We start from the raw sequence: 72,089 nt of genomic DNA, 5'->3' as shown, positions 1-72,089 counted from the left end.
AATTTTTTCGTACACCTGTGCCAGTCAGTGGAGCTGCCAATCAGTGCGGGATGTCGAGACGAGCTCACAGAAATTTTGAGACTGACGATCGGAGTCCGTATGCGGAAACTGGACGGGAACCGGCCGGGGTGCCCACAAAGGGGGCCAAATTTGAAATTTGAAGGGGTGTGATTAGTGGGGGGTGCCCTTTGGCCCCTCCACCCCTCTATTTTTTTCGTGGGGGGGAAGGAAGTGCCGTGCAGGCAACGGCGCGAAAAAAACGCACCCCCCCCCCAATCATGATCATGCTTGACACACAAGCTATGGAGTACATCATGCCAGGCTTCTACATCTATCCTACGCTCCGTATCGCCGGTCTCCGCTCCCGCAATGGTGGACTATAGAGAGAGAGAGAAAATCAGTCTTTCTCTCTCCTCCTTCTCTCTCCTCTTAACCCCCGTTCGTGCGTGGAAGAGTAGAATGGAAATGGATGGCCGGATGGATGCCGATTCTTGACGAGACTGAAGGGCAATGCCAAATCATTGTAGATTGCTGATTCCAAGCAGAATTCATGGCTGGAAATCAATCGTGGGACGTGCCAAATTTAATGGAAAAACCCACAAGACACGGTAATAATTGTTTTTACAAAGAAAATGGCCTTTTGATGCAAATTTGGTTGATAAAAATGTGTTCATATGGATTGAGTTTTGAGTGTGTCGTGCTTTGAGTTGTTTTCTGGCTGTTCATCATTTAAAAATCAGAAAAAACATGTGCGGGATAGCAGAAAATAGAAAACCGAGACATGAAAAACCATAAAAATGAGGGAAAATAGGGTTTTTGGGCTAAAAATGATGCAATAAATTAATCCACACCTACTAAAATTCTTTTTCTGTTGAAATGAAATAAGGGCCACAGCCCATAAACTGAACTTAATTTTCAGCAATTAAAAATAGGAGAAAATGGGAAAAATTGCAAGAAAATGGTGGAAAAACCCTAAAAAATAGTGGGGAAATACATTTTGGGTTCCGAAAAATAAGGATAAATAAGAGCAATGTTTGTGAATGTTTGTGGGGACTGAAGCATGAGGATTTGCCTCAGTTCAACCCCACTTTCTTGTTCTAGTGTGTCTTTTTCCGCTTTCTACACAAAAAAATGATGTCAAAATACCCTATAAATCCATCCAACAATGCAATATTTAAACGGGGAAGGGTAGAGGAGTTGAAATATGTCTACATGCCGTGTGAAATGATGGGGAAGTTGCTGATTTCTATGCATAGCATTTAGGACGGATGATAATTAAAATTAAGAGCTTAGTAGCACGAGGATCACCTCGGTACTAGGCCCATGCAACGAAGCACGATCGATAGTTGGAAACCATTAAAAGGATGTTTTTGCACTTGTGCACGATACTGTTTGCCAAATGTTTGAGCACTAGACATCCACCAAATGCATAGAGCATGAAAATAATTTAAGAGTATCGGTGATCAGCTCCTGGACATGCATTGCAATTGTTTTTAGAACATGACCTACGTTGAGAGGCAGTGAGGCACCCATGCGGTAGGTAGACGGGGATCCTAAAGGGGAAATTAAGTAAGGACAATGGTACATTCCTGGATACGTTTATTTGGTACCTTGAGCGACTTTTGTGCGATGTGTCTATTTGTTGAGCGACGCACTGAGGGGCCAATCCCCAAGGTGTAGGAGAGTCGCAGAGGGTTGACGGCATTCAGCCGTAGGAGGAACCCCATGTGTATGTGATTCGAGCCTTTTGGCTATGTGAAAGGGACTCCCTCTGAGGAGTAATATTGGGTTAGAACCAGTTGGACTACAACGTATTACAAACGCAATGTTTAGGAAGGCAGAGATTTTGATAGACGCTCCTGGCCGCGAGGCCGAGGGGTTGTCTTGTGCGTAGTGGCGAGGCCCGGCTAGTGCATGAGCCAGTGCCGGCCCGTTTTTAGGTCCATCAATATATGTTTATAAATACATGTCACTTTGTGAGGATAAAAACCAATTGTAGAGCTCAGGATTGCATCGGAGTATGGCACACGCATCCAGTACTCGTGCCAGCTTACTCAATAACAATAGATATTTTGCAACATCGAGTAGTGTGGTATCTTGCCCAAGTCTACTCGCAACATGTAGCTCCTCCTCAATGAGAATCTTATCAACCAGAGAGTTTTCTTTGGATAAGTTCATATCCGGAATGGCAATCAGTACTCAAAAGGAAGTTGGCACCACATAGGTTGGGTCTCTTTGAGACCCGCCATTGGGCCAATCGCTTCTTTGAGATTGTCATAATCTAGGCTCCAAGTTCGGCCATTGTAGCGCGGGTTTCAAACCAATATTTTTCACATTGATTCTGACCCTCTAATTGTTGCTTTAGTTGCTCTACATCTAAAAGATTTGGTTGGCAAAGTGCTTTGTTGAATGTCATAGTTAAGCGTAGTTTGTCGGCCTCCTCGTCAAAGATGGGTTGCATGTGTTCATATAGGAGCTTGTCATAGTGGTCGTTAAGATATTCCTACTCTTCTGAGGATAGAGGACATGGCAAGTATTCCTCAAGTTACTCCTTAGGGATTGGCCCATGTTTGCCAGGATGTAGACACGTGCGAATAATTTGAGTTTAGAATCCAACTCAATTAAGCATTTTCTGACACTTCTATGTTCAATGAGGGCTTGCTCGGTTGCTATTTCATGCAAGGTTCTGGGAGTTTTCCTAGGTTTTAGCATAACTGGGGGCTCATGCCTAGATGAGAAAGATTGGTCAACCCTAGGATTGCATATGTCCTCGGGGTTTTTATGTTTCTCATGAGGCTTTGTTGCTATTGCGTCATGGTTCTCCTTGGATGTGACTAGTATATTTTTTTCAACCTATTGTGACAGTATTGTATCCACTCTTGATTGGTCAATGTAAGTTCTATTGTCGGTCGATTGATTGTTGCAAGCAACCATTGATGGTAATAGTTGCTTTGATTTATCAAAACACACAGATGTGACTGAGTTTTCACCGCTGCTACGAGAGATGCAATGGGTTGCTTAGTGGGTGAACTCAATGCTTTATTCCTTAGCTCTTCGGCACTCTTGGTCTCAATCTTCTTGGTGTCTACAACCACTTGCAACTGTCATTGTTGTTTTTGTTCTTTTCTCCTCTTTTTCTTAGGCAACTGAGGTGCATCCCTTGAAGACTCAGCACCTTGAACTAGGCCAATCGTTGATGTGCTTGGTTGGGCCTCAACATTCTCTTTCTCTAGTGCGTCTTCATGGGATATAGTTGTGGCCTGCTAAACAACCTCGCTAGGTTGTGAGGGTAAAACTACCTCTCTTTTTGGAGAGTCTAGCTAATGTGCTAATTCCCCTCTGTTTAGCTCCTCATATGATTGCATTGGCTGTTGCTCCTAGTCGGGCGCTTGCTCTAGGCTCTTGTCCTTACCCATTGTTTGAACATGCCTCCATTTCTTCTTATCAGTGCAGGTGTTGTGTTTAGAGTTGTTTTTCTCTTGCTCAGGAGGTTTTGGGTGACTCTAGTGTAGAACCAAGAGATAGTTTGGGTTTCTTGTCATGTAGCCTTGGACGGAACCAGTTGAAGATTGATGGGAAGCATAAAGAACTAGGATTGCAGGGTCTTGAGTGAGGCAGAAGACATATGCGCTAACATCAAGAACCATGCCCCCTACTCCTAGCCTACTAGCCATATGTAGATCTTCTTCTAGAAGCAATTTATCGTATAAGGGATGTTTTTGGACAATGGCAGAAAGCTGAACCTTATGGACCACCGCCAACACTCGTAATGAGGTCGGGGCAACGTATGTGGGATCATGTATTGATGTCCAAAGGGATTTCCTTTGCTCAGCAAGTGTCATTAGTTGGTGGCCAATTTTGGCTGCCAAGCTTTGATTGGAGTACCATTTCTGCACAAGGTTGCCTTGTCCTTTCCCTTTTTTCTTGATTGCTTTGAGCTTTTCCTTGTTTATCTCACATTGGGCATTATAGAGTGAGGGTATCAAGCACAATTCTATAGCTGTGGCCTTTGGGATGTCATGTATGACTTCCTCAGCAATAGCTTCATAGGAGGAGCAAATATGTTGTTGCTCGTCCCAAGTCACGGGTTCGGTTATGAGCTTCGTGTGCTCTGGTGTTGGCCTTCCCATTTCCACATGGATGTATGCACGTGTGATGGCTATCAGCTTGTGATCAAGCTTCATCAAGCACTTCATCTTTGGTTCATTGGCCAGATGAGCTATCTCCTTGGCAAAATCTTTGAGAGATTTCTCCTCAAGCCTAGGCTTTAGGTGCTTCGGTAGTGCTGGAGATATCAAGGATGTTGGTTGTGACACCTCTTCCACATGTGAAATGCTATGGACACATTCCACAAGGGGCATCCTCACGGCTGAAGGCTGTGACTGCTATGATTCCTGATTGGAAGTAGTAGCAGCTAGTTCAGTGGACTACTACTATTAGTAGATTGTGGTGTTAGGTCCTCAGGCACATCGGAAGTGGTTGTCTTTTGTTTCCCTTTGACCGTTCACTTGTGCAGATCGAACCTCAATTGTGATCTAGTCATAATAGATTGCACAAGCATATCCTTGGGCCAAGAGCTACGGGTGGTGCCATATCCCACCTCTTGGACATTTGGAATCTTAGATGGAGATAGAGATTAGGATTGAGCAGTTACACTTGACGACTACTGTTGTGCTTCTTGTGTCCATTTAGGGAAATAGAGTGTAGGAGATTTGGGACTCGTAAGTGGACTTGGCACTAGCTAGAAGATTTCCTCGTGGCTGTTAGATGATTCTGCCATTTGCTTTGTTGAGCAATTAGCCTTATCATGAGCAACATTGCGCCTGTGGTGCTCATCATCCTCTTGGGAAGTCAAAGGATCCTTGGGCACTAGCGGTATTTGTGCACACCTGACATGATATCTGCTTGTTAAGAATGCTAGGCTGAGGATCTACCTTCTGAATAGTCCCGTTTGGTTTCTTGATTTCAATCATGAGGGGCTCGATGACTTCAAATTTTTTTGACTCGAGACTTGTTCTTTCATCTAGATTTCCTCATGTGCTTCTTTGCTCTTGATATGTCCTGGCCTTTAACTGATAGAGGTAGTTTAGCAAGGGCCTTTGGTATCCAAATCCATCGGTTACCTGCATAATACCCTTGAGCATGTAGAACACTTTGGATATCCATCGCGGCATTGTGTTGGTTCTCCATCGATACCTTCATCTATAAGGCTTGGGCTTCATTTGTGGTCTTCTACCATATTTGTAAGTCCAAAACCTATCCTTGGCATTGTCTCTTGACTTTCTTGTTTTAAGCATGGCCTTGCGCACTAGTTCTCTTTGTTCAATATGCACTTGTATCAACTCTTTCAACAAGTCCTTGCTCTCATCACTAGGCTTGTCTGGCATGTCAGAATATTCCTTGTCTTTCCCTTGAGGTTTGATGAGGTCACCCTTACTAAAGGTTGTGATTATCCTCACACCCGGTAGTGTCAAGTGTTTCCTTTGTGCTACATAGTCAGCCTTGCACTTTGTCGCTCTTTTGAAAGGTCTTTCTAGGAGGGTTTCCTTGTCATAATCAACACTATTTGGCGGAACATGGAATAGGATAGAAAAGCTTTCAGTTTCAATAGTTTCAAGGATTTTGCACTTCCCTATAAGTGCTTGTGGGTGTTCCCCATAAGGATTAAGAGTTATTTCAACTGGTGTGAGCTCTGGTTGGCCTAGTAGGGTCTATGCTTCATAGGTCAAGATAGTAAAATCAGCTCCTTCATTGAAAAGAGCATCAACACAGTGCTTCCTTTTTGCGATGAGTTTGACCCTAAGGTAAGTAGGTGGTACTATGTCTTCATCTTCCGGGTCTTGGCTTATAAATTTAAGCCTTTTGATACATGCCTTTGAGTCCCCAACTACACAACTAGATGTGGATTCTCCACTGATGTCTTGGGTCATTTGTGCAGTGATGTTCCAGGTGCATCTATCGTCGGGACTGTCATTCTAGTCATCCTTGCAATTGTAGCTTGATGTTGTTGTATTCCGCTTTGACTAGACACAATCTGAATGCAACCTATACATGTTTTTGTGGTGAGGCTTTTTTGCCCTTTTTGGCTAGATTGGCCCATTGAGGTTCTAGGGTCTTTGTTTGTCTTTGTTCGGTGGGTATGGGCTTTTGATTGCTGTTTTGCAAGTGAGCATATGTGCTTCTGTAGAGCAATTACTAGACTAGGATCTAATTTGGAGGACTTTTCGTGGCACGTGTTTTGTCTCCAACCTACTTGGGGGAGGTGCAAATGGGGCAAAGCCCCCTCTACGGGGCTCTTGGGGGGGCAATCCCCCCAGCCCATAGGGCCCTTACACTAAATACCATGCATGATTTGAAAGACTGTTCGTAGCCAAGTTTTGAACTACTTGCTCTAGATTTCAGTCTACTAATAGATCTATGATGTGCTTTCAGCTCTATATGGTATCTGGGTTGGTTTCAGGGTCTACATGTTAAAACCTTGAAAAAATCAAAATTTGGCCCAGCAGGTCAAAATTGCAAGGGCCGAATTTTTGATTCAACCCATCCAAATGGTTGAGGGCCGAATGAGTAAATCTCCAAACGCAACCGGTCCAAATATCAAATTCAGCCAGTCCGAATGTGGTCGTCATCAGAGGGCCAAATGGCCAAATGGAAATGGGCCGAATTTACTAGTCGGAGGGTCGAATGGTTTGTCGGAATGGGTTTGGGCCAAGCGGTAAAGGGCCGAGTCAGGTGGGCCGAATCCAATTGGTTTGAATGGTGAATTCAATCGAGCCAAATGTTAGCCTTTCCAAGTGGGGTTGGGCTAAGTCGGCAAGGCCGAGGACCGAATTTCAAGTTGGTCTGAATGGTTGGCATTCGAGTCAAGTGGTCTGAGTTAGGTGGACTGAGGGCCAATTCTAGGACTTGGCCCAAAATTGTCATCTGAACAGCCCAAATGTGGCATGTTTTTGGCCAATGCAATGATAAATCACTCGAATCACACGATTCAGGTCACGGCATATCGCACACACATCCAGATCAAAGCTATGGATATAGGAGAAGAGTTTTATATGCCTGGAATAGCAAATAAGCTCCAAAATGCAAATTGGCAAACAAATCAAACCCTCATCCCTTGTTATGGTAGTAGAAACCCTATTACTTATTTTCCTTTGTTTTTGTGTGTTTTTTCCTACCGTAATGTATCCAAATCACAAAAAAAGTAGCTACACTACTCCAATACACTTTTCCAAATCCAAAAAATCAAAAACCTACTTGCTAAGGAGATCGAATACCTAACTCCCTCACTTCCTACCTATCTACCTCAAGCATCGGTCCGAGAAATACCCTACTTTAGTGCTCGATTCAAAGCACATGTGCTCAAGGATTGAATATGTTTGTACCGGCAATGGAAACAAAATGCAGTGGCCATCAACTACCGAGACCCATGGACCGCTTATTGCTTCAAGCGTTCCAAGCTGAGCACTAATGGCTACCTCTCACATAGCTGACGTGCTATCCATCTCTATGGGTGTGTGAGCTTACCTCCATGCCCGATCCAGTTACGTCCTCTCCCGGGCACTCCAGTAGCTCCATGATCCAAGTGCAACATTCAAGCAGGCTCTATCCTCAAGCTCCATGCTCCAAGCTCCATTGCCGTGAGGAAGAGAAGAGAAGAAGAGAGGAGAAGATGGAGAGCTTCTCCACCACAATCCCTTACCCTTGCACATATTAGTAATTGAGAGAGAGATGGACAAAAGGCACAGGCTCAAAGGGTAGTAGACATGCTCCCTCATTCCATTTCTTCAACACAGTGTAAAGTCAATTGTATACTACACACCTACAAAACCAAGTGACCTAGATCTAATCATAGTTAAGTCAGTATGACTTAACCTCCTTATTCAACTAGGATAAACAACTAACCAAAAGCTACTCTCAACACTCCCCCTCAAGTTCAAGTTTGAAATGCACAAACTTATCTTAACCCAATGACTTGGTAAAGATATCTGCAACTTGGTCTTTTGTCCGCACATAGACCAAATCAATGTCGCCTGCAATCACTTTTTCTCTGATAAAGTGATAGTGTACCTCAATGTGCTTAGTCCTAGCATGATAGACATGATTACTGTGTAGGAGCACACTATCATGTTGTCACAATAGAGTGTGACAGGCATAACTTCCTGCATGCCCAATTCATCAAAAAGCTTCATGAGCCATGTTGCCTCACATGCAGCTAATGCAGCACCTCTAAACTCTGCCTCAGCACTAGAGAGTGAAACTGTAGGTTGCTTCTTACTACTCCAGGTGACCATACTACTACCAAGGGAAAATGCATACCCACTAGTAGATCTCCTATCATAGGTACTTCCTATCCAGTCAACATCTGTATATCCTATAAGCTCCAAAGACTTACCATGCTCATAGAATAGACCATAATTTGATGTAGCCTTCACATACCTCAAGATCCTCCTCACTGCATCCAAGTGCGGCTTCATAGGCTTGTGCATGAACTGGCTAACCAGTCCAACTAAATAGCTAAGATCCAGTCTAGTAATGGTAAGATAAATCAGGCTACCCACCATTTGTCTATACATAGTGACATTCTCAATCTCATGGCCAATATTTGCAAGTAGCTTAACATTCTGTTCCAATGGAGTGCTCAATGCTTTGCAATCCAACATACCATACTTGGTCAACATGTCTTGTGCATACTACTTCTGCAATAACCAAGTACCATGAGGTGTAGAGACAACCTCAAACCCAAGGAAATATTTCAGTTCACCCAATTCTTTGACCTAAAATTCAGCATGTAACTTTTCCTTGATCTCTTCAATTCTTGTGATATCATCACTTGTAATGATCAAGTCATCCACATAGATGAATAATATCACATAACCATCCCTTGTCTTCTTTGTGAATAGGCTATGATCAGCCTTGCCCATAGTGAAACCAATTTTCTATAAGCATGCACTTATCTTAGCATTCCAAGCTATAGGTGCTTGCTTCAGCCCATACAATGCTTTCTTCAATATACACACATATGTAGGAAAATCAGGATGTACATAGCCCTCGAGCTGATCCATGTATACTTCCTCAACCAAATCACCATTGAGAAAAGCATTCTTCACATCCATCTAATACATACTCCATCCTTTAGATGCTGCCAAAGAAATCATTGTCCTCACAGTTGCCATTTTAGCAATAAGGCTGAATGTCTCCTCATAATCAAGACCATATTGTTGTGCATACCCTTTTGCCACAAGTCTTGCCTTGCATCTTTCCAATGTGCCATCTAATTTACACTTCACTTTGTATACCCATTTGAAACCAATAGCCATTTTTCCTTCAAGCAAATCAACCAAATCCCAAGTGTCATTTTCAGCCAATACTGAATATTCCTCATCCATTGCCTTACACCAATGATCATCCAAAATAGCTTCAGAAAACTTTGTGGGTTCCTTGAAGCTAGTGACTTTTGCCATATATGCATAGTGCCTTACTGTATAACCACTGAAGGATGGATTTTAGGCCCCGGAACGTGCCTAAAAATAGCAAAAAAATGTGGAAATGCGGGAAAAAATACCAGATCGCGAAGGCGGGGGCTCGACCTAGGACGATTTTAAGCATTAAGTGCTTGACGGGCGCCCGTGCGACACTCCGTGAATTTTCATAATTTTTCCGTACGCCCGTGCCAGTCAGTGAAGCTGCAGGCCTGTCCGGGATGTTGAGACGAGCTCACAGGAATTTTCAGATCGAAGTTCGGAGTCCGGATGCGGAAGATGGCCCGAAACCGGCCGGGGTGCCCAAGAGGGGGCCCAAAAGGGAAATCCCAAAAGGTGTAAGAGCCCCAGGGGGGGTGACCTTTGGCACCCCCCCCCCAAAAAAATCGTGGATATGGGGGGGGCGGCGGCTGAAAACAGCCGCCGAAAAAATCGCGCCCCCCCCCATTGAGAGATGTCAGGCTACACATAAGGCATGAAGGTGATCAGCCCGGGCTCCTGCATCAAGGCTACGCTCCGTATCGCCGCCCTCCATGCGCAAAATGGTGGACTGGTTGGAGAGAGAGAAAATCATTCTTTCTCTCTCCTCCCTCTCTCTCCTCTTAGCCCCCGTTCGTGCTTGAAGGAATAGGATGGAGATGGACGGCCGGATGGATGCCGATTCTTGACGGGATGAAAGAGCAATGTAAAACCATTGTAGATTGCTGATTCCAAGCAGAATTCATGGCTGGAAATCAATCGTGGGACGTGCCAAATTTAATGAAAAACCCACAAGACACGGTAATAATTGTTTTTACAAAGAAAATGGTCTTTTGATGCAAATTTGGTTGATAAAAATGTGTTCATATGGATTGAGTTTTGAGTATGTCGTGCTTTGAGTTGTTTTCTGGCTATTCATCATTTAAAAATCAGAAAAACATGTGTGGGATAGCAGAAAATAGAAAATCGAGACACGAAAAACCATAAAACTGAAGGAAAATAGGGTTTTTTGGGCTAAAAATGATGCAATAAATTAATCCACACCTACTAAAATTTCTGTTTCTGCTAGAATGAACTAAGGGCCACAGCCCATAAACTGAACTTAATTTTTAGCAATTAAAAAATGGGAGAAAATGGGAAAATTTGCGAGAAAATGATGGAAAAACCCTAAAAAATAGGGAAAAATTATATTTTGGGCTTCGGAAAATTGGGAAAATTATGAGTAATGTTCGTGAATGTATAGCAAGGCTGAGGCATGAAGATTTGCTTCAGATCAGCCTTGTTTCCGTGTTTGAGTTCGTTGTTTTCCGCTTTTTATATGAAAAATAATGGGAAAAAACTGTAAAATGACATGCAACAAAACAATACTAAACCAGGGGAGGGCAGGGTAGTTGAGAAGTGTTTAAATGCTGTTGCAATTAATGATAAAGTTACTGATTTCCATTGCACAAGCATTTAGGATGAGGAATTAATTAAAATTGAGGCCTAGTAGCACGAAGAACACTTCGGTGCTAGGTCTTGCAACGAAGCACAATCGTTAGAAAGGAACCATGAAAAGGATGTTTTGCACTTGTGCACGATACTGTTTGCTAAATGTTTGAGCACTAGGCATCAACCAAATGCATGGAGCATGAAAAAGAATTTGAAAGTGTTAGTGAGCAGCTCCTGGAAATGCATTGCAATTGGTTTGTGAGGATATGACCTACGTTGAGAGGCAGTGAGATACCCATGCTGTAGACTAGTCGTGGGGTCCTAAAGGGGAAAACAAGTGAGGACAATGGTACATTCCTGGACACACTTATTGAGTACCTTGAGCGACGTTTGTGCGAAATGTCTATATGTTGAGCGACGCATCGAGGGGCCAATCCCCAAGGTGTAGGAGAGTCGCAGAGGGTTGACGGCATTCAGCCGTAGGAGGAACCCCATGTGTATGTGATTCGAGCCTTTTGGCTATGTGAAAGGGACTCCCTCTGAGGAGCAGTGGGCTAGGATCAGTTGGACTACAACGTATTACAAACGCAATGTTTAGGAAGGCAGAGATTTTGATAGACGCTCCTGGCCGCGAGGCCGAGGGGTTGTCTTGTGCGTAGGGACGAGGTCCGGCTAGTGCATGAGCCAGTGCCGGCCCGTTTTTTGGTCCATCAGTGGTGCGTCTGCCGGGAGCCGCTTAAAAGTGGTGGTTCTCGAATCCTGGTTGTTTAGGGACCAACTAGCAGTTTATGCCAAAGGATACTGAGATTGATCCGTTATTTATTGATAAGCATCGTCTAGCAGAAATCCAAAAGCAAGAAAGAGACGAAAGAGCTAGGCGACGTGCTGAAATTTTTAGGAGATATTCCCCTAAGCGTAGCGGTGCTGAACCCTTACGAGGGAGTGGATCTAGTGGTCTTAGGACCACAAGCAGTAAGTTAGGAGAAGGTGGAAGCTCTAGTGCTCCCCTTCCTTCTATAAGCCAGTCCACGTCAAGTACAGGAGGTGTAACTCCATCGTCCCCTATTCCTAGTGCAAATCCAATCCTCGTCATGGCGCAACCTATTGCAATTCCAGCAGGAACGACGGATTTGCCGGCTCTAGGTTACCCGCTACCCATTTTTAATGGGTTAGTTGAGGAAGATGCGGAACTCCACATTAGGGAGTTTCAAAAGCTGATGTTTAACTGTCGCATTCAAGAGGAAGGACATTTAATGATGTTCTTCAATATGACTCTCAAAGGAAGAGCCGCTATATGGTATCATGGTTTAGAAGCCGGAACCATATTGAATATTGATTCATTTTATGGAGCTTTTCGAAGGGAGTTTGCCCCTGAAAGGGGTGGGCAATATTGGTTGCGTGTACTTAACGTGACCCACCAAGAACCACACGAGGATATTCATGCTTATGCGAAGAAGATAAAAGAGGTTTTCCGTAAGTTGGATACCTCTATTCCTATCCTCGCAGCGGCCCAATTGCAATATTTCCTTCATGGTTTGGACTTTAATATCCAATTGCAGTTGAGTAGTGTTCCCTTGGGGGATATAGACACTGCCATTACACGAGCACAAGAGGTGGAATCCCGACTACAAGCAGCCTATGCTTCTCGAGGCAATTCGAACATGGGTTTAGTATTGGGAAATAATGTGGCAATGGCCAATGGCAATAGTGGTCAAGGGATAGCGATGGCTAACCCTAATGGGAGAGGAAACATGATGCAGAATGTCCCTTTATTACAAGCTCCCCCTAGCATGTCGATGCCTACGGGCAGTCAAATGACTCCAAACGGTGGAAGCCAGGCAGTTAATTCTAACACCATGCCTGTGGTTCAACAACCAGTGCCTAATCGAATTGTTAGGCCGATGGAACGACATGGTAATGACCAAGGCTATGAGTCCAGTTCTTCCAATGTTCTTGGCGAGGTTAAGGACATGATGAAGCATTATACCGACATGATTACGGAGCAGTATCGACAAATAGCTGTGGATGTCAACTTCCTTAAAAAACAACAAAATTTGATAGGAAGTAGATACCCAGAGGAGGGTGCACCGTCGAGGTTTAGTTGCAAATGGTGTGGTGGGCAGCACTATCCAAGGAAGTGCCCAAATGTTAAGTGTGACATTTGTGGAAAATCCGGCCATTTAGCAGCTACTTGCTGGAGTAAGATCAGTTCCCTCCAGCGAGGAAGTCGATAACCAGGGCCTGTTAATCATCGTGCCCCAGGAAATGATTCCCAGCGAGAGGATGGGCCTAAACAAATACTTCAACGACCAAAGACTACAGTGGAGGAGCTACCAAGTGGTAGTGGGGTTAGTTTGATTGAGGCTGTACGCGTTAACGATGCTGAAACCTCTAATTTGCGAGCTGTCCTTACAAGAGGTCAAAAGGGCAGAGGAGCCGACAAGGATAAGCCTGTCGACGGAAACCCTAAACAAGGTGACAAAGGAACGCAAGTTTTGGATCCTGCCCTGGAAGGGGGACCTCTGAAGCCCGTAGAAAGTAAAGCCGATAAGGAAGCACCAAAGAAGAAGGTGAAAGTTAAGAAAGAGGCAATAAAGCCAGTTCAGCGACCTAAAGAGCGGATGGTTTGGCGTGAAAAGCGAGCTCTATCAAGCTATCATGAATTCGATTTAGCGAGCTCTCTTTGCGAAGTCAAGCCGGATGTGAATCTTTTACAGCTTATTAAGCTTTTCCCAGGAGTATGCAAGGAATTTAGAAAGATCCTACGTACCGGGTATATCGTAGAACCTTTGGGTATTGCGCGGGTTGGTGATGACTGGTTTGAGCATGCTGAGAAGCATTGCCCAAGGGTTGCAGCCTATGTCGATGGGATATTAGTAGATTATGCCATTGTCGACACGGGATCATCTGTTAACATTATGAGTTCTGAACTGATGGAAAGGTTGGGTCTTGCAATTCAGAAAGATACCTCCACAATTCTCAGAATGGCAGATGACAGTTTGAGACAGCCGGAAGGCTGCATTACTAAGGTCCATGTCACTGTTGCAAATGTAGAATGCCTGTTGGACTTTAGGGTGATTTGTTTTGCAGGTCGCCCAAGTTATCAAGTATTACTTGGACGACCTTGGATCTTGCAAGCGGACTGCCAAGTGGATATACCCGCCGGTCGACTGATATTCGGGAGAGGTGCCCAACGTGTGGTGGTTGATGCTTATCCTGAGTCCCCGCAGAGTGAGAGAGCTCCTCTATCTTCTACAGAATTGGAGACATTAGAAGATTTATCTGCCAGTGAGACATCATCGAGTGATGAGTCCAAAGAGGGATCCACCACGGAGGACATCTATCAGATCACTTTGAACGAGCCGATAGAGGGCCAAGATCGTATAAGAGATGCAGATGTTATCGAGCTAGACCTTGGTACGCTTGATGATTCGCGGCCAATCAAATTAGGTTCTATGCTCAGTACAGCAGAAAGGGAGGACTATGTGGCCTTGATCCAGGAATTCCGTGATATCTTTGCCTGGAGTTATGATGAGTTGAGAGGCATTCCTCCTAGTCTTGCTATTCATACAATTCCGTTGAAAGAGGGCAGTCGTCCTGTATGGCAGAAAGTAAGGCGTATGCCTTTCGAATTGAGGGACGGCCTGTTTGAAGAGTTACAGAAGCTTCGAGAAGCGGGTTTGATTTTTCCTGTGCAACACACGGAATGGTGTTCGCCAGTTGTGATTAGAAAGAAGAAGAATAATCAAATCCGTTTATGTGTAGACTTCAGGGAGCTGAATAAGCAGACAGTTAAGGACTACTACCCGTTGCCATTTATTGACCAGATTTTGGATCAATTAGCGGGTAGGGAGATATATTCGTTTATGGATTGCTTTGCAGGATACAACCAAATGGCAATTCCAGAAGAGGACAAGTTGAAAACAACTTTTATCACTGTATTTGGTACTTTTGCGTACCATGTGATGGCCTTTGGTTTATGCAATGCGCCTGGTTCGTGGCAACGAACAGCAGATAAGACATTCGGTGACATATCCCCTGAAGAGTTGAAGGTGTTTATTGATGACTTAGGGGCGGCCACCTTGAGAGAAAGGCAGTTGATCATTCTAAGAAAATGCTTTGAGCGTTGTAGACAATTTTGCATCGCCCTAAACCCACGGAAGTGTGTTTTTGGAGTACCTTATGGGCTATTGCTGGGTCATGTGGTCAGTTCGGTAGGAATTGCGACAGACCCTGAGAAGGTTAAAGTTATAGTTGCCATGGGTCCACCACGCACTCCGAAAGAGGTTCATAGCTTTCTGTCTTCGGTTAGTTACTATCGTAGATTGATCAACGCCTTAGCAGAAAGAACGTTGCCGCTTACAAATTTATTGGCCTTTAGCTGTTCGTTTGTATGGGGTGACCCTTGTAAGGTAGCATTCGAGGATGTGAAACAGGAGCTAGCAAGAGCACCCGTTTTAAAAGCACCTAAAAGAGGTGAGGTGTTTTATATATTTTCAGCAGCCACGATGTATAGTATCAGCTGCTGTTTAGCCCAAATTTGGGAGGAGAAGTGGTACCACCCGATTGCTTTTGCTAGTCGGAAGCTGGGGGTATCCGAAATCAATTATACCTACATGGAGAAGTTGTGTCTAGCGATGGTCTTTGGGACCAAGAAGTTCAGGCATTACATCCTCTATGAGAAAGTTGTGGTTTATACGAAGGTGGAGGGACTTCGACTATTGATGAATAAGTTACAGCCGCCTGATCGTTTAGCGAAGTGGTTAATCACTTTGCAAGAATTTGATTATGAAATCAAGAGTAAGCCACCAAGGTTGCAAGGCATCGTGGAATGTCTTGTGGACTTTGGGGAGCCGAAAGAATCTGTGGCTGAAGGTAGTGATATGGAGTGGTTATTTAAAATAGATACGGCATCTATTCCCTCCTGGTATGCTGCAATAACACATTATTTATCAACAGGAGAGGCGGGATCCGAATTATCTAAAGCTGAGAGAATGAAAATTAAGCAGCAAGCGTTAAAGTTTGCCTTGATCGCAGGAACATTATATCGGCAAGGGGTTAATGACATCTATCGCCGATGTGTGATGCCTGATGAGGTGCCATTCATTTTGGAAGAGTGCCATGATTCTGCTTGCGGTGGCCATTTTGCTGGACGGCTTACAGCACAAAAGGCTTTAAGAGCAGGTTATTGGTGGCCTGCCATCTTCCAGGATGCGTTTGCGTATGTTAAGCGATGCGATATTTGCCAACGGCATGATAGTCGAGAGAATAGGAAACGACCACTCACCCCTATTATGGCGATACTTCCATTTGAGAAGTGGGGAATAGACTTTGTGGGTCCTATTACTCCGTCGTCGACTACGCAAAAGAGGTATATCATTGTCGCAACTGACTACTTCACAAAGTGGTCAGAAGCACGTGCAACAAGGAAAGATGATGCTAAAGAAACTGCTAGTTTCCTTTTAGAGCAGATAATATGCCGGTTTGGTCCGCCGAAAGAATTAGTGTCGGACCACGGAACCCATTTCCTGAATAAGGTGATCAAAGGTTTGACAGAGATGTGGCAAATCAAGCATAACAAGACAACCCCATATAATCCGCAAGCCAATGGTCAGGTTGAAAGTACCAACAAGCAGCTTGTGGGCATCCTGTCCAAAATCGTGTCGGAAAAGAAACGAGATTGGGAAAAAAAGTTATCCGTTGCAGTGTGGGCCTATAATACGACTTTCAAACGAGCCACTGGCCATACCCCGTTCAAGTTAGTATATGGGGAGGAGTGTGTCTTGCCTTTAGAGATTGAGCTACCAACTATTCGGTTTGCCATCAATCATTCTTTGAGCGATAAAGACGCACTTTTTGAGCGCTTGACGACACTGGCACATTTAGATGAGCTTAAGTTGCAGAGCTTATTGCATCAAGAAGTGGTGAAGCGCCGAATGAAGCAGCTACACGACCTCAAAGCCAAGAAATACACCTTTAAGAAAGGACAGCTTGTTCTGTATTATGACGCACGACGTGAATTATTCCCAGGCAAGCTAGAACCCAAATGGGATGGGCCCTATAGGATCGTTAGAATAGGAAAGAATAAATCTACAGTGTTGTTAGCTGACCTTGAGGGGATAGAATTTAAAAATAAGGTTAATCTTAATAAGATTAAACCTTATTATTTCTGACTGTACTAATGCTATGACTGCCTTGCAGGTCTAGGCGAGATCGATCAAACATCTGTAAGGAAATCGTGCTAGAGGTTGATGGGTCGTCTGATCCCTTATTTAGAACACCCATATTTAGAACAGAGGTATCATCAGGGAAAGCTCATTTGGTGGAGCAAAGGATACAAGGTGATTGAGCAAGAAGGCGGAACATTTATTTGGGAGATCAAGGTCTTCTGCCATCACTGCTTACAAATATTGACGAGTATCCCTGTTGAATTCAATGATGATGGAGGGATGGAACCTACAGTCCACCCGTTGAATATGCTGAATTTCGATTACCATAATTACGAGTAGAGTTCTGGATGGCGGGATGTGTAAACCCTTTATGGACGTACACCTTGTACTTTGTGGGGCATCCAGGGGTGCATGCAAAAAAGGAAGTGTAGGAGTTGTCATCTGAGACCCCCGACGACGCATTGTCATGAAGTTAGCTGCTTATCTCGGGGCGAATTTTACCAATAATATGGCCGAATACAAAGCCCTGATTATGGGTTTGAATATTGCAAGGAGGGGTGGTATCCGCCAGTTGTTGGTGAAAGGGGACTCTCAGTTGGTTTTAAATCAACTCAATGGGACGTACATGGTACGAAACCCCATCCTTTGTATGTACCATCATACTGCCATGGCCCTGCTAGGCGAATTTGATAGAGTGTCTTTTCAGCTGATTCCACGGAATTGGAATCAGTTTGCCGATTCTTGGGCTAATTTTGCGTATGAAGAAGACCTCTTCTTTAATTGTGGCCCTTGTCCCGATATATCTATTGATGGTGAGACAGGACCCGGTCGTTTGTGGGGTATGCTTTCTGAACATGCCCTTTTTGGCAGACGATGGTTGCTTTGGGTGATGCAAAGGGTAAGTGACACTCATCTGCCTTTATTATCTCAGACCCACAGACTGATTCGACAACATGTGATGCGAACACCTCTTGCGATATACGCAGGAGGGATAGGTCATAATCTAATGCACCTAGTTTAGGGCTACGAGCCTCTGTTCCCCTGGGAATAGTATGCTTTGCTGTCTATCATAGTTGTTTCCAGGAGGATGTTATGCATGGTATTGTTTTATTTCATTAGGCCAAGAGGGCCATTTCCCTGTCTAGTGCGGGTGCGGTTAATCGGTTTTTTGTTTTAAGTGTTGTGCTGGACAGGTTTCGTGTTTCGTGGAATTTGGTGGAGCTTGGAGGGAGCCTTTGTCGCGGCATCGATGGAAACTTCTTGTGGCCAATCCAGGTGATACCTCTCCTTTACGAGTACCTTTCTTTCCTGTTATATGTGTATGTGTACTTGTCGAGGGGACACATTTTTGTTGGGGACCGGCAACCAAGGCATTAAGTCCCAGGTTGAGGTTGAGCATGTATGAGGGAGGTCGGAGTAATCATTGCCTCCTGCAACGACATTATTAGACATTGAAAGACCTGTTTTAGAAGGAAGTCCTAGTGGCCTTGTCCTGCTAGCCTGCTAGGCAGCCGTTCTAGGAGTTCTTGTTAGTAGTGAGGCAGTTAGAGAAGCCTGCCAGAAGATAATAATGATGATGCCCAGAAACTTTGTATATCCTAAAAGATGACTATAAATACGAAGGTGTGTAAAAAGGGGTTCTAACCCCTATCAAAGCAAAGAAAAGGAATGAAAATATATAAGCAGTTGATCATTGCCTTGCGAAGGCCTGGTAGGTTCTTGGGGACGAGTCAGACCCGGGGCCGATACCTTGTCTTCCTAGGGGTGGCTTCTTGCTGAAAACTAAATGAAATGGCAAAACAAGGAAGGTTGGAGCGAAAATAAAAGTGAGCGTTAGAAAATGATTAAGTGTCGCCTTGCGAGGGCTTGGTAGGTCCTTGGGTACCGAGACAGGACCCGAGGCCGATGCCCTGTCCTCCTTGGGTCACTATGCTCAGCTCCCTCCTTTTTACACGCCCGAGTATGGAAATAAAAAACCTAAAAGCTGAAATGTGCTAAAAAATTATATATATATCTTTTGATCAGGCTATAGGAGTCCTCGCCTAGGAGGAACTCCTGGTTCTGTTGTCCTTAGTTAGGTAGGCAGTTCAGACCACCACTTAGGGCAACCTCCATGATAGTTCTTTTAGTCTGGCCGTGTTGGAGCAGTGGGTTAGTGACTGGCTTCAGGCTTTCTGGCAGATTATGCTGGGCCTACTCCTCGTGGATTTCATGCCTTGGTTTTGTCAGGGGTAGGGTGAGCATTGTGCTGTGTTTTATAGCATTTTTGTTTTGTAGCAGTTTGATGCTCCTTTGGTTGTTTATGTGCAGATATGTTCGTGGGTTCGATGGACTGAGTCGTCCTATCCCGTGGTCGCCAATGAAGGATGGATTTTAGGCCGTGGAACGTGCCTAAAAATAGCAGAAAAATGTGGAAATGCGGGGAAAAATACCAGATCGCGAAGGCGGGGGCTCGACGTAGGACGATTTTAAGCATTAAGTGCTTGACGGGCGCCCGTGCGACACTCCGTGAATTTTCATAATTTTTCCGTACGCCCATGCCAGTCAGTGAAGCTGCAGGCCTGTCCGGGATGTTGAGACGAGCTCACAGGAATTTTCAGATCGAAGTTCGGAGTCCGGATGCGGAAGATGGCCCGAAACCGGCCGGGGTGCCCAAGAGGGGGCCCAAAAGGGAAATCCCAAAAGGTGTAAGAGAGGGGGGGTGACCTTTGGCACCCCCCCCTCCAAAAAAATCGTGGATATGGGGGGGGGTGGCGGCTGAAAACAGCCGCCGAAAAAATCGCGCCCCCCCCCCCATTGAGAGATGTCAGGCTACACATAAGGCATGAAGGTGATCAGCCCGGGCTCCTGCATCAAGGCTACGCTCCGTATCGCCGCCCTCCGCGCGCAAAATGGTGGACTGGTTGGAGAGAGAGAAAATCAGTCTTTCTCTCTCCTCCCTCTCTCTCCTCTTAGCCCCCGTTCGTGCTTGAAGGAATAGGATGGAGATGGACGGCCGGATGGATGCCGATTCTTGACGGGATGAAAGAGCAATGCAAAACCATTGTAGATTGCTGATTCCAAGCAGAATTCATGGCTGGAAATCAATCGTGGGATGTGCCAAATTTAATGAAAAACCCGCAAGACACGGTAATAATTGTTTTTACAAAGAAAATGGTCTTTTGATGCAAATTTGGTTGATAAAAATGTGTTCATATGGATTGAGTTTTGAGTATGTCGTGCTTTGAGCTGTTTTCTGGCTATTCATCATTTAAAAATCAGAAAAACATGTGCGGGATAGCAGAAAATAGAAAACCGAGACACAAAAAACCATAAAAATGAAGGAAAATAGGATTTTTTGGGCTAAAAATGATGCAATAAATTAATCCACACCTACTAAAATTTCTGTTTCTGCTGGAATGAACTAAGGGCCACAGCCGATAAACTGAACTTAATTTTTAGCAATTAAAAAATGGGAGAAAATGGGAAAATTTGCGAGAAAATGATGGAAAAACCCTAAAAAATAGGGAAAATTTATATTTTGGGCTTCGGAAAATTGGGAAAATTATGAGTAATGTTCGTGAATGTATAGCAAGGCTGAGGCATGAAGATTTGCTTCAGATCAACCTTGTTTCCGTGTTTTAGTTTGTTGTTTTCCGCTTTTTATATGAAAAATAATGGGAAAAAACTGTAAAATGACATGCAACGAAACAATACTAAACCGGGGGAGGGCAGGGTAGTTGAGAAGTGTTTAAATGCTGTTGCAATTAATGATAAAGTTGCTGATTTCCATTGCACAAGCATTTAGGACGAGGAATTAATTAAAATTAAGGCCTAGTAGCACGAAGAACACTTCGGTGCTAGGTCTTGCAACGAAGCACAACCGTTAGAAAGGAACCATGAAAAGGATGTTTTGCACTTGTGCACGATACTGTTTGCTAAATGTTTGAGCACTAGGCATCCACCAAATGCATGGAGCATGAAAAAGAATTTGAAAGTGTTAGTGAGCAGCTCCTGGAAATGCATTGCAATTGGTTTGTGAGGATATGACCTACGTTGAGAGGCAGTGAGATACCCATGCTGTAGACTAGTCGTGGGGTCCTAAAGGGGAAAACAAGTGAGGACAATGGTACATTCCTGGACACGCTTATTGAGTACCTTGAGCGACGTTTGTGCGAAATGTCTATATGTTGAGCGACGCATCGAGGGGCCAATCCCCAAGGTGTAGGAGAGTCGCAGAGGGTTGACGGCATTCAGCCGTAGGAGGAACCCCATGTGTATGTGATTCGAGCCTTTTGGCTATGTGAAAGGGACTCCCTCTGAGGAGCAGTGGGCTAGGATCAGTTGGACTACAACGTATTACAAACGCAATGTTTAGGAAGGCAGAGATTTTGATAGACGCTCCTGGCCGCGAGGCCGAGGGGTTGTCTTGTGCGTAGGGACGAGGTCCGGCTAGTGCATGAGCCAGTGCCGGCCCGTTTTTTGGTCCATCAACCACTATATGTAAGCCTATCCATAGGCTTCCTGACTCGTTATGATCTCCTTAACTGAGATACAGTATGAGACTCTCCTCTCTCATGAGGTGGTACATATCTATGACTCACACCAGGAGTCACAACTGATGGAATACCAAACTCATTATCCAAGCTGTCAATGCCAGGTGAATCATAACCACAAGTGAGTGTCCCTGTGACATCATCAAGTTTGCCTTTGTCTTTATCCACATTTCTCCCCCTCACTGACATACCCGTGTCTGTGGACAAAGATGTTGAAGTCCTCAATCTACATGTCCAAGGACTAACTGATGAAGTAGCATCTTTAGAAGGCCCAAAAATTTCTGCACTTTCATTTATACCTGCATGTACATAAGGCTCCTGAAAACCATCATCATCATTCATCAAAGTGATCTTCTTCTCATGCCATGATTTTAGCTCATCAAATACCACACCTCTTGAGACCAATTTCTCATGAGTAGAAGGATTGTAGCATTTGTATGCTTTTCCTATCTTGTGCATACCCAATAAAGACGACCTTTTCTGCCTTTGGATCAAGATTCTTCCTCTTTTCATGCGGAACATGTACATATGCCAAGCATCCGAAGACCTTAAGATGGCTAAAGTCCACTTGCATCTACCTTGCTTTGATGGGTTGAACATTGCTTCCCTATCTTCTTTTATCGTTTGTTCTCATGTATCCTTGACAACGTGCTATTCCTTGAAAGCATTCTTTTCTTGTGAGTCTCCATGGTGATGAGAGAAAGGTGCTCATAATTACATAATGTCAAATAAAAAGGAAGAAGGTCCCATTCCCCCAAGATATGCAATAATGAAATAGTAAACTGGAATTGAAAATCAAAAATAATATATGTGGAAATTTCATGTGAAATATTTAGCCTCCCTGTCATTTGGAATATCAACTAATAAGTGTTATTACCTCCCACCTAAAGTTTGGTAGCTAGTACCCCACCTTATCCTGAATATACCCTTGCATCTTTCTTTTGTAAGGGGAAAGGAATATATATAATTTCAGTAATAAGTAAAGATAATAAGGGAACTCAATTCTTTCACTACTTGAATGGAAGATTTTTTTATCTTATGTACAAATAATAGAATCCAAACAAACCATAGGCATAAGATAGTGGAACCTAAGGTACCCGTTCCCATTAGAGACCATGCAATGAGTCCAAGATTGTCACAATCATTGTAAAAAGTTTTGACCTACAATCAACCATGTGAGGTATCAACAACAACCTTAGGTTTTTGTTGTTAAAAAACCTTAAGAGGAGAGTTGATAAGTATGATATTATAGGGAGTTTCATGGAATAGTGTGAAATTAGATCATATGTTAAGGTGAGCAATAGACGTATCTCCATTAGGACATGTGTAATGTTTATTTATAAGTACAATTCTAACACTAGATCAAGTTTATATGTGAACTACACATTGGGAAAAAATATACAAGTTTGCACAAATGCCTTAACTAGAAGAACATGCCCTACAAATTAGGAAGAGATTGGGAAATACAAAAAATTTAAGAAAACCCCCACTTTTACAAAAAAATGGGGTCTCAAGCAAGGAATCAACCAATAGAGGATATTTTTTAGCTTTATATCTAAGGACTTATGGGTCACCATGCAAGCCTTCAATCAATTGTTTTCTTATACCCAATGAATTTTTGGGAGATGTGCATTGATAGGAGGAATAATTGGAAAAAACTTAAATGATCTATGGCTACATGTGATAAGAAAGTCACTAAGCACTAAAATGTTTTACTAAAATCATATAGTGAGTAAGTCATTATAGTAGAGGTAAAAACAATAATCATTTACTTTGGTAGTGCCCTCACTAGAATCACTGACATGGCCTAGGTATCTCCAACAATTTGCCAATTTTCTTAGATATACCATATCCACGATAGCATTCCAACCCCCTAGCTTAAGTTCACCTTTAAGGAGCACAAAATATAATCCACCACAAATAGAAGGCAAAGGGGAAAATGGCAATTTGAGAACGGAAAAGAGATCAAGAGAAGAGGATGATACGTCAATTTCCTCTTCAGAAAGAGAATATTAGAAGGTCTTAAAAAATATCAAGAAAGGTACAATGAATGCAAAACTAGAGGAATCTAAAAAATAAATGTGGGAATTAGAGGTTGCATGCCAAATAATAAGAGGAGGCTTTTATTGCCATCTACATATCCTCCTAGGGGAGTGCCTCTATAAAAGATCATCTATATAACGTGTGTTCAAAGGGTATTAAGAAATACCCTTTCTTTACATTCTATAAGACCATAAAATAATCCCTTTTACTTTACTAAACTTATTGGATTTTTTTCAAACTATAATTAAAAAACCCCTTTTGTAAATATAATCTTGCAAACTTTACTAAATAAAATGCCCTTTTCTTTGAACTTAGGTCGTATCTTACATGTTCTATAAGGTAGACTCCCCAAGCAGATCCTATGAGGAAGACATGTGTAGAAGAGATGAAACCATATCACAAAGAGTAGAAGTGGCATTGGATCAGTGATCAAAGATATTGAGTAAGAGGAAAGAAAAGAAGGTTCAAGAATCACCTTCAAGCATAGCTCATGGTGATCGTTCAATAGCTCATGATAGCAATGCAAAGAATGCAAAGTGAGATAATTGGAAGTCTTTAGAGGTAGTCATAGTCACCTACCAAGGGATTGATGATGACCAAGTGAGTCAACTATTGAATCTCGCAACAAATAACTTCATAAAATGACACATAATAGAAAGCCTATCTAGCTTAGAGCTTTTGTGCAAGAAGGTTAAGACCTATTAGAAGAGCAAGCCAAGGAAATTGAGGAGATATCTAAACTGTAAGAAATGGAGGCAATGTAGAGGCAAAAGGAGATAGCCAAGGTATGAGTGGTAGAGTCATAGCTCAAGCATGGCAAGAAGGCCAAAATCTATCACTCTCATATGGAAACTTGAGGACTCAACCAAGAGCACAACTAGAGGCAACCTTTACAAGCCTATAAAGTAAGCTAAGTAGGAGCATCCATCAAAATTGAAACAGGGGCTTGTAGACCACATGGAGGGATCCTTAAAAACATGGCCACAGACCTAGCCAATTTCTTTAGTAACATATTGAAATGCACATACACACAAGCATAGATAGAGGTGATAGCCTTGAGCTACCTCTCACTCACACTCACACACAAATATACAAGGATAGGAAAAAACCATATCATTTCACATATAGTCAAAATGTCTATAGAACCATGTTTAAGAAGAGTTATACATATCAAAATATAAATAGTAAAATTGGTTTCTAGTGCATTACCTTAGTACCTTAGCACCTAAAACACATAAGGGGTTTGAATTGGGAGCTTGGGCAAACATGGTAAGGTCCAAGTAGATTGGTGTTGGGTTTTTCAACAGTAATTTCAATAAGCAATTATAACAACGAGAATGTTAAAACTAAGTCAATAGGTAGCAATGGCAAGGTGCATGCTTGGGCAATGGATTTCCTAACCAGCTTCAGGTAGAAGCTGTTTATAATGTAGTCTACATTCTCAATCACAGTTAAGTAAAGGCTCTTAAGGGGAAACTTCTCACAATATCTATAATGTTAAGAAACCATTTGTCTTGTACTTTACAACTTTTGGCCATGAATGTTATGCACATGTTTCAAAGGATAAGAGAAACAAGTTAAAATCAAAAAGCATGATATGTATCTTCTTGGATTATAGTAACGATCAAAAGGCTTACAATTTGTATGACCAAGATGCAACGAAGATCATAGCAAGCCATAATATGGTGTTCAAGGAGCATCCACATACAATGGAGGAGGAGAATATAAGTTCTTCCACTTTATCTTCCAACAAAGAAGTTGATCACTATGAGCCTGTCCCAAGTGTAGTTCCTACCTTCAAGGAAGAGGAAGCATGGTCTTTGGATGATGAGGAAAAAGTTTATCAACTACAATCATGCCACCAAAAAGGCCATTACTATGATGGGTGAAATAGCTCTATAATTGCACAGTAATCCTATGCTTACCATTGTTGAGGAAAAGGTAGATGGAATAATGAGATTTCAAAGAATAGAGAAGAAAAGAAGACTTCTACTCACATAGTCAATATGGCCTTAATGGCTAAGATTCTGAGAGAAGTAGAGGAGCCAAAAAGCTTGGAAGAAGCACTTGTTGATCCAGCATGGAGAGTAGCTACCAACCTAGCTATGATAACATAATGAAGAATAATACTTTTAGGAGCTAGTGGATTGACCAAGAAAGAAGAATATTATTGGTATCAAATGGGTATAGAAGGTAAAGTACAAGGCTAATGGATGAAAAGGACAAAGTTAAATTAATTACACATGGATTTTCACATCTTGAAGGATTTAATTTTTAAGAATCGTTCACTCCAATTGCTAGAATTATGACTATTCACAGAGTACTTGCAGTAGCCACTCATAAGAGAAGTACCTAATTTACCAAATGGATTGAAGGGAGTGAGCCCTGAAGTGGAAGTGCGAAGTGGAAGTAAGAGCTATGGTGGAAGGAGTAAAAGAGAGAGAGAGAGAGAGAGAGAGAGAGAGAGAGAGAGAGAGAGAGAGAGAGAGAGAGAGAGAGAGAGAGAGAGAGAGAGAGAGAGAGAGGATGTGGAAACTGTAGCAGTCACAATGTGTGGCTAGCCTTCCCTTTATTCAAATGTCACTGAAAGAATAAAGAATGAAGTGGTAGTGATGGGTACTCGCTACCTACAATATACAGGTATGTGGGTATGTGGGTATTGTTAGTATAACTAATACACACGGGGCTAGGCATAGGCACCTTTACCCCCAACAACTTCCCACTTATAGAGGTGACTGTGCCCCTAATGAGGAGAGAACAAGAAATTAAAAAAAAATGACAAAGTACAAATATACATAAATACAATAGGATGAGGAAAGACCTCGTCTCATCCAACACCCATCAACTTCCTAAGAAATCCAAAACACTCCATTGAGAGACTTTTGGTGTGAGTAGATCTGTAGGATTCTAGTTAGTTGAGATTTTAACAAGCTCAACAGACTTGTCCTCAATGACCTCTGTGATGAAGTGGTAATGCAGAGCTCAATGTGTTTTGTCTTTGCATAGAAGACATGATTCTTGGCCAACTGAATGGCACTCATAGAATTAGAATGCAATGTAGGGACCACATTAGTAATGCCAAGGTCTATCGCTAAATGGCCTAACCAGAGAGTCTCCTTGCAAGCCTCAATGGCTATAATATACTTTGCCTTTATAATAGATATAGTCATGTATTTCTCCACCTTGGACATCCAAGAAATAGCGCCTCCAACAAAGGTGAAGACATAGCCAGAGATGGACTTCCTAGTATCTACATGTCCTCCATAACCAGAGTCAATGTATCCCATTACTCGTGTATCCTAGCCACCATAATAGGTGCACATAGCTGTTGTTCCCTTCAGTCACATCATGATACCCTTGACCTCATCCCAATCCCATATTAGCCAGATGTAGCCATATAGGGTGTCATAACTCCCATTGCAAATGCTATGTTAGGATGAGTGGCTATTGTAGCATACATTAAGCTTCCCACTATGGATGCATAAGGGATCTTGGCCATCTCAGCCTTCTTCTCATCAAACTACAAACAATCACCTGACTAACCTCATGTGAGAAGGTAAAGGACAGTCAATAGGCCTAGCATCCTATAAATGAAATTGCTCAAGGACTTTTTGAATAATTTACTCCTTTTGCAACAAGTAGAGGAGCCCCTTAGAGCGATTGCAAATAATGTGCATCCGAGGATATATGATGCATGTCCCATGTTCTTCATCTCAAATCTCTTCTTGAGCTAACCTTTCAAGGCATTCAACTCATCATGAGCACTGCTAGTAATCAACTTATCATCACATAGAGGATCAAAATCGTAAGGTTGTCATTACGAGCCTTCTTCATGTATAAACACAAATTCATATCACTGCAAAAATATCATTGTGAGTGCATAAAGGCAACAAGCTTATGACATCATTTCCTAGGTTCCTGCTTAAGGCCATAAAGGCTCTTCCTCAATCTACACACTAGGTGTTCCCTACCATGTTCTGCAAAGCCCTTAGGATGCTCCATGTAAATCTCATCATGCAAGTCCCCATGAAGAAAATCCTTCTTAACATCCATCTCATAAAGATCCAAGTCAAGCTAATGAGCAACCAAAGCCAATACCAAGTGTAGGATAGTCATCTTCACAACATGAGAAAAGACTTCATCAATGTCCACACCATGTTCCTGCTTGAAGCCCTTAGCAAACAATCTAGTCTTGTATCTCCACCTGGGACATCTATGGGTACTTTTTAACTTCTACATCCGCTTACATGGCAAAGCATGCTTGCCACTAGGCAAAGAAAAAATTTCAATGTATGATTTTTCTATAGTGATTCATACTCTGATTGCATGGCCCTCTCCCAAGAGTGACTATCACCTCTGCAAATGGCCTTATCATAAGTAAGAGGCTCACCAGCATCTATCACCATAACATAATTCATAGAGGGCTCAAATTGTGCAAGCTATCATCTATCTCTAGTAGATCACCTCAAAGTTGGCTAAGGGGCTTGTAAATCCTATGGGGAGCATTAGGGAGTTGGGTCAGTAGGACATCAGTCTCTCTATTGCAAGCTATCTATATAGGCTGCATAGTAGCATGAGGCTTCTCCTAAGATATCAACATGCGTGCCTCAACAACATGCTCACGATGCTTATGCATTTTTTTCTCATGGAAAGCAACATCATGGCTACGGATAATCTTTTAAGAGCCTATGGATTCCACTCGAATTCCATAGGTGATAGCCCATCTCACTTGCATCTCCATAACCAAGAAAGATACATTTTCTAGACTTAGGATCCATCTTATTACACTTGTTCTTGGATACATGGTAGAAAGCCTCACAATCAAAGACACACAAATGAGTATACGAGGAAGGTTTTCCAAACCATGCCTCAGCCTAAAAATGATGTGGTAACCCTGCCTAGCTAAGCATGCTGTGAATGAATTGACATATTCATATGCTCAATCATACCATTTTGGGATGGGGTGTACAGGGAGATCAGTTGTTGATGCTTAATATCCCTCTCATCACAAAGCTGCTCAAGGTTATAGACACATACTACCCCCATTATCTAACCTTAGACATTTCATCCATACCTAGTCAACCAAAGCAAGCCAACATTGAAATGTAGCCAAGACTTCTTATTTTTGCTTAATAGGATATGCCCAGACCTTATGAGTATATTCATCAATGAAAGCAATGAAATATTTTTCACCATGTAATGGCTTGCAGGGCATGGGACCAAATACATCTGAATGAAGAAGAGCCAAAGCTCACCTATGCATGTCATACTAGACCTTTTGTGCATATTACATGGCTACCTACCATATAAACAATGATCACAAGACTCAAAGCAATTATAGTCAAGGAACAAAAGATACTACAAATGAGTAAGCATTTTCATTCCTTTCAAGAACCCAAGGCGACGATGCTAGAGAGATACATGTGAAATGGCATCTCCACTGCCAAAATATGGTCAATTGACCCAAACACAAGCAAGGAGTAGATAGTATCAGACTTAGCACCACGTGCAATGACAATAATTCCATGGAAATCTTCCATGATGAGGAATCACAAAAGAAATTGCATAACTTGCATCATCCAAAGGGCCAGCAAAGATAAGGCTCTTCCTAAGAGTCGATACATGGCATACATCATGAAGAGAAAATATGCAACTTGAACCAAACTGCAACTAGAAATCACTAATACCAACTATCTCCAATGCTAGGTCATTATCCAAATGGATAGATCCCGTCATACTGCGACAGAAGTGAAACCACTCTCTATGAGGGGTTGCATGAAAAGAGTCCCCTGAATCTATCAACCAACACTGATTATACCCTGACAAAGAATCAATCAAATATGAAGTATCAAGAAAGGAAGCTATGAGTATGAAACCATCATCAAAATTATTTTGCACAATATTAATCTCTTCAATCTTAACACTGGACTTGCTAGGGACAATGCTGTGATTATCATTTTTGTCATGTGCTTTATCATTGCTCTTTTCTTTGTGCTTGTCTTCACACATTTTATGGCATTGCGGCCGAATATGCCTTGCTGTTCCAAAGTAATGATAAGTCAATGTGGACTTACAACCATGGGACTTACTGCGAGACTATCCACATGACTGAGAGTGAGACTGCTGCCAAGAGTCTCTACCATGGTGGTCATTACCACCCCTACCATTATTGCCTCTAACTATCAAAGCATGAGAGGTGCAAGAAGCATCAACACTAAAACTTGCCAGATTTAGGCCTTCTAGTAGCTGTAGTTGGTGCCATCCAACTTATCAATATTAAAGATAGAACTACCAATTGAACCACCAGCCATAATGAAGGCAAACGAGTGCATAAACAATCAAAATAGGATGTTGTAGTTACTACAAACAGTCCTAAAATCACTCTCAGATCAACCTAAAAACAAGGAATACGGTGTTACATCACGTAGGGTTGAAGGTCACCATAGGGGTTTGGCAAAAAAATTGGACAAGATAGATAGAGATGTGTCTTCAAGAGATAAGTAGATTACAATGAATGTTTAAAGGTTCAAGAGGTACTTCACGGTCAATCATAGGGGTTTGAGAGAGAAGAATGTATGGGGGTTCAAGAGCTTAGACTCTGGAGATGGTAGAGATAAGAAAGGGATTGAAGGTTTCAAGCCAAGTTCTTGAAGATGTTAATAGAGCTTCCAACTGCATGTTTTTAGCAAAGATCACAAGAGTGTTATCTCATAAGTTCTAACTCAAATCGAGCTTTTTTTATTGACTGTAAGAGTAGTCACAAATTATAAAATCAAGTACAATATGATGTCATGTATCATAAACAACTCTGCATCCCATCATTATACATGATGCCATAGCATGAATCAACTTTGCATGATTACATTCAATGTAGACTGTTAGGGACAAAAGCTTATGAGTCAATTACAAGGCTTGTAGAGCAAAGAGACTTGCTTCCAAAGAGCTTCAAATTGAGTTTTTGATAAGGATAAGTTACCACAATCAAGAAATAAGAGAAAAAGATCGTCTTAATTCAACTCAAAGCATCTATGAATTATCTACAAACATTGCCTTGCCATAGGGGCACATAATACTTGCATATTTTGACAAGATGTCTTCTGTAGAGTAAGAAATGAACTAAAAGAACACTGCTATAGCTAATTCTCTGAATATGACTAAAGATATCAGCCCTAATTATATGCCAAAATTTACCTTTGATGATAGCATAAACTTCCCCTAACATGGTGTCGGTGCATTTGGTGGACAGCAGGATGAAGGGAGATTCAGGGAGACGGAAGAGAAGGGGTTCGAAGAAATAGAAGACATAGAAGAATACTCAAAGAAAGAAATAGAAAATGTAGAAGAATACTAACAGAGATGAAGCTTGCCAGTTTATTTTCTGCATTATGAGATGATAAAACTCTTGTAGACAAAAACGTGTATAAAATAATACCTTCCTCTATGATGCTTAGATCATCAATCTAATGGTTCCATTGGCTCTGAAAGGGGGGTAAAATACGAGCACACCTAGCCAAAATTTTGCAAGATTGCTCCCTCTTCATCTCCCACTTTAGAGTGTTGTTCACTACCTGAAAACAGCGATCGCACATCGCGCCATTTCACTAATATTTCTTTTTACATAGAATCCTCTTAAAATAGTTGAAAGCTACATGCTTTCTTTTACATGTTATCCTAATATAAAAGTTGTCTATAGTTTTATGGATTTTTACAAGAGATAATATCTAAAATATCAAAAATTGGCTAAAACTTATCCAAAAATCTAATATTTTTGAAGCATGGATACTAACACTAATGCCTAAAGTGGCATTGGCTCTCTAGATCTATAAGAAAGCCACACTCTAGAGTTTTTTACACAATGTGCGTGTAGCGGCATGACATCCACCCCCTCCTAACTTACACATCCTCTGGCATGTGCCAAAGTCTTACAGATATGTAGTGTTAGAAGAAGTATCTTCTGCCATGTCAATGTCTTCATCTTCTGCCTCTTCTTCTTCCTCTATGTCTTCATGCTCTTGAATTATACCCAAGTCTTCTAACTCATATGTTGAACTTTCTCTTCATTTGAAGAGCTTGATTCTCTTTCTAGCTACGTGTATTTTCATGCTTGTCCCATCCAATCAGCCAATGAATATATGGCATTGTCATGAACGACCGTTACCACATATGGGCCAAACCAACGCTTTACTATCTTCCTAGAAGCACTGTATTGATTATCTAGGCTGCTGTCATAGACAAGCACCCAGTCATTTTCTTGGATAGCTCTTGGACGAAGTCGATGTTGCCTATCAAATTTTCTTCTTTTTTTGTCTTACTATTTTTAACTTCTTGATAGCTTCTTGAACATCTTCAGGCCTTCTTTCTTGCTGCCATATGCGCAAAGTCAGCAACTCTTCTCTATTGATGCCTTTCTCCCAAGGTAGAAGACTCCATGTGAGAATAGATTCTTCAATTGGCATAATTAGTTGTTGTCCATGCATAAGTTCAGCTGGCATATAGCCAGTCACTATACTATGAGTAGTTCGGTCAGCCCATAATGCAAAAGGTAGCATTTTAGGCCATTCTTTGATTGTTCCTCTACAAGACTTTACTAGAGCTTTGAGAATAGGTTGATGTCCTCTCTCACTCTTTCCATTGCCTTCAAGATTGTAGGATGATGTCAAAGCCAACTTGATACCCAATTGAGCAAAGAATTTGCATGTCTCATCAGCATCCAATTCTCCTCTAGAGATCTATGGTTACCTTGCCAACATAGCCATATCTGCAAAATACGTCTTCAAGCAAAACGTTGACAAACATCTTGAGTGGTCTTGGTTGTTAAAGCTTTACCTTCAACTTGATTGGTTAGATATTCTCTTGCAAGCACTAAATACCACATATTCCATATCCTTGTAGGCATGGTTACAAGATCAATAACCCATCTATAATGTATAGACAAGGGATAAGTCAAATGTAACCCATCTCGATGCTTGACCATAGAATGCATCTGACACACATAACAGGTTTCAACAAAATGCTCTATATCTTGATACATGTTCTACCACTAGTATTTTTCTTTGACTTTAATAAAGGTTCCCCATATACCTCTATGGCCAGCCCACAACCTTTCATGAAATTCCTTCATTACCTATAGTTGCAACCTTTTATTACCTAAAACTCGGACAAGTGCTCCTTTCTTCTTTTTTGCGTGCTTCCATAGATGCCCATTTTTAAGAAATATGCCATAAGCTTTCCTCTTAATATGCTTGAACTCTTCATCAGTCCAAGTTTCTTTCTTCTTCATTGTGCTCAAATATTGGCCTCTTCAGCCAATCTTCTTCATAATCTTCTTCAAGGAAATGAACTAGAACTTGAGAAATGCAATGAGCATGCTAGCTTCTAGTTGACCACCCTTCTTCCATAGATAAATCTTTGATCTTTGTTGTTGTATGCTGATTTATAGCAGTACCTTTTCTTGTTCTTACTATACTTAATGCTATACCATTAAAAAGATCAGCTTCACCTGCAAGATTTATCTTTGGGTTTGTATATGCAGCAACTGAAAAGGTACTTTCAGTAGCTGTGGAATGCAATTCAGCAAGTATAGATTCTTTAGCTTCATCTTCTTCCATCTGCTCTTCTTCATTGTCATATCTTGCACGTGACAGCATATCACCACAACTGGATTTGGCTTTCCTACAACATGCTTTAATTCAGGGTTGAGAGATTTAGTATATGCAATCCATCTTAGCATAGCAATGTCGGGTGTACAGCAATTGGAAATCATGCCAAGAGTGGAAGACAATCAGTTTCTACCACTACGGAAGCACCTATAAAGTATTCGCAATCACACTTTAATGCTGTTATAACTTCCCACAATTCTCTTTTTTACTTGTGCATACCTTCTTTGACATTCATTGAGAACCTTTGCTCCAAAACAAATTGCATACATGTTACCTTCAAGGTCTTCTTGGCCAACAGTCCATCCTATCCCAATGGGACTTGTATCCACAGTAAGGATGATGGATTGACCATTTAAATAATCAGCCCTTTTGAGAGTGGGGGCTGAAATTAACAACTTCTTTAGTTTGTGTATAGTAAGAGTATGCTCTTTCCCCCAAGAGAATCTTTGGCCTTTTATTAATAATTGATAGAGATTTTCGGCTACATGAGCAAAATGTGGTATCCATACAAGATAGAATACACATGCACCAAGAAATCTTCTCACCTCTGAAATATTTGCGCATTTTTCTTGCACTCTGCTAATGGCATCTATCTCGATTGGTGAAGGTTTACGTCTATAGGGGCCACACAAATGTCCCGACCAGTAGGACTTCTTCTACTCCAAATATTGACTTAGCTCTAGAAAGGGTACGATGTACCTCTTCTAGCCTTGTCAAAATCCTGTCACAATCATGAATATGGTAAACTACAAATATCATGCACTCATCTTCGTCAAGCTCCTCATTCTTTTCATTGACTTCACATCCCTTGATAGGTACATCATTAAGAAATGGAAGAGTAAGTTGTGGAATAAAGTCCCTTAAGACTTTGTGTATGGCATTCATCATATGGGCTACGGAGTTTGTTGCACCTTGTGGTAGAGTTCACATGCAGACCAATCCAAGAGGTGTCTTCATTGTGTTAATGTCTCGGCTTTCTAATGAAAGCTAAAATTGGTCATATCCTGAATATAGGTCGCCCATAGAATAAATTGCTCTACCTACAAAAGCTTCAGCAAACTCATCAACAAGTGCACCCGAACCAATATTTCAGATTGTGACATGATTAACAGGCTGTAGATCTTGAATGAATTATAAGGATCCATTTTTCTTGGGCACGGTAAACCATCTATTTGAGTAAGGTTCTGAAGAAGGTTCTAAAACCTTAATTCTGATCTTTTCATTTAGAAGTTCCAATAATTTGGGCAAATGTGCCCTTGGAACGAGAATGGGCTTGAGATTCCAAGGCACATGTGGGACCGTAAAATTGACCATAGGAGCCACAATATTTGGATTCACACAGCATATTTCACTTGGCTGAAATGCAAAAGCTTTTCCATGTTTCATTAGCATTTGCATAAAAGAGTGTTTTTCAGCTGGCAAAAGGAAACAAATTTCACCTATTTTGAGCTCTTTTATACTTTCAGATGTGAACTTGTGACCAATGTTGGAAATATCACAAAGACTTGGCTAATTTGCTACCCTATCAGTCAGCCCTTCACTTTCAAGGGGCAGTGGGACTACCACAGGCTTGACACGGTCTTGTATTTTGTCTCCACTTGCGCTTCAGCCTTGTTGAGTAAACTAATGTTCTCTTGCTTAACAAATTCTTAAATTGCTTGATAAAAATCCAATGTACATACTTCTATGGATTGATTTTTAGCCTGATTTTCTGTATGAGCAACTGCATATATTTCAGTCAATGTGTCAATAGTAATTAGTCCAAAAAAAATGCCTGAAATATCTTCATTTTCAGCCATCATGTCATAAGTTTTCAGCACCCTTTTTACATGACATAAATATTTTCTTTCAGCTTTAGTCATGGCTGGAAGAGACTTATAACAACCCATACTATTGGTTGTACATACATACAAATTGGCTAAAGACACACTTTCTGTAGCATAAGGAGGTTCAATCTTTTTACATGACACACTGCTATAATCTCCTTTTACAACAGTGTAGCCCAAAAACCCTTGAATCCTTGGGCATTAGGAGGCACATGATAATCACGTAGTCGATCTCTGTTTCAATGATGGTTAACACACACTGTAAGAAATTTGATAGCTCGTTCATTATCCTTGCTTCAAATTCGAGCATAGGAAGAACCATCATCAAGAGCTTTTGTTTCCAAGCAGGCTTTAGAAATGTAAGGTTGCCCAAGAGTGATAGGATAACTACAAGAGTCTTGAACAAAAAATTGAAAATTGTCTTTTACGTCTCCAATAGTTACCTACACACTAGGACATGTAGCATATAACTCTCCAGAAGAGTTGTTTGCAGCTCTAATTCGCCAACTTGGATCAACATCTATGGGCCATTCGTCGCTTTCATAGAGACTCCTTGCCATGACATTTATCTCATAATCATGGTCTAAGAGTGCAATACATGGTGTTTCTTTTTCTCCAATTTTGACGACCGTCTCTGTTATTGCTCTTGCCCAATGAGTACGGGAGTAATGACTGCTTGGAATGAATCGGGCTTCTTCCTCATCATGCATGTGCTATAGACGACATTCTTTTTGAGAGGTGGGCTACCCAACTGGTTTGGACCAACCGACCATTACATTTTTAGCTTTCACTTCTTTAATTTTTGCATCCATGCTTTCTTTATCTTCAGCTTCAATTGCTGCAATTTGCTCTTTAACTGCTTCAAGTTGAATTCCTTGTGTAGTCAGCTTCTCTTCATCTTGCACAAAGACTCGAAGAGCTTGCAAAAAAACATGCATTGTTTCTTCAGCATCATCACCAACATATTGTCTTTTTCTTTTGATTACATTAATAATTACATCATGGAATTCACGTTTAGCAATTTCGAGAATTTCACCTAAGGTGAACTCAATTTTACTTCCCAGAATTCGTTCTTCTAAAACTCGTTTGACATTGGTTGCAAATTCTATGTCAGACTGCAATTTGTAGCCTAGCTATGTGCCTTTCTTCTTTCCTTTGGTTTTCTTTGTTTGTGGCACATCTTCCATCTCTTGATCTGGGGTTATATTTTCAGCAAACTTTGGTTATTCAAGCATTCTTCTAGTTACCCGTTTCGGAGGGCCATGAGAGGAAGGCCCTAGTTCATCTTCTCTTTTCTTCAATTGAGACTTCTTTATGATTGATGTCAGTCAAATGTGCAAAGGCAGAAAAAGAATCTACCGATTCTTTCCAACTAGTTATTCCTCAAATGCACTGATTGGCGTTAGTCAAATCATCTTTGGCTACTTTGCCGTGTTCCATTCGATCTAATGCCTGCATCCATACTTTAGATTGCACATTAGCTTTACATGCTTTCAAATTTGATTTAGTTGGCTCAATTTGCAGCCCATAGATAGCTGTATCAATTTCTGCGTAGGCATTCTTTACAGCTAAATCTTCTAATCTTTTCTTCATTCCACCATTGCCAAAATTTGGCTCTAGTGGAAGACAAGTTTCAACTGCATGAATTTTTCTGTCTTTCCAAAATATGAGCTTTTGTGCTTCAACCTCACAGAAGGCAAAACACTCCCTCTTGTCATGTTGTTGGCTGTCACACCAAATACAGTGCCTCTTACAGCCTTCTCTCATGGGTCTTTGAGTTGATGATCATCCTCGTTCTTCAACTTTGACATCCAGCTTCTCCACCTTGGAACTAATTTTTGTAAGATTCAAATGAAGGTCGCGCATGCTTTTAATGAGTTCATCCATGATATCATTTTTAGAAGAAACAGAAAAAGAAAGAGTTGTTTGATTAGTCAAAGGAATAGGGGATTTTTAAGGTGGAACAAGCTCCATCAATGGAGTTGTTGAAGTTGAAGTAGAGCCCAATCTTAGTCGCATCCGCTCTCTTCGAGCAATCATATTAACTGCATCAGTAACATCTGTCCATGCAGTTTTGACTCCTGATTCGGAGGTAGCATCTTCTAGGCGATCAGCAAGCTTCTCTTGTAGAATGGGATCTGCAGCCTTAAGAAATAATTCAATCTTCTCACCTTCCATACTTTGTTGGTCTTCAACATCAAGTTGTTCAAATTTACTTTCAAACTCATGGTATAAAGCTGTTGCAGCTAAACCTTTGTTGTATTTCTCAACCCAATTAGTGAAACTTTTCTTCATCATTAGGCCAGAGTCTTCTAAGAAGAATTCTTCGCATAGGGCTTTTTTTTAATGAAATGCCTAATCCATGAAAAATGCCATGGATTCTTTCTTGAAGACCATGCTTGGCTAGTTTGGCAAAATAGCGACTCCGTGCATGTTGTGGTACACCAAAGAAGAGCATTTCTTAACATACAAGCGAATGAAAATAGAGACACTTTGACTGTTAAATTATTTTAATTCCTATCCAACTTCCTCTAGGGCCTTGATAGCTATGGAATCAATCTTCTCTTCATCTTGCCTTTGTTGTTGTTGTTGTAACATTTGGCTTTGTTGTTGCTGAGTCTGCTATAGTATGCACACCAACTATTGTAGAGTATCTCCTGAAGAATCCCCCATCTTGGAGTTCTCTCACACCAACCTTCACATCAGGCTCACCAATGTCACAACACATAGGGTTGAAGGTCACCATAGGGGTTTGGCAAGAAAACTGGACAAGATAGATAGAGATGTGTCTTCAAGAGATAAGTAGATTACAGTGAATGTTTAAAGGTTCAAGAGGTACTTCACGGTCAATCACAGGGGTTTGAGAGAGAAGAATGTATGGGGGTTCAAGAGCTTAGACTCCGGAGACGGTAGAGATAAGAGAAGGGTTGAAGGTTTCAAACCAGGTTCTTGAAGATGTTAATAGAGCTTCCAACTGCATGTTCTTAGCAAAGATCACAAGAGTGTTATCTCATAAGTTCTAACTCAAATCAAGCTTTTTTCCTTGACTATAAGAGCAATCAAAAATTATAAGATCAAGTCTAATATGCTATCATGTATCATAAACAACTCTGCATCCCATCATTCATACATGATGCCATAGCATGAATCAACTTTGCATGATTACATTCAATGTAGACTGTTACGGACAAAAGCTTATGAGTCAATTATAAGGCTTGTAGAGCAAAGAGACTTGCTTCAAGATAGCTTCAAATAGAGTTCCTGATAAGGATAAGTTACCATAACCAAGAAATAAGAGAAAAAGCTCCTCTTAATTCAACTCAAAGCATCTATGAATAATCTACAAACATTGCCTTGCCATAGGGGCACATAATACTTGCATATTTTGACAAGATGTCTTCTATAGAGCAAGAAATAAATTAAAAGAACAATATTGTAGCTTATTCTCTGAATATGGCTGAAGATATCAACCCCAAATATCTTCCAAAGTTTCCCTCTAATGATAGCATAAACTTCCCCTAACACGGTGTCGGTGTGTTTAGCATTGAAAGCCTACCACGGGGGTAAGAGACAACAGGGTGAAGGGAGATTCAAGGAGAAGAGTAGACGGAAGAGAAGGGGTTCAAAGAAATAGAAGACGTAGAAAAATACTCACAGAAAGAAATAGAAAATGTAGAAGAATACTAACAGAGTTGAAGCCTGTCAATTTTTTAATGCATTATGAGAAGATAAAACTATTGTAGACAAAAACGTGTATAAAATAATACCTTCCTCTATGCTACTTAGATCGCTAATCTGATTCTTCCATTGGCTCCGAAAAGGGGGGTAAAATACCAATACACTTGGCCAGAGTTCATCCACATCACTCCCTCTTCATCTCCCACTTCAGAGTGTTGTTCACTGCCTGAAAACAATGATTGCGCATCGTGCGATTTCGCTAATCTTTATTTTTACATAAAATCCTCTGAAAATAACTGAAAGCTACATGCTTTCTTTTACATGTTATCCTAATCTAGAAGTTGTCTACATCTTTATGGATTTTTACAAGAGATAATATCTAAAATATCAAAAAGTGGCTAAAACTTGTCCAAAAATCTAATATAACACTAATGCCTAAAGTGGCATTGGCTCTCTAAAGTTTTTCACATGATGTGCGCGTAGAGGCACGACAACGGACCAAGCAATGAACTATCCACCATAAAATCAATGCAAAGAATTGTCAAATGAAGGTGACTGTTTGCATAAATAGTGCAATAAACTGCAATTACAACATGCTAAAGATGAAGTATATCAATAAGAAATCAATACAAAAGAGAGGCAATCACTTATATAAGACAAACTACAACTGCTAGGGAATAGCTGAAACTAGCAATGATGAGTGAACATGCAACTGGCACCGAGAATTGTCATAGAATCAATGTGTCAGATTGAGATGCATCCCATAGGCATAACCATCATGCATAGAGTGGGTCTCACACAAAACAGAAGAGACTAACTAGAGGAACAATGGACTAAGCAATGTAACAAAAGCTCAGTACATAACCAACCAATATGCATAAATCATTGAAAACATTGTGAAAGAGATAGGTGCTAACCTAAAACTAAGCATCAACTACATACATAAAGCATGACAAGAGCATGTACATGTCACCAAGTCCCATGGTCTCACTGTAAGATCCTCAAGCTCAATTGCATAATCAAAAGCTTAATGTAATATCCAAATGTCAAGAAGTGGCTCCCACTAGAGTGAGGTGTCAAATGCCAAATAAGCAAAAAAAGATCAAAACATCATGTGGAAGGCATCCATTCATCCAATATCCCAGTAGCATACATTCGGGAGCATTCAACCCAACTATCTTGTAAGGCTCTTACTCGAGCATCAAATAACCATACATAATTGTGAATGAAAGTCAATGTCAAGATTCAAAAGCTCCAATCTCATCTCAAAAGCAATCCGAAAGCATTAAAAATCTTGTAACATGAACCATAAGCATTGGTATATCACCTAGAATAATTGCTAAGCACCTAGAAGTAATCGGCATATGCTTTCATTGGTAAAATAGCATTCATTCCTGCTTATTAAAATAGTAAAAAACCTTTGTAAAACTAATCAAAAGAGTGCTCAACTTAGTCCCAAAACATTCCAATACATTAGCATAACATTCATAGATGATCCGCCCAGCATCAAATAGATATCCCAAAAAGCATAAGTGACCTCTAAAAAATGAATAATGTGCTATTCTGAATTGTATGATAGTAAACTATCACAAACTATGAATCAATGGCTAATCATAGGAGCTAACTCATGCTAGAGATCTCAAGGAAGTTTCCAATAATTGCCAAGAGTCACGAGGAGTGCTAGGAGGAGCTAGAGGATGGGGGAGGGTGATCAGGAAGGAGGGGATAGCAAACATGCGTAATTCATGTTGAGGTGGTTGCCCCTATTGCCTCCTACTACTAGTACTGAAGCTTTGGAAGCACTCTAAAGTGCTCAAATGAACCAAGTAATGCCCGAAAACAAGTGGCAAAAGGGAGAGAAGAAGTCGGGTAGGAGATAAAGCTCAATGGATACTTCGAGGTGAAGAATCCATGGCTGCCATTGAAACTATGAGCTGAGACTTTTCTTACAAGTTGAAGCAATGTTGGGTCAGGATCAAGCTCTCAAGGAAGATGGCTTTGATTCCAACTAAAGAGAGTGAGCCTTGAAGTGGAATCATGGAGCAAAAGCAAGAGCTATGGTGGAAAAGCTAAGAGCAAGAGAGAGAGACACAAAATGTGAGAACTCCAATAGTCAAAATGTGTGATTGGCCTTCTCTTTATTTAAATATCACTAAAATAATAAATAATGAAGTGACAGTGATGGGCACTCGCCACCTACAATGTACAAGTGTACGCGTATGTGGGTACTATCAATGTAACTAATACACTGGGGGCTAGGTATAGACGCCTTTACCCCCAACATGGATGTTAAATCAACATTCTTGAATGGTGACCTCAAGGAGGAGGTTACATGGATCAACCACCGAGGTTTAAGGTCCCCCCATTCTAAGAACAAATTTTCCAAGTTAAAGACAGCATTGCATGGGCTAAAACAAGCCCCTAGTACATGGTAGTAGTAGATAGATAAATATTTTTTGGGCTTAAATTTAAAAAGATATACCTTAGATACTAACTTGTATGTCCATAAGGATGATGAAAATTCTATAGTGATTTTTCTATATGTGAATAACCTTATTATTATAGGTGACTATGAAGATACGATCAATCAAACTCAAAAGGTTTTAAGCTCTGAGTTTGAAATGATGGATTTGGGCTTATTACACTATTGTTTACAGGTCAAAGCCTAGTGGCAAAATCATTCGCAGACTCAACATTGGGCCAAGGATGTAGTTCATCTACGAAAAGTAAACATTAATGGGGGGGGGTGTTGGATATGCTCAATGACCCATCCTTGTAATATGCCATTGATGATCCATAGTGCTCTAGGTTATAAGGTCCCCATTATAAGGAGAAGCCATGTATAAATCCAAATATTGGTTGGATCTTGACTTGTATATCAAATAAGGTCTACGTGATCAAATGACAAAAAGGTGACCTTTGTGTGATCTAGCCTTTGGGTTAGATAGAATAGTTATGTCGGTAGAAACTCGAGGCACAATGCATCAAGTTGCAAGATATGGGAGTTACTAGAGAATCCTATTTTGGGTTGTGAGTGTTGCAAAAGCAACCCTTGGCTAGAGGAGGGGTCTTAAGGTTGCCAGTGGTCCCCCTGACAATGGTCCGAGGGCAACCCCCACAACCCAATGGCTATCAAAGGAAGAGCCTCCCAAAGCCATCGTCAATAAATCTTTCACCAAGTCAGATTTCTTTCAACTAGCCTCAAGTACTTCGCCTATCTTCTATCTAGATTGCCATCTAAGCTTCACAGTGAAAGCACATGGATGGATAAAGACATCTTTGTATCAATACACTTGAAATTAAAGCAATTTCTATTATTCTCATATTTGATGTATATTCTTTACTCCTTGCTCAGATTATGTATGTTATGCCATGTAATTTTTATAGTATGATTAACAATACAATGAGAAAAAATTGTATATTCAAATATAATTGAATAGGAGACTGTGAACCTTGGTAATAAACCTACAATCATGATACATATAATTCAAATCCATAGTTGTCCAAATGCTAAAATTAGCATACACTAGAAAATACACACATTAGAGAGTTTAATCTATATATCTACTCCTAGACAGATACACACGTGTGACATGCGCACCAATTGAAAATTAAGATTCTCTATCTCTCCCTCAATATATACAAACATATGTAAGTGTGCATATATGTATGTATGACTGTAGATATGTATGGATACATGCATATGTCTGTGCTTGCATATATATATATATATATATATATATATATATATATATATATATATATATATATATATATATATATATATAGAGAGAGAGAGAGAGAGAGAGAGCCACACTCACACACACACACAAAGATTGCACACCCTTTCATATATTCATATTCAGCCCTTTCATGTATGATTTAGGGCTCATATGCATGTGTCTTATAAGAGGGAGAAGATCCCAAATATGCATGTTTAGGTTTCCACAGATAGTAAGCAAAAGGTCATTGACATTTTCAATCCATGGAGTTATTTCACTTAAACTCATCAATTTTCATTAATGCATATATCTAAGCCTTGGCAAGTGATTGTTTCACTCATAATGAAACATTGCTTGCAATGCCACAAAGTGACAAAGTGGTTCTTCTACATTGGCATGGGTCCAAGTTTGTAGAAGCAGTCGTTGCAAGTGAAGTGAAGTTGAGGGTCAATTTCACTTTATTCAAACAAAACATGGCTCATGAAGCATGAAGTTGTCGCCATGTAGTGACATATAAGCATAAGAATTCCTAGTTTCCATTATATGTGTTAGCAGTTAACATTAATACTTGAAATTCTTTGAGAAGCCAAATTTAATTTCGCATTTTATGTGTTGGCACTATGTCATCTGGGCTTGATTTAAGTATTGTTACAATCTTTCCTTAACACTTCATTGAGGTTGCAGGAGATTTCAATTTTAAGACTCTTCATTATACTTGCTTGGTGAAAAGTAGCCTTCTTATCAAAGGGCTCTGCAAGTATTTAGCCATGCCCACAAAAGTAAGTAGACTTGCAAAAGTACAACCTTTCTACAAAAAATCACAGGAGGGCAAAACTCTCGTGTTATCACATGTGCCCTTGTTACCTCTTAACCTACTTTGCATGGGCAAGGGCATGTAGCAAGGAAGATGGTTCTCATTGTTGGGAAAAATATGAATGGTCTTCATCTGAAAGTGGATCTAAGTTTCCAAAATATTCTTCTAATCTTGGCACTACAGACAAGTGTTTGAAACTAGGCAATCCCTATTTTCGGGATGCAAACACATGATAAACTAGAAACATATATAAACGTAAAGTCCTCAACGTCCGTATGAAGCACTAATAGATATTACATCAATGTTTGCGTATGCGATGTAAGAGATCCATCCGAATGTTTGCGTTTGCGTATGCGATGTAAGGGATCCATCCGAAATAGTATCTTCCATCGAGTACTAATTAAGGTGATATGGCTTGGTAAAATATGTTACAATGACTGGCGTGGAGCCTGGGAAAACATGTGACGTGGGGATTAGCCAAATAAGGTCATATGGGAAAACATGTGACGTGGGGATTAGGCATGGCGTCCGAGGGGAAGAGGAGCTGCAGAGGTCTTTGTGGGCGCCTCGTCGAGCATGAGAGGGACGCGAGGGATGGAGTTGAAGAGGCTGTCGAAGCTGCCATCACAAAACGAAGACACTTACAAGAATGAATGGACGGACGAGAATTATGAAGGAATGGATGAATGAGAGAGAGAGAGAGAGAGAGAGAGAGAGAGAGAGAGAGAACACCTCGATTGGAAGGCGCCTAGGAACATCGGACTCCCTTCCTCCTTAAACATCACCACCCTCGCTTCATCGATAGATCTCTTCCCACACCTGCATCCACCCCAAGGATCTACAATTACATTACATTGACCATTAAACACAAACCTTTGCCTTCTTAATCCATCATCTTCATAATGTAAACATACTCCCTCCCTTGTAGTAGTTATGCATATTAATTATCTGTAGCCTAGTAGAGAACTCCAAATAGATTAGCAAATCATAGACCTTGCCCTTAAAATCAGTGATCCTATACATAACTTTAATTGTTGAGAGCATGTGACCTTAATTATTGAGAGCACATACCCACAACCACTACCACATGAGCATGATGAGCCACAGCCACACTTAGGGTTTCCACAAGACATTTTGACGATCTTGAGGTATCAAGAGAGGTCCTAAAGCAAGAACACAATAGCACAACACATTTTCCTTTCGTATATATAGCTTCTATTTTACTTGCTTCACCTCCATATTTTCTTACTTGGAAAAGTAGTCTACGTCATCGTCATTTACATCCATAAGTCTTCCATTCAAAAGGAGGTGACCCCCAAAATATTAGTGCTAGCTTTTGGTAACCTAGTAAAATTAAAGTACAATTTGCATCTCACACTCTTAGTTCCACCAATAAGTAAAAATGAGTTTCACTAGCTCCAATACCCCTATAGCCAATCATATCAACAAAGTGGAAAAGTAAATAAATTCTCAACAATAATTGAGCTATGGCTTCCCCTTAAGTCAATCATATCAACATCGTTGGCAAAACCATTTTGTATGTAGCCCATGCCTATTAAAATGTTCAAAATGGTGACATGGAAGATGTTGACTTGTTAATAGATTCCTTCTAGATAACCATTGATTTTTATTTGGCCCCATCTCATTGATATTAAAATTTAAATTTATGCTTACACACATGCGTGAGCGCGCTTGTGCGCGCGCGTACACACACACACACACACACACACACACACACACATATCTTTGTACTAAGCATGTTGATTTGGACCTTCATATTTCCCACACAAGTTATTCTTTCTGGTATTATGATGCTTTGTATTTCTTAGTATCATGGCATTAAAAGTCCTTTTTAAATCCCTATGACTTTTCTCACCCATGATGCTTTGTTTTTCTTAGTATAATGGTACCAAAAGTCTTTTTTTAAAATATTGATCACCCTTCTCACCCAAATCTCTCACTCTTATAATTATCCCCCTACACACACACACAGATCCATGCACCCACACAAACTTTCACCTATGCAAGCACACACATACTAAAAAATTGGGTGAGAGAGCACACAAGATAGGAAGATGAAAACCCTAGTCTTTCTTCTTCTTAATAGTTTACCAAGAATAAGAGAGAGTAAAACATACATCATATACAAGTGGTCCATAGTGTAAACATACTAACTAAAAAAATGACTAGATAAATATCTAGTAACTTGGGTAAGTGGACTAATCTGATGTCCAATTGTAAAGTATCATTGGAATGACATGTTGATTCAGGTTCCAACTACGATAGTGATATGAATGTAGAAATGGTCATCCAAGTACATGAGTGTCAGCTCATGTTGAGCTTGACATCTCAACACTCCTTGTCAAGCTCAACTCCATGGCATGCACTCCAAGTAAGCTTCAAAATTGTTAAAGCTTTTATACTTATAGGGCCTTGGTTAAAATATATGCAACTTGTTTGTTTGTGCTTACATATATGAGATCAATGTCACATGCCAAAACCTGGTGTCTAATGATATGGTAATGAATCTCAATATGTCTCATGCATGCATAAAACACTAGACACCTTGCCAATTGTATGAGACTTATGTTGCCATAATAAATGATAACTCTCTTGTCTCTCGGTATCCCCAATCATAAAGTAGCTTTTGCATCCAAGCTACCTCACATGCTACCATAGTAGCACCATTGTACTCTACCTTTGTACTCGATAATGCAACATTGGTTTGTTTTTTATTACTCCAAGTCACAGCCCCACTCGCAAAGGAAAATACATAGCCATTGGTGGACTTCCTATCAGACACACTAACTGCCCAATCAGCATCATTATAACCAAATAAGTACCCCACTTTCAAGGGTTAGGGTTCTAGTTGCAAATGGTAGAGTGGACTACTTGCATTGTGTAGAATACCTTTTCAAATGGGAGGCGCACAGCTTGTTGGTAGCACACTATGGTAAAATGATTGTGAGTGACTATAAGTGAAGCATAGAATCTATGATTGGTAGTGTAGCACTTCTAAGTGGCAAAGCATCACTTGTAACTTGTCATGTGCCTATTGTAAGTAGTAGTGCAATAGCGTTATTCCTAGCAAAGACTTGTGAATTGTAGTGCACCGCTTGTACCTACCTCTGATAAAATGAAAATTTGGTTCAGAGACAAAAGAGTAGTGTATAAAATAAAACACTTGTTTAGATATAGAAAAGAGTTGTAGTGCACCACATGTTTGCATCGTGAAGTGATGTTCCTTATGTATTCTTCTATGTTGGGTTCGCATACCATGGATGTCAACATTTCTTAGAAATATATGTTCCCATTATAGCTAGAAGAAGTTTGGCCACATTAATAGATAGTTAAATGCTTAGTGGACCACACATGATACTATCTCATTGGTCTATTTGCTAATCTTACCATTAGTGAATACACTAATTAAAATGCCTCTTTTTCGTCAAAATTGGTCCTAATGACTATGTTTGTTTCTTTGTTCATAGAATTTTTTGCCCATGGGGAAAGAAGGGATGGTTGGGTCAACACTATTAACACACAAATACTGATATCTTTGAGGACTTACCTAGTACTTTGCATAATAGAAGGAGCAATGGAGGAAGGTCTATGAAAATCAACTTGTTTACCTTTTACTAATGAACATGAAATTGTATTGAAGGCATACTCACCTTCAAGGATTTGTTGGGTAATGATGCATGAAGTGCATTTTTCCTAAGTGCTTTGATTTGTCTTATATTGTCCATTGTAGTTGGGGTTATCTCTAACCATGCAAAAATGTTTAGGAGCTAGCTATGACTACCATTAATAGCTAACTATGTAAGACTTTCTAGGAGTTAGCTATGAATACCATTCATATTTAGTCCTTGGCATAGGTTGACTTGGAGATTGCTAGTTAGGGTTATATCTACCTATGTAAGACTCTTTAGTAATTAGCTAGGAATACCATTCATATCTGTTCCTTGGCATAGGTTGAGTTAGATATTGCTTTATTGATGAAGCTTTTTGAAGGAATCTTCCCTTCTATCTCATTACTTCTCTTCAATGTCGACGAGCTTTCAAATTAAGTCTTAGGTATCTTAAGTGTGTACCTAGCTTAACTACCATATACAACAATACTCAAGAAAAGATTATAAATATAAAGTGTGTGACAAAACAAAAGAATGAGCGTTAGAACTCACAGGTGAAGAATAACTAAAAAAGAATGAAAATAAATGATGAAAACACATATTGCTAAGTGAATACAATAACCTTGGACCTCCACATCTTAGTGTGGACCACGGAAAGATGATCTAAAGAGTTTGTTGTACTATAAAAGGATCACAAATCATAGCAGGCAACCGAAAGAGGTAATCAACTATACTATAAATACATATTAGAGTTGGAATTTATTCAAGATAGGCTAAAGACTAATATCTTTGTGAAGATTACATAATGTAGCATACAGAATATAAGCAAGGAATAGAGATTGCATGACAAATATGAGAAGAGCATAAACTTCTTTAATTCCAACCAGCTAATACAAAGATGGATTTTTCCACCCTTGCTATTCCATTGTGAGACTTAAATGGCGATCTAGATAGATGATAGGTATATATGTATTATATCTGACAGCATGGACTCAAAAGGCTAGCTCTTATGAGTTGAGTTTTGTGATGGCCATACACTCGAGCAACTAACATGCACTCAAATTCTTGTAGAATTATCTTCCCTCATGATAAGCACATGCACTACGATGGGTCATGTCTATCATCACAATGAGAACTCCAACTAATGTACAAATCTAATGGATAGATAAAGAGAGATTTAATTCATTGTATGCTCAAGATAGTTGTGCGTTAGGTGTTGGACCTTAACTCGATTAAGATCACACTAAGCCTCATAAAATGCTAGAAATAATGCATAGATTACATCTTGTTTTAGGCTGACCAGATTGTGAAATTATTATGAGAACGAACATGATCAGAATGATGTGTCCATTTTAGAATAGGTCTTTTCCACCTAAGCTGTAAGGATAATTCCTCTTCTAAGCTTAGCCCTAATTCATGGTAGTTTGAACTTGAGTTTAATTGTTGTGATAAGATGTCTAATGGAGGTGATACTTCATCTTGGATCGTGAGAGGGTCATTGAATTTAGACTATGCCTCTAAGGGTGAGTGATAATGCTTATCTTAAAGCTAATATTGTTAGTTTATTAAAAGTTGTTTGATGTGATGCATGGCTTATTGCCACGGGTTGGAAGCTACCACTAATGAATGTTGAATTATCATGTTTGTGTTTCATGGAAAAAGTGATTACCTATTAGATTAGACAGTTTACCTTGATTGTGATTTATAAAAAAAATTTGAGTTGACATCAGCACGATTGGACATGGTGGGTGAGAGACCTTCCCCAAAGTCCTCACCAAGGCTCCCTCACAAGAAACTAATTTCATATCTTGCATTGCATGAGACACCATCCATAGGGGAAGGTTTGCTACATGATGGAAATCAACAAGGCTCTATTAGGCTAGTAATCTTGGTCACCAGCCTAAGACAAAAAAGAAGATTCTTGCAAGCCTAATGCCCGCATTAGAAGGCTAGGTCATTTAGGTAACATATATAGGGTGATGCCAAAAAAGGTGATGCTCCTTAGAGAAGATGTAGCTCTTATAACCACTACTTGGAATAAAGACAATGTATTTGAAAAAGTACAATTTTTCGTTGTCTTTGAACCCATTTCTTAATTTACATGAAGGAAGCATGTGTAATAGATTGATTAATGAGGCTATTTTTATATGTTTTTATTTTCATTGGTCAAAATTGATTTAAATCCATATAAGGTAGCTTGATTATGTTTCATATTTAAGATGTTTATTATAATTATTTATTTAAAATAAGCATTTCAAGAAAAAAGGCATACACATAGATTTTGTGATGTGAATCAATTAGTATATTGAGGTCTTTATGTATGTACTTGAGACCTATTCTTGCATATATTCAGAAGTTACTTGTTACCTTATGTGTTTAGGAAACTTTAGTATTTTAACTTTTCTCCAAACAATCTTGATTGTTAAGTGATCAATCGGAGTTGAAGGGCATGGGATGTAGATAATCAAGAGGATGAAATGGGGCCAAGTATAAATCATTGCTTATCTAAAAGGAATATATTAACAAGTCAACACCTTGAATTGGAGTTGAAGGGCATGGGATGTAGATAATCAAGAGGATGAAATGGGGCCAAGTAAACGTCATTGCTTATCTAAAAGGAATCTATTAACAAGTCAACACCTTCAATGTCACCATTTTGAATACTTTAATAGATACGTGGGTTACCTATAGAAATGTTTCAATAAAATGAAATTTCCAACGATGTTGATACGATTGACTTGAAAGGGGAAGGCATACCTCAATTACTATTGAGAGTTCATTTGCTTATAATTGTTGATATGATTCGTTAATGATGTTGATATGATAGATTGAATCAAGGGAGAATCATAGCTCAATTATTCTTGGGAGTTTATTTACTTGTTAACTTTGTTGATATGACTAACTATAGGAGGGTAACTCCAGTAAAAAAATAATACATATTACTTTTCCAAGTAAGAAAATATGGAGGTAAAGCAAGTAAAATAGAAGCTATATATACGAAAGGAAAATGTGTTGTGCTATTGTGTTCTTGCTTTAGGACCTCTCTTGATACCTCAAGATTGTCAAAATGTCTTGTGGAAACCCTAAGTGTGGCTGTGGCTCATCATGCTCATGTGGTAGTGGTTGTGGGTATGTGCTCTCAATAATTAAGGTCACATGCTCTCAACAATTAAAGTTATGTATAGGATCACTGATTTTAAGGGCAAGGTCTATGATTTGCTAATCTATTTGGAGTTCTCTACTAGGCTACAGATAATTAATATGCATAACTACTACAAGGGAGGGAGTATGTTTACATTATGAAGATGATGGATTAAGAAGGCAAAGGTTTGTGTTTAATGGTCAATGTAATGTAATTGTAGATCCTTGGGGTGGATGCAGGTGTGGGAAGAGATCTATCGATGAAGCGAGGGTGGTGATGTTTAAGGAGGAAGGGAGTCCGATGTTCCTAGGCGCCTTCCAATCGAGGTGTTCTCTCTCTCTCTCTCTCTCTCTCTCTCTCTCTCTCATTCATCCATTCCTTCATAATTCTCGTCCGTCCATTCATTCTTGTAAGTGTCTTCGTTTTGTGATGGCAGCTTCGACAGCCTCTTCAACTCCATCCCTCGCGTCCCTCTCATGCTCGACGAGGCGCCCACAAAGACCTCTGCAGCTCCTCTTCCGCTCGGACGCCATGCCTAATCCCCACGTCACATGTTTTCCCAGGCCATAGCCATACGACCTTATTGTGGAGTGCATGAACTACTCGATGGACAAAACTATTTCGGATGGATCTCTTACATCGTATAAGCAAACATCAATGTAATAAAGTATCTCTTACATCTTATAAAATATCTATGTCATATCAGGACTTGATATGTAAAATTGGACCCCATGGTTCTCATCGTATGGTGAGGACTCTCCTCATCTATGTTCCTAGCTTATTAGATGTGTTTGTCTAGGTAAAACTGAGATTACTACTTTCAAAAACTTATTTCTTGGATCCACTTTATGATATTACAATGTCATAACTTTAAATGATATTATTTCACTAATCACTCTATTTGTCAACAAGAAGAACAACTTTTTTGGACTACCACCTCAGACTAAGTAGTGATGAGAGTGAGCGATCCTCCTTGTTATATGATGTTGCACATGAAGAGATAATAAGTGCACTCTAAGTGCACCCACAAATATATATGTATATTATGTGGGTTCAAAAGAAGGGATTTTTAAAATACATCTTTTACCCACTTGTGACATATAAAAGAGTACTATATAAAAGGGTTACTCACAAATTGAATTAAAAACACTAACACATATAATAGATACTAGCAATGCTTCTGCTTATATGCCATTACATGGTAGCTTCATGCTTCATGTGAGCAATGTCTTCTTTGAGTAAAGTGAAAGTGATACTCATTTCCCTTCACTTCCAACCACCACTTCCACAAACCTAAACTCATCAATGTAGAAAGACCACTTTATCACTTTGTGGCATAGCAAGCAACATGTCACTGTGAGTGAAATAGTCACTTGTCAAGGCTTAGATATACAAATAAACAAAGTTTGATAAGCTTAAATAAAATAGTTCAATGGATCAAACATGTTAATGATTGCTTGCTTACTACCTATAGAAACCTAGACATTGATATTTGGATCTTCTCCCTATTATGAGCCACATGCATATAATTCATCAATCATATATGGAAGGGCTAAATATGCATATAAGCCTTCAATCATATGTCAAAGGGAAAAAATATCCATGTTTAAAAGGTTGTGCAATATGTGTATGTGTGTGACCCTCTCTCTATAGGTATATATGTATATTTATACTCAGAAATATGTATGTATGCACGCACACATGCACACATAGACACACAAATACATATAGAGAGAGCATCTTAATTTTTAATTGGTATACATGTGGCACATGTGTGTGTATGTGTCTACGAGTAGATATATATAGATGCTATTGTTTTAGACTCTTTAATATTTATGTCTATGAGTGTCTGCTAGTTTTAGCATTTGGACAAGTATGGGTGTGAAAGTATGGATCTAAATTGTGTGCATTGCCATTGTGTATTTACTTTTAAGGTCCGTAGCCTTCTATTCAATTTTGTTTGAATATGAAACCTTTTCATAGTATCTTGCTAATCATATATGTGGCTTATTATGATGAACTATTGCCTATAATTTTGTCATAAGTAATGTGATTAGTTGGAATTTAGGAAAGGTCCAGCTTCTAGTCTCATTTGTATTTTCAATTTGACTTGTGTACATAGACCAATGGACTTGTGGATGGATTTGTTGATTATGTGATGGATTGAGGCTCACGAACACCTTCTATAGAATGTATTAGGGCCCAATTTTGGGTGTGTGCAAGAATGAGAAGGCATAGTGTTTTGTCCATGAGAACCACATGGCAATAAATGCCAAATGTGCCAAAGAAGGAGAAGGGGCTTCAATTATCACAACAAAAGGCTTCCCCATCATAGAATTGACACACCAATGAATAACTTTATCCTTTAGAGGTTATGTCAAAGTCCTTTAGTTGATATCTCAAATTTTAGGTGCTTAAGGACATAAGAAATGCCTTCTTAGATTACAGGTCCTCCCTTAAAATGCTATGAACTTGAAAAGCTTTATGTAGATAAAGAGATAAGATATGCCTTTATGGGATAAATGTTATGAACTTTGAAAGCTTTATGTAGCTAATTTGAAGCTTTGATATCCATTTTAACTATAAAATCAAACGCATTAACTTCAAAATCAAGTTATGTTATAGCTAGACCACTCTACCCTTAGTAATTTATTATGTTGCATTAAATACTAGTCATGGTATGCTCTAGACCTCACTCTCACCATATTCACCCTTCATCTAGGGAGATTTGGTTCATATACATGTGATAATTTGCACTCTTTGTTTCTAACCTTTTTCTTGATTCTTCATACTATTCGTCTATGAATGATAAGTATAACATAGCTAAGACATGCATCTAATCATGTTCATTATTTGGACTTGGCATATACTTATTTATTAAACTTGTTGACTCAATTTCAACATCCTCATTGCCATAACTATTGATTAAATTCTATTCTGTTGAGTACTGAAAAACTCGTTGGAGCCAACCCCCTGATGAATGACGCAATCAAGAGGCAAGTGTTAGAACGAGTCCAGAGGTACATGAGAAGAGAGAAGGCAAAAATCAAAGTTGAGAACGAGCTCGCGCAGAAGCCTCCTTTGACGCCTTAAAAGCATTGGAAAAGTCCCTACCCCACTATGGCTCAAGCCCATTATGTATTCTAGGTGTTATGGTATAGGGCTAATGTACTAAAACCCAAAGTTTATATTTTGATATGCATGACTTTCCTCGAACATGGTTTTGTATACCTTTTGACTATATGCTAAATGACATGGTTTTTCTCGTCCTTATGTGTATGTTAGAGAGAGATCCCTCAAGGCTCTCACATGTGTGCATGCCTGTGTGTGTTTATATTACTAAAGGAACTGGTTAGATATATGGCCATCCTTTTAGGGATCTCTCCATGCACTTTGCTAGCCATTACTTCTATTTTTGTGGAGGCTTCTGCCAGGTGTGTTTCAATTGTGGTTTGCAACCCTGTAAAGGCTACCCTCAAGCCCAACATGTTTTGTCAAGCTTTCGTGTGACAGTGAGATAGGTTTTGGCCTTTCTTGCTCTTGCTTGAATTGTGAACTCATTGTGAATAATGCCACTTGTACCTCATCTTCCTAATTTGTCTTTGCATTTCCTCCATTTCTTGCATTTTAGATCTCATTTTCTTAATTTCGTTCTCTTGCTCTTCTAATTAGGCCTTGAAGTCTAGGAGCTATTGAGCTAGTTTCCCCATCTTGCTCCTCTAATTAGGCCTAGAGATCTCTGAGTTGTGGAGCTAATTGTTGCAAAAACTTCTCATGTGTGTCTTTCACGTTATCCAATCTTAGTTATAGCTCTTTCCTTTCCTTAACTACTCATACCTTATTCTTCTTGAGTTTCTCACACAAAAGTGTTAGAAGATAGGCATAGGAACCCACTATAAGCAAGGGTGTATGAGGGTAGATAGGTGTGAATAGCCTAAAGGGTAGGGGAAACCCTAACCCTAGCTAGGAAAGGGCTATATAAAAAACCTATGGGTCACTATCAAACTTCAGATAGAGTGTACCCAAGTTGTACCTTGAGCAACTTAGTAAACAAGATTTTGTTCTTGTACTTTAAGCTCCTATCTCCCTCTTGTGCACACTTTTTCTAGCTGCAACTCTAATTCTCCACATGGTATCAGAGCCTCATCTGATCTCTTTAGCTTCCTCAAACCTCAGCTCCACTAAGTGCACAAGAAAATCTCCGTCTCTCTCATTTTGGACCTTCAAACTCCATAGCTAACCAGACCCATTGACCTTGGAGGAATTGGTGTGGGCAATAGAAGCAATTCTAGCCTTTGGTTTCTTTTGGAGATCTTCTCATTAGCTTTGGGAAATTCAGTGTGGCACATCAATCCCTGACATTGGACATCGTGGTGGGCAGCATTGTCACGAATGCAGAAAACGGCACAGTTCTGACAGTGTGCCATTTCGTATGGTAGCGTGGCCTACAACAAACATATTAATGGTGGCCACCATGGGGCTTTGATAGCCCCCCAATGTTGAGATATCGAGCTCCACTCGTGATACGCCAGGGTGACCGTTGTGTATTTATGTCACCGACTTGTCAGTTGCAGACGCGGTTGGTACACCGCCCATGAATAATAGCTACATGATAGCTATCCTTATCTACTCTAGTTCCTGGCTCAGTTAGTATGCCACCTTAGTTAGTTGAGTTTGGTTTGAGACCCATATAGAGGGTTCTTCTATTTCTTTGTACTTGAGTTCTTTTGGCTTACACAACTAAGAAGAGGAAAACTGTTTTCAGCCTCCACCCTTGTGTGTATTCCCCCATTGTGCAAGCAAGAAAGCTTCAAGTGAGACTCCTTCCTTCTCTCCCACAATCTTGACATGGTATCAGAGCCTTGTTCGTGGCAAGGAGCTCAAGAAAGCAAGCCAAGCTCGCGGTGTTCTGGTAAGAGGAGCAGTGTTGCTTTCATTTTCTGTTTTGGGAGCAGATCTCTGCAGGTAGCACAGCCGGAAAGTGCAGGAGTGCATTGTCTCAGGTTGAGACGCCCTTCGCCGTGAAGCAAGAGGGCAGTATATGCTGCGGGGCGACCTTGTTTTTTTTATTTGAGGCCATTTCGGGGCCTGTTTTGGAGGTGGAAGTTTTCTGCACGCACTCAGGAAAAGGCTCAGTTTTATGCTGTTCAGCCACTGTTCTACAGGTCGGTGAAAAGTTACTGTAGAAATTGCATCGTATGCTTGTGCGCAGAGACATTGGGAGTTTCAGAATCATCCTTGGTTCCTGTTTATGCAAAATCGTCACTAGGAAGTGACTGTGTGGTCAAATACCACTTTCGCCAGTTTTGCAGATTTGCCCTTGTGAGGGTGAAGCTGAGTTTTTGCAGTGACAGAATTTTTCACAGTGTTTTGTAATGGCGTCTGATTCTCTTTCACAGATTGTAACTGAAAAGCTTGACAAGAACAACTTCCAGGCATGGAAGTTTAGAATGACGAATTTGCTTATGGGAAAAGGATATTGGGAATTTGTTGTAGGAAATGAAGAAGAACCAGTTCTTCCTGATGTTCCCAATCAACAGCAAATGCAGGCATTTAAGGCATGGCATGAGAGAGCCAGAAAAGTTATGTACTGGCTGTCTATCAGCATTTCAGACTCTATGATTGTGCATATTCAGGATGCAAGTACGCCAAAGGAGGCATGGGATACTTTGTCAAAAATGTATAGCACAAATACTCAAGCCAGGAAAATGCAGCTCAAGCAAGAGTTGCATAATGTGCAAAGAGAAAATATGAGCATCAATGACTACCACATGAAGGTGAAGAAGATTGCAGATGCACTTGCTTCCATTGGGTCGCCAGTGGAAGATGATGATTTAGTTTCTGTGACCTTGAATGGTCTAGGAAAGGATTATGCGCAGTTTCGGACATCCATTTCCGTCCGTGAAAGATTTCCTGACTTTGAGGAGTTGATTGCTCTTCTAATTTTTGAGGAGCAGAGAAATGGTGGTGCATCTTCTTCAGGAGGAACTTCAAAAGAAGCTGTCTTCTACTCAAATGCTGGAAGAGGTAGAGGCAGAGTAGAGGAGGCTGATTTGGAGGCCGTGGTAGAAATCAGAATATGCTGCAAACTCAAGAAAACCAGTCCTATGGAGGAGGACGTGGTAACTCTAGAGGCAGGGGGAGCCAAAGAGGTCGTGGTGGATGGCAAAGAGGTCAAAATGCAAACAGTAATGTTGAATGCTACTATTGTGGTAAAATGGGTCATATGGCTAAAGACTGCTATAAAAAGTAGAATGACATCATGAATGGAAAACTACAACAAGGAAATTATGCATCCTCTAGTAGACAGGGTGATGACAGAAATGAGCATCTGTTTATGGTGCAGCACATGAACAATTCTGTGACAAGTGCAGAAGAAAGCAACGATGTATGGTATGTTGACTCAGGTGCATCAAACCACATGACAGGTCATGCAGAATGGATGGAGGATGCAAGGAAAATGGAAAAACCAGGATTTGTGGAGACTAGTGATGATACTGCACATCCTATTGTGCAGATTGGAAAAATTCCTTTGTCTATGCAGGATGGGAAAAAGAAATACCTGTCTGATGTATTTCATGTCCCGAATATCACCAAGAATCTGGTTTCTGTTGGTCAAATGGTTGAGCAGGGCTTGCAGGTCAGATTTAATCCTCATGGTTGCTTTGTTGAGGATATGAAAAATAAAGGTCGCTTGATAGCAAAAGGAAAGAAGAAGGGCAGAATGTTTATGTTGGATGCAGATATGTCTGAATTGAGTGCAGCAATGTTTGCACATGGGACTGGTGTAGTTGCAGATATTGATATCTGGCATAAACGCATTGGCCATGTTAATGTACAGCGACTTAAATCAATGCAGGCCCAAAATATTATTGCAGGATTACCCAAATTCAAGGTTGCAGAAATGCATAAGGTATGTGAAGCCTGTCAGTTTGGAAAACAGGCAAGGAAACCATTTCCTAGACATGTTCAAGAGAGTGAGAAGCCATTGGAATTAATCCACTCTGATGTGTGGACTACTAAAGCTGCATCTCTTGGAGGCTGTCATTACTTTGTCACTTTTATTGATGACTATAGCAGAAAATTTTGGGTGTATTTTATGAAAAAGAAAAGTGAAGTTTTTGGGCATTTCAAAACCCTTAAAGCTATGGCTGAAAAAGAAACATGCCTGCAAATAAAATGCCTAAGGTCAGATGGAGGGGGAGAGTACCTCTCAAATGAGTTTGCAAAGTTCTTGCAGGAGCATGGCATAAAGCAGCAATATTCATGCAGTTATACCCCACAACAAAATGGAATTGCAGAAAGGAAAAACAGGCATATTGGAGAGGTATCTCGTGCCATGCTCAATGAAAAAGACTTGCCAGATTTTTATTGGGCTGAAGCAGTTGCTACAGCAGTCTACATAATGAACAGGACTCCCACTGCAGCAATACATGGAATGACTCCAGAGGAGAGGTATACTGGTAGGAAACCAGATATTTCTCATTTGAAAATTTTTGGTTGCATCGCCTATGTACATGTGCCAGATGAGTTGAGATCCAAGTTGGATCCAAAAGCTGAGAAGTGCATCTTTATTGGTTACTCTCTGCAGCAAAAAGGGTATAGATGCTATAACCCTTCTACTTGCAAGTTTACAGTGAGCAGAGATGTTGTTTTTGATGAGATGAGTAGCTGGTATAAACCAGTAAATGTGATTGATGATGTAGATGCACAAAATGGTAATGCTGCACAGAATTCACAGCAGCAGTCACAAAATATTAGTGGACCTGGAGCGTCCTCTAGCAGTGGTTCACATTCTTCGCCATGGACAGGAAGATTGAGATCAGGAGAATCTTCTAAAAGCAATGCAGATAGTGTTATGCAGGTATCACGAAAAGGAAAAGAGAAGGTTGATCAGCCCATGTTTGATGTGAATGCAGGTCACTCTTATGTGGATGGTGAATCCAGTGGCTCAGAACAGAGCATTGATGATGAGTTGGGTATTCCTTCTATTGTTACACCTGGAGTAAGGAAGACCAGGGATGTTTTGAGAGCACCTGGGAGTGAACCTACTTTGCGCAGGTCTACGAGAGCTAGGTATCCTGTGGATAGGCTGAAATATGATGGATTTACAGCCATTCACTATGCATATATGGTCAAGGTGATACAGGAACCAGAACCCACTTCTTTTGAGGAAGCCATGGGAAAAGAAAAATGGGAGAAAGCCATGGATGAAGAAATGGATGCCTTGGAAGCAAATGCTACATGGGAATTGGTACCTTTGCCTAAAGGAAAGAATGCAATTTGCTGTAAGTGGGTTTATAAGGTGAAGCACAATGCTGATGGTTCTGTGAACAGATACAAGGCAAGATTAGTAGTCAAGGGGTATGCACAAACATATGGCATTGACTATGAAGAAACATTCAGTCCGGTTGCAAGGATGGCAACCGTAAGAGCAGTCATTGCTATGGCTGCATCAAAGGGATGGTCTTTACATTAGATGGATGTAAAGAATGCCTTCTTGCATGGTGATTTGCAGGAAGAGGTATATATGGAGCAGCCACCAGGTTATGTGCATGCTGTTCATCCTGAGTTTGTTTGCAGGTTGAAGAAAGCCTTGTATGGCTTGAAGCAAGCACCTAGAGCATGGTCTGACAAGATAGGACAGTATCTTGTCATTATTGGCTTTCAGATTTCCAAGGCAGATTTCTCACTTTATGTGAGAAAAACAGAGAAAGGTATTATGCTAGTTGTCATTTATGTTGATGATTTGATTATGACAGGTGACAGTGATGAAGATATCCTTCATGTGAAAATGATATTGAAGCAGAAGTTTGAGATGAAGGATTTGGGAGAGCTGCGTTATTTCTTGGGCATTGAGGTGATTAGATCACCAAGTGGGATACAGCTCTTGCAGAGGCAGTATGGATTGGACATGCTGTCCAAATATGGGATGACAGGCTGTAAGCCTATTTCAGTTCCTTTGGAGCAGAATGTGAAGCTGAGCACAGATGCAGGTGAGCTTCTAAAAGACCCTACTATGTACAGACGCATAGTAGGAAGTTTGATTTATATGACTATTACCAGGCCAGATTTGAGCTATGCTGTTGGATTGGTAAGTCAGTTTATGCAGGCTCCAAGGAAACCACATTTGGATGCGGCTAGACGCATACTCAGGTATGTGAAGTCCACATTGCAGTATGGACTATTTTATGAGACTGGGGTTCAGATACAGTTGCATGGATACACTGATGCTGATTGGACTGGTAGTATTTCTGATAGACGATCTACCAGTGGATATGTGTTCTCTTTTGGGAGTGCTGCAGTCACTTGGAGCAGCAAGAAACAGCCTACAATTGCCTTGTCGAGCACAGAGGCTGAGTACAAGGGTGCAGCAATGGCTGCATGTGAGGTAGCTTGGTTGCATAAGCTACTTTATGATATGCATCAGTCTACAGATGGGCCAGTTGTCATTTATTGTGACAACATGAGTAGTATACACTTGGCAAATAAACCAGTCTATCATGCTAGAACAAAGCACATTGAGGTGCATTATCACTATGTGCGAGAGAGGGTTTTACTAGGTCTTATTGATCTAGTTTATGTCAGCACAGAGGATCAGGTAGCTGACATATTCACGAAGGCATTGGGCGCAGAAAAGCTGCACAAGTTCAGAGACCTGCTTGGTGTGCAGGAATTGGGATTGAGCTCGAGGGGGAGTGTTGAGATATCGAGCTCCACTCGTGATACGCCAGGGTGACCGTTGTGTATTTATGTCACCGACTTGTCAGTTGCAGACGCGGTTGGTACACCGCCCATGAATAATAGCTACATGATAGCTATCCTTATCTACTCTAGTTCGTGGCTCAGTTAGCATGCCACCTTAGTTAGTTGAGTTTGGTTTGAGACCCATATAGAGGATTCTTCTATTTCTTTGTACTTGAGTTCTTTTGGCTTATACAACTAAGAAGAGGAAAACTGTTTTCAGCCTCCACCCTTGTGTGTATTCCCCCATTGTGCAAGCAAGAAAGCTTCAAGTGAGACTCCTTCCTTCTCTCCCACAATCTTGACACCCAAGTGGACTATCTCCAACCAAGAGGGTTCTCAAAGATTATTCCTATGCTCCTCCCACAGAGTCAAACCCTAACTGTGGATCTCTAATGACAGCCATAGCCAAGAAGCTTCAAGCTTCTTCAAAATACACATTTCTCAATGTTTGGTCATTAACATTGATTTTAATCATTGAGTTAACTCCTTATGAGTCAGCTACTAATTTGGGAACCTAATCTCAAAGTTTAGTGTACTTGGAAAGCCATCATCAAGCTTATCAAGACCGACATTTATCATCTCTAGCAACATGAGCTACAGATGAGTGCTTGTAAGCACTAAGGCACATTGTTTAATCATCATTGTTGCTAATACTTACACAATTTGAATGTTTTTATCGGGAAATTAAAACAACTGAGTGCTTTCCTTCAGGTTGTAAGTCTATGTGTACAATTATAAACACATAGACCATCATACACTAGAACTGTATTGCATATCTTGAATGATTTTTTTTTCAAGTACACTGGTCAATGAAATCAGAGGGATGTGTGTCATTGTACTCTCCTCAGAGTCATTAGCAATAAGCATTGAAATCATAGACCATCCTTGTCCAACACAAGGTTCATCCACTAAGCCATACCACAAGGAGGAGCCCGAAGTCAGTCTAGGTTCACATCATTAAAACCTAAAAAGACTATTAAACCTCGGAAGAAGATTGCACATAAGAAAGGACCACCAAAGTCATATTTTGAAATATTACATATGTATGATTTTCAACATTTCTCCTCGTTACAACTTTGATATAAATTTTTTGATTTTCTTCTGCATTCAGTGGCAAGTTTGTAAGGGACTAGACACTGCCCTTGTTCTAGCAAGTGGTAAGACCTTCCCAATGGCCATAACATATGTTGATGTTCATCCTCAAATTCTAAAATTTGATGGAAAAGATTTCCACCCATGGCGGGTACTTATCAAGTACAAGATGATGGAGAGAGGGTATTGGCCTCTCATTCAAGGCACTAGGGCTGTAAACTCTGCAAATCTGGTTGATGTAGAGGATGAACAAGGATGACCAATGTGCCCAGGCAATCATCATGTTACACTTAGATGATTCATTGATTCATCATGTTGATCAACTAAATACTACTTAAGAAAAATGGGATGGGCTTGAAAAGCTCTATGGAGCCACTAGTAAAAATACTAAAATCTTCCTTAAATTTAATTCTTTAGCTTGGAATATAGATCAGGAGAAGACTTGGGAAAATTCATTTCTTACATGAAGGGACTTATGGCATAGCTTGCCTCAGTACAAGCTCCAATACATGAAGAAGATGCTATTGCTATTCTCCTAAAAACTGTAAAAACGGTGTTTCCTACCCTTGTAACCACTCTTACCAACATTCCAGATCCTACCTTGGCAAGTACCATCCAATCCTGTTTGGATGAAGAAAAGAGGAACCACAAAGAAGGCAACACTAGTCAGGCATTTTCAACTTCGTGTGATCAAGTATTGGTACATACAGTTCTCACTAGATGTTCTTTCTGTAAGAAAAAAGGACATTGTAAACAATTGTTGGAAGAAGTATCCTGAAAAAATGAAATGTAACAAATGCAAGAAGACAAGGCATATCACTAGTAAATGCCCCAACATTCCTGATGTACCCAAAGAACTGGTGGCCAATTATTCCTCCAATCCATGTGAAGATCGATTTTTTAAAGTCTTTAAACCATCTACCTAAAAATACTCATGTAGCTTGATTTATAAAGGCATCCCGTTTGTTTAAGGGGGGGAGGGACATCTTACATGCCTTGTAATCCAATGCCATCTTGGCATTAAGGGGGGGTGTTAGAAGATAGGCATAGGAACCCACTATAAGCAAGGGTGTATGAGAGCAGATAGGTGTGAATAGCCTAAAGGGCAGGGGAAACCCTAACCCTAGCTAGGCAAGGGCTATATAAATAGCCTATGGGTCACTATCAAACTTGAGATAGAGTTTACCCAAGTTGTACCTTGAACAACTTAGTAAACAAGATTTTGTTCTTGTACTTTGAGCTCCTATCTCCCTCTTGTGCACACTTTTTCCAACTGCAACTCTGATTCTCCACAAAAAGCTTTGAGATAGATTAGCTTCCTCTATTGTAGGTATCATTTTACTAAGACGTTAAGAGAGTTAGTAGTCTAGCTAGTGGTTGACTCAATGAGTCATTATTGGTCTCTTGGGAGATGACTATGACTTTCTCTAAAGACTTCTCTTTCTTCAACTCAATTATCTCAATTTGCATTCTTTGTATTGCTATCATTAGCTCTCGAAGATTACCCTAAGATATGCTTAAAGGTAATTCTTCAATTTTCTTTTCTTTCCCTTTACTTCACCTCTTTTCTCATCAAATCAACATTGCATGCACTCTTTTTGTTATGGTCGCATCTCTTCTATGCATGTCTTTCTCATACAATATGCAAATGCTTGTCACGGTCTCATCTTACACTTTGGCATACAGCCTCTAACTTCCACATTTCTTTTTAGATTCCTTTATTATTGCTTTGATTGTAGCTTTTTGGGAGCTTTCTCTACCATTTTAAGTCCTTTTGAGAGATTTTTCAGGTCTTTTGCCTTTCTTTTTTGACGAGGACTCTATATTATCATCCTCTTCCCTTGAGTTCTCTTCCTTTCTCTTATATTCATGTTCCCCTTCTATTTGTAGGATTACATTTTGCACTTCTTAAAGGTGAAATTTATCTTGGGGGATTGGAATCCTATGGTGGATATAGAATGTCTCAAACAATTGGTGAATTGTTGGGAGATAGCTAGGGCCATGTTAATGATTTTGGTGACGACACTACCAAAGTGATTGATGTTTTTTTACCTCCACACCCCACCTGTGGTTTTAGCATAGGTAGCTTCCTTATCACAACTTCCATCAAATCCTTAGGGATCTTAATAGTGCATGTAGTGGGTCTAGTATAAGAAAACAAGTGATGGAAGGCTTGGGTGGTGACGTTCTCAAATATGGAGCTAAACAATATCCCATCTTAGAAGATTCCTAGCTTGAAATCCCATTTTGGTGTAAAAATAGGAGATTTTTTCATTTTTTGTCAACTTTGGTAAGCCATCAATAATTTGTTTTGACTACATATTTTTTAGGCACTACACATTTACATGACCAATCTACTTATGTGAATTTCAATGTTACCCACAACATTTGAACCTTGTGAATGTATAGTAGCATCCATTTCATATGGACCTACATCAAGAGTAAAGAATTTGTTAGTATGCTTACCTTTTGCAATCAAACTACAACCATTTCTAGGATCCTTTATATAACAGCCAATCAAATGTGAACCCAACTTGCAATCCTTGCTCCACCATTTGACCAACAGAAACCATGTCCTCAATTATGTTTGATCTTTGCAACGCATCATCCAATTATTTTATTTTACCATCCTATGTACTCAAGGAAACATTTCCAATGTGAGTAATCAGATGGGCTATATCATCCCATGTCTCCACATAGCTTGGCAAATCTAGAAGTTGTCTACAAGTTTTGGATATTTATAAGAGATAGTATCCAAAATATCAAAAATATGCTAAACTTGTCCAAAAATCTAGTATTTTTGAACCATCCACATTATGGATACTCTGACACTAATGACTAATATGGCATTAACTCTCTAGATCAATAAGAAAGTTGAATGACGATGCACTCTATAATTTTTCACACTATGTCTGCATAGCGGAACAACATCCATCCACTCTTAAACTGCACATCCTCTGGCTTGTACCAAAGTCTTACAGATCTATAGTGTGAGAAGAACTATCCTCTGCCATGTCAATGTCTTCATCTTCTACCTCTTCTTCTTCCATATTCTCATATTCATACTGCGTATCCAACTCCTTCAACTCATATGCTAAAGACTCCCTACGTTTAAAGTGTCAAGATTGTGGGAGAGAAGGAAGGAGTCTCACTTGTAGTTTTCTTACTTGCATAATGGGGGAATACACATACAGGTGGAGGCTGAAAACAGTTTTCCTCTTCTTAGTTGTGTAAGCCAAAAAGAACTCTAGTACAAAGAAATAGAAGAACTCTATATATGGATCTCAGACCAAACTCAACTAACTAAGGTGGCATACTAACTGAGCCACGAACTAGAGTAGATAAGAATCTAGCTATTATTCATGGGCGGTGTACCAACCGCATCTGCAGCTAACACGTCGGTGACATAAATGCACAATGGTCACCCTGGCATTTCACAAGTGGAGCTCGATATCTCAACACTCCCCCTCAAGCTCAATCCGAATTCCTGCACACCAAGCAGGTCTCTGAACTTGCACAGCTTCTCTGCGCCCAACGCCTTTGTAAATATGTCAGCTATCTGATCCTCTGTGCTGACATAAACTAGATCAATAAGACCTAGTAAAACCCTCTCCCGCACATAGTGATAATGCACCTCAATGTGCTTTGTTCTAGCATGATAGACTGGGTTATTTGCCAAGTGTTTCCTGCTCATGTTGTCACAATAAATGACAACTGGCCCATCTGTAGGCTGATGCATATCATAAAGTAGCTTATGCAACCAAGCTACCTCACATGCAGCCATTGCTGTGCCCTTGTACTCAGCCTCTGTGCTCGACAAGGCAACTGTAGGCTGTTTCTTGCTGCTCCAAGTGACTGCAGCACTCCCAAAAGAGAACACATATCCACTGGTAGACCGTCTATCAGAAATACTACCAGCCCAATCAGCATTAGTGTATCCATGCAACTATATCTGAACCCCAGTCTCATAAAATAGTCCATACTGCAATGTGGACTTCATATACCTGAGTATGCGTCTAGCCGCATCCAAATGCGGTTTCCTTGGAGCCTGCATAAACTAACTTACCAATCCAATAGCATAGCTCAAATCTGGCCTGGTAATAGTCATATAAATCAAACTTCCTACTATGCGTCTGTACATAGTAGGGTCTTCGAGAAGCTCACCTGCATCTGTGCTCAGCTTCACATTCTACTCCAAAGGAATTGAAATAGGCTTACAGCCTGTCATCCCATATTTGGATAGCATGTCTAATCCATACTGCCTCTACAAGAGCCGTATCCCACTTGGTGATCTAATCACCTAAATGCCCAAGAAATAACGCAGCTCTCCCAAATCCTTCATCTCAAACTTCTGCTTCAATAGCATTTTCACATGAAGGATATCTTCATCACTGTCACCTGTTATAATCAAATCATCAACATAAATGACAACTAGCATAATACCTTTCTCTGTTTTTCTCACATAAAGTGAGAAATCTGCCTTGGAAATCTGAAAGCCAATAGTGACAAGATACTGTCCTATCTTGTCAGACCATGCTCTAGGTGCTTGCTTCAAGCCATACAAGGCTTTCTTCAACCTGCAAACAAACTCAGGATGAACAGCATGCACATAACTTGGTGGCTGCTCCATATAGACCTCTTCTTGCAAATCACCATGCAAGAAGGCATTCTTTACATCCATCTGATGTAAAGACCATACCTTTGATGAAGCCATAGCAATGAGTTCTCTTACGGTTGCCATCCTTGCAACCAGACTGAATGTTTCTTCATAATCAATGCCATATTTTTGTGCATACCCCTTGACTACTAATCTTGCCTTGTATCTATTCACATAACCATTTGCATTGTGTTTCACCTTATAAACCCACTTACAACCAATTGCATTCTTTTCTTTAGGCAAAGGTACCAATTCCCATGTAGCATTTGCTTCCAAGGCATCCATTTCTTCATCCATGGCTTTCTCCCATTTTTCTTTTCCCACGGCTTGCTCAAAAGAAGTGGGTTCTGGTTCCTGTATCACTTTGACCATATATGCATAGTGAATGGCTGTAAATCCATCATATTTCAGCCTATCCACATAATACCTAGCTCTGGTAGACCTCCGCAAAGTAGGTTCACTCCCAGGTGCTCTCAAAACATCCCCGGTCTTCCTTACTCCAGGTGTAACAATAGAAGGAATACCCAACTCATCATCAATGCTTTGTTCTGAGCCACTGGATTCACCATCCACATAAGAGTGACATGCATTCACATCAAACATGGGCTGATCTACCTTCTCTTTTCCTTTTCGTGAAACTTGCATACCACTATCTGCATTGTTTTGAGGAGATTCTCCTGATCTCAATCTGCCTGTCCATGGCGAAGAATGTGAACCACTGCTAGAGGACACTCTAGGTCCACTAATATTTTGTGAATGCTACTGTGAATTCTATGCAGCATTACCATTTTGTGCATTTACACCATCAATCACATTTACTGGTTTATACCAGCTACTCATCTCATCAAAAACAACATCTCTGCTCACTGTAAACTTACGAGTAGAAGGGTTATAGCATCTATACCCTTTTTGCTATGCAGAGAGTAACCAATAAAGATGCATTTCTCAGCTTTTGGATCCAACTTGGATCTCAACTCATCTCGCACATGAACATAGGCAATGCAACCAAAAAATTTCAAATGAGAAATATCTGGTTTCCTACCAGTATACTTCTCCTCTGGAGTCATCCCATGTATTGCTGCTGTGGGAGTCCTGTTCATTATGTAGACTGCTGTAGCAACTGCCTCAGCCCAATAAAAATATGGCAAGTCTTTTTCATTGAGCATGGCATGAGATACCTCTCCAATATGCCTGTTTTTCCTTTCTGCAATTCCATTTTGTTGTGGGGTATGACTGCATGAATATTGCTGCTTTATGCCATGCTCCTGCAAGAACCTTGCAAACTCATTTGAGAGGTACTCTCCCCCTCCATCTGACCTTAGGCATTTTATTTGCAGGCATGTTTCTTTTTCAACCATAGCTTTAAGAGTTTTGAAATGCCCAAAAACTTCACTTTTCTTTTTCATAAAATACACCCAAAATTTTCTGCTATAGTCATCAATAAAAGTGACAAAATAATGATAGCCTCCAAGAGATGCAGCTTTAGTAGTCCACACATCAGAGTGGATTAATTCCAATGGCTTCTTACTCTCTTGAACATATCTAGGAAATGGTTTCCTTGCCTGTTTTTCAAACTGACAGGATTCAAATACCTTATGCATTTCTGCAACCTTGAATTTAGGCAATCCTACAACAATATTTTGGGCTTGCATTGATTTAAGTCACTGTACATTAACATGACTAATGCGTTTATGCCAGATATCAATATCTGCAACTATACCGGTCCCATATGGAAACATTATTGTACTCAATTCAGGCATGTCTGCATCCAACATAAACATTATGCCCTTCTTCTTTCCTTTTGCTATCAAGCGACCTTTATTTTTCATATCCTCAAGAAAGCATCCATGAGAATTAAATTTGACCTGCAAGCCCTGCTCAACCATTTGACCAACAGAAACTAGGTTCTTGGTGATATTCGGAACATGAAATACATCCGACAAGTATTTTTTTTTTCCATCCTGCATAGACAAAGGAATTTTTCCAATCTGCACAATAATATGTGCAGTATCATCATCAGTCTCCACAAATCCTGGTTTTTCCATTTTCCTTGCATCCTGCATCCATTCTGCATGACCTGTCATGTGGTTTGATGCACGTGAGTCAACATACCACACATCATTGCTTTCTTTTGCACTTGTCACAGAATTGGTCATGTGCTGCACCATAAACAAATGCTCATTTCTGTCATCACCCTGTCTACTAGAAGATGCATAATTTCCTTGTTGCAATTTTCCATTCATGATGTCATTCTTCTTTTTATAGGAGTCTTTAGCCATATGATCCATTTTACCACAGTAGTAGCATTCAACATTGTTGTTTGCATTTTGGCCTCTTTGCCATCCATCACGACCTCTTTGGCTCCCCCTGCCTCTAGAGTTACCACGTCCTCCTCCATAGGACTGGTTTTTGTTGAGTTTGCTACATATTCTGGTTTCTACCACGGCATCCAGATCGGCCTCCTCTATCTCTGCCTTTACCTCTTCCAGCATTTGAGTAGAAGACAGATTCTTTTGAAGTTCCTCCTGAAGAAGATGCACCACCATTTCTCTGCTCCTCAGAAATTAGAAGAGCAATCAACTCCTCAAAATCAGGAAATCTTTCATGGACGGAAATCGATGTTCAAAACTATGCATAATCCTTTCCTAGACCATTCAAGGTCATAGAAACTAAATCATCATCTTCCACTGGCGACCCAATGGAATCAAGTGCATCTGCAATCTTCTTCACCTTCATGTGGTAGTCATTGATGCTCATACTTTCTCTTTGCACATTGTGCAACTCTTGCTTGAGCTGCATTTTCCTGGCTTGCGTATTTGTACTATACATTTTTGACAAAGTATCCCATTCTTCCTTTGGCATAATTGCATCCTGAATATGCACAATCATAGAGTCTGAAATACTGATAGACAGCCAATACATAACTTTCCTGGCTCTCTCATGCCATGCTTTAAATGCCTACATTTGCTATTGATTGGGAACATCAGGAAGAACTGGTTCTTCTTCATTTCCTGCAACGAATTCCCAATATCCTTTTCCCATAAGGAAATTCGTTATTCTGAACTTCCATGCTTGGAAGCTGTTCTTGTCAAGCTTTTCAGTGACAATTTGTGAAAGAGAACACTGTAAAAAATTCTGTCACTGCAAAGAACACATCTTCAGCCTCATAAGGGCAAATTTGCAAAACTAACAAAAGTGGTATTTGACCACACAGTCACTTCCTAGTGACGATTTTGCATCAACAGGCAACAAGGATGATTCTGTAACTCCCAATGTCTCTACGCACAGGCATATGATGCAATTTCTACAATAACTTTTCACCGACTTGTAGAACAGTGGTCGCACAGCATAAAACAGGGCCTTTTTCTGAGTGCGTGTAGAAAACTTTCGCCTCCAAAACAAGCCCTGAAATGGGCTCAAATCGAAAAAACAAAGCAACCAAGGGCTAAAGCCTTGCCCACATCATATATTGCCCTCTTGCTACACCGCGAAGGGCGTCTCAATCTGAGACAATGCACTCTTGCACTTTCCGGCTATGCTACCTGTGCAGAGACTTGCTCCCAAAACAGAAAAATGAAAGTAACACTGGTCCTCTTACCAGAACACCACGAACTTGGTTTGCTTTCTTGAGCTCCTTACCACGAACAAGGCTCTGATACCACGTCAAGATTGTGGGAGAGAAGGAAGGAGTCTCACTTGTAGCTTTCTTGCTTGCACAATGGGGGAATACACATACATGTGGAGGCTGAAAACAGTTTTCCTCTTCTTAGTTGTGTAAGCCAAAAAGAACTCTAGTACAAAGAAATAGAAGAACCCTATATATGGGTCTCAAACCAAACTCAACTAACTAAGGTAGCATACTAACTGAGCCACGAACTAGAGTAGATAAGGATAGCTGTCATTTAGCTATTATTCATGGGCGGTATACCAACCGCATCTGCAGCTAACACGTCGGTGACATAAATGCACAACGGTCACCTTGGCATATCACGAGTGGAGCTCGATATCTCAACATAAAGAGCTTGATACATTTTCCAAACACTAGAATCCTTAGAGTTGTCCCATACATCTCATTTAATGCATAGGTAGCATTGTCAAAAACAAACCTTACTACATATGGACCAAACCACTTCTTTGCCATCTTCGACTAGCACTGTGCTGATTTTCCAAGCAGTTGTCATAAACCAGCACCTAGTCCCCTTCTTGTATAGCTCGTGGTCAAAGTTTGTGTCGCTTGTCAAACCTCTTCTTATTCTTGATCCTTGCAGTCTTTAACTTTTTCATGCATGTATCAATGTCTTTAGTCCTTCTTTCTAACTGTCTAATGTGTAGGACCAACAACTCTTCTCTATTGAAATCCTCTTCCTATGGTAGAATACTCCAAGTAGTAATAGTCTCCTCAATAGGCATGATTGGCCATTGTTCATACATTAATTCAGTAGACATATACCTTGTAACTGAACTATGAGTGGTCCTATCGGTCCATAAATCAAAGGGTAACATTCTTGGCCACTCTTTCATCCTACCCTTGCATGACTTTGCTAATTCCTTAATGATAGGCGAATGAACTCTATCACTTTTGCCATTTTCTTCAGGATTGCAGGATGAAGTTAAAGCCAACTTGATACTCAATCGTGAAAAGAAGTCACGAGCCTCATTTGCATCCAATTCTCCTCTATCTACAACCACTTTACCAACACAACCATACCTACAAAAGACTTCTTCTAATAAGAATCTGCAAACTGCTTGAGTAGTCTTTGTACTACGAGCTCGGCTTTCCACTTGATTTGTCAAGTATTCTTGTGCAAGCACAAGATACCTCATATTCCATAAACCTATAGGCATGGTAACCAAATCAACTACCCATTTGTAATGCATCGACAATGGATAGGTTGGTTGCAACCCATCTCTATGCTTTACGATGGAATACATCTAATAGTCATTTCACGATTCCACAGAATGCTCCACATCTTTATACATATTTTTCCACCAATACTTCTCTTTGATCTTGGCAAATGTGCCCAAAACTCCTCTATGTCTAACCCATAAACTTTCATGAAACTCCTCATCACCTGTTGTTGAGAAGCCCTATCTCCCAATACACATATTAGAGCTCCTCTCTTTTTCTTTGCATGCTTCCATAAATATCCATCTTTCAAGAAAAACCCATAAGCTTTTCTCTTAATCCTTTTGAATTCAACTTCAGATCACTCAGCCTTCTTTGTCATGAGGCTAAGATATTGGCCTATTTTTAGCCAATAATCCTCATACATATCTTCCAAAAATTATGTTCTCACTAAAGCATAACACTGATGATGCTTTCTCTCTACTACTGCCAATCTCTTCTCCATGGCTATAAATTCTTTTCTTACTACTGAAATCCTCATTACAATAGTTGTACCTATTTTATTTGTTGTTATGATAGATGTACCTGCATTAATGACAGTTGTACTTGTTGTTTTCAGATCTGTACCTACAATAACAACTGTATACTCATTCCTTGCTGTCATAAAGTTGTTTTTAGCACATATCACATTGTCCTCTTCATCTTCCATCAGCTCCTCTTCATCTTCAAACCTTGCTCATGAAAGCATGTCAGCCATGGGGTTTTTTCTACCTGCAATATGCTGAAAATCAGGGTTAACTGACTTTATATATGCAATCCACCGTAACATGGCAATATCGGGAGTTGAGCAATTTACTATCATGCCCAATAAAGGTAGACAATCAGTCTCTACCACTACATGAGCTCCCATAAAATACTCCCTATCACACCTAAGGGCTGTCACTACACCCCAAAGCTTTCTTTTGACTTGAGAATATTGCCGTTGCCATTCATTGAGGACCTTTTCTCCAAACCGAATGGTATACATATTCCCATCAGCACCATCCCCCCACCCACTGCCCAACTAATGCTAATTGGGCCTGTATCCATGGTGAGAATAATAGGCTTCCCATTCTCATGATTTTCTCCCTTTAGTGTTGGGGCTGAAATCAATAAGATCTTTAACTTATGAACTGCCTTTGTATGCTGTTTACCCCACCAAAACTTTTTCCCTTTTCTCAAGAGATGATATAAACTTTCAGCCACATGAGAAAAATGTGGAATCCATATCAAGTAAAAGACACATGCACCCAAAAATCTTCTCACCTTAGATACATTCAAACATGTCTCCAGCATCCTGCTTATGGCATCAATCTAAACTAGTGAGGCCTTTCTCCCATATGGCCCATACATGTGCCCAACAACTGATACATCCTCAACTCCAAAAACTGACTTTTCTCCTGATAGAGTCAAATGCACTTCTTCAAGATGGCTCAAAATCCTGTCACAATCAACAATATGATCATCCACAAATCTTCTACATCCATGCTCATTCAACTCTTCATTCTTCTCATAGATATCACATCCTTTGATCATCATCAAGAAAGGGTAAGGTCAACTGAGGAATATACTATCCAAGTGGTGTCTTCATAGTAATGATA

General features: G+C 40.3%; 2 long non-coding RNA genes across 2 annotated transcripts; one reads left to right on the top strand and one right to left on the bottom strand.

Annotated features, from left to right (window-relative positions):
* Positions 1-43,566: 43,566 nt before the first annotated feature.
* Positions 43,567-44,562, bottom strand: LOC148008881 (uncharacterized). Its single transcript, XR_015689896.1, has 3 exons — positions 44,408-44,562; positions 44,069-44,155; positions 43,567-43,954 (listed from the first exon to the last, which is right to left on the bottom strand). It is a non-coding gene; the product is annotated as an uncharacterized LOC148008881 (long non-coding RNA).
* A 5,380-nt stretch (positions 44,563-49,942) lies between these two features.
* Positions 49,943-50,999, top strand: LOC148008880 (uncharacterized). Its single transcript, XR_015689892.1, has 3 exons — positions 49,943-50,094; positions 50,347-50,433; positions 50,544-50,999. It is a non-coding gene; the product is annotated as an uncharacterized LOC148008880 (long non-coding RNA).
* The last annotated feature ends 21,090 nt before the right edge of the window (positions 51,000-72,089 follow it).

This window comes from Lygodium microphyllum, unplaced genomic scaffold (assembly GCF_053477565.2).
Source record: "Lygodium microphyllum isolate KBCC unplaced genomic scaffold, Lygodium_microphyllum_v1.1.10 scaffold_53, whole genome shotgun sequence".
Taxonomy (NCBI): Eukaryota; Viridiplantae; Streptophyta; class Polypodiopsida; order Schizaeales; family Lygodiaceae; genus Lygodium; species Lygodium microphyllum.
The sequence above is the reverse complement of the archived record's forward strand: the minus strand, read 5'-3'. Positions and strand labels throughout refer to the sequence as shown.